The following is a 72,089-nucleotide window of genomic DNA, read 5'->3' as shown; positions in this document are numbered from 1 at the left end:
TTATAATTCAAAATATTAGATTTTTGTGACTATTTCTATTTTCTATTTATCTTAGAAGAATGCTTTACGATTTATTTAATTATTTAGTTTGTAATTTTATTTAAGGCCCTAATTTATTTATTGATAATATTTAATACGTATTTCCATCTTGTTATTAAAGTGTTTGTTTTTTATTTACTTGATTTTAAGTGATGTCTACATTTTATCCATTGTATGCTGGTGTGAAATACCCTTTTTAGGTTTCCTTACCAAAAAGGTACAAAAGGAACCCTTATGGCGCCGCTCTGTCCGTCTGTCTGTATGTCACATTATTAAATATCTCGAGCTACTTATGCTATCGCTGCATATGCTATGCTTCATGCCGATGACATCAATTTAACGTCACGCTAGAATGATTCAAATAATTTTATTGTAAAAATTAATCATTATTCATCAATCAATTTAATCATGTACAAATGACTTCAAAAGTGAGCTACTTATACGTGAAATAATTAATACATACTTGATACGTGAAACGAAAAGGAAACAATTTTGTTTTGTTTTTATAATTTATTGAAATATGGTAACAAAACTATTTAATAAAAGGTATGTATAAAAAAATAAACAAATAATTTAATTTACTATTCACGTATCAAGTAGGTATCTATTAATTATTTTACGTATGAATAGATTAGTATTGAAGTCATGATTAAAATCATTGATGAATATTGATTAATTATTAAATAAAACTCTTGAATCATCCTATATGCATACGTCAAATTTATGTCATCGGCATGAAAGTTACGGGCCCTGCTTATGAACATCGTTAACCTCTACAAATTGAAAGTATTATTCGGGTATCGGGTATCGTTAGAAAGAGCTCAAACTGCTCATATCAAAACTATTTTTTATAAGTTTTTGGTTGTGGAAAAAAAATGTCTTTTGAAGGAAAATGTAAAAAAAATAAAGCATAATGAATATTACAGGAAAAATAAAATCGTACAGGTATATCTTGAAAACCTTTTTTTTTTTATAAAAAACCTTCAATTTCAATTTCAAAACCCTTGCGGGTGTTTATTGTACCTGTATATTTTAACAAAATAGCAATGCTTTCAAATAGAGGCAAAATGGTTAAAATCGGTTCACACAATAAACAATTATCCCATAAAAATCATATTCCATACTAGCTCGTGCGCATTAGTTTACTCAATTTGCCGATAGATGTCGCTGTACGTTGAACGCTCATTTCCTACATCGCGTTTTTCCGAATATAATGAGGTCGGTTCAGGAGCGTCCTTGCGACATGTCGTAAGTCGTAAACTATTGAAGAATAGTCTTGATTTTATTTGAACGTCGTCTAACAATAATGTTGTATATTAAAATATTACCTGTTATGTGGGAAATTGAGTCTTCAGGGATTTAGTCGAGTCTGTTTTGATGATTCAACTATTGAAAGTTTGTACGGAACCCTCGGTGAGCGAGTCCGACTCGCACTTGACCGGTTTTTTTTAATTGAGTCAAATACCCCATTGTAATAAGACTATTTTTATGCGTATTTAAGAGAATAAAGGCAGACTTGTCTTATAAAACGAGCCGAAAGGCGAGTTTCATATTAAGATAAAACGAGTGTTTCAATGCCTAATCATAGTAATTACGAGGGCGACACTGAAAGTTTTTAGAACTGGCCAATTGTAAATAATATAATTATTAATTAATAAAAATTAAGTTTACATTTTAAAGATAGAATTCTTTGCCAATATTAACTATGTGTGCATTTCATTCATTTATCGTTTGTTTTACGATTTGGCAGCAAAATCAATATTTTATGTTTCACTTCAGTATGTATTTCACGAGAGAAAATTTTCGTATCATGATTTTCTATGACTTTCGATGACATGATGATCATTTAAGTCAACAACATAGTTATAATAGACCTCGTTTGGCCTTTCACAATGAAGCCTCATCTCGTGGCACTGTTTACATCTGGTTTAATAAAATTAAACGTGGTCGCACTAATTTCACCGATGATCAGCGTGAGGGACGCCCGTTTACGGCGATGACTGAAGATAACATCAGTGTTGTGTGACGTATGATAGAGACTAACAAAAGAGTGACTTACCAGCATATTCCGACAACCTTAGGCATCGGTATGAGTCAAGTGCACAAAATCCTCCATGGACATTTAGTAGTCAGGCGGCTTTTTGCCCGTTGGATACCTCATAATTTGACAGAGACCCAAAAACTACCCCTAAAGACGAGTGGCCAAAGTGCTTTTCTCAATGGTTATATCGGATGCAGGGATGTATTGATGTAAAGGGGCACTATTTTAAAAAGATATAATAAATCTAATAACTTGTAAGTTTGCTTAGTTTTTGATTTTCTAAGAACTTTCAGTTTGGCCCTCGTATGTGCAGTTGCGTACATTATTTGTCTACATTCATATATTTAATAAGGTTTCTACAATATACGTATGTATAGGTACACAAATTCAGGTAAGGGGTAATATCAACTTAGTGATTGACTGTCACTTCACTTTTTAAAAGGAGGTGGTCGATGAATTCCATAATCGCAAATATGATTCTTAGAGTATTGGTGGCGATATCGTAAAATAAAAATTACGAAGCACTAGGCCATTTGATTTGCTATTGTCATACTATAGAGAACTCATGATATGGCAGCCACCTTCTGGGCGACCTCGCTCCATTGTAGGCCACGTCTTTGCCTCGGCTAGTCTGTGGCCATCAGTAAGCCCATTTATAAAAAATGGATATGAATAAAAAAAAATAAGTCACAATTAGATTTCTCTGCGTTTATAGGTGGACTAACTGACGGGGTTACGGGAAAAATATAAAAAAGTGATCTACAGCGTTTTAAATACAAATAAACATTTATTGTTTAAATACATTTATGTACACACATTTACGATAATTATCACAAATTCAAAAGCCAACTTAAGTAGGTAGTCCAATAAAAGTTCCAGTGAATGACGAATTATTCCTTAATAATTAGTTATTACCTGAGAAAAGTTTATAATTTTTATAAATGTAAGGATGATATGGAAAAAGTGCGTAAATAAATAATTGGAAAAAGTTGAAGTCGTCGGAACGTCGGAAGTAGTCGAGACAGTGCTGTTCTCTTTGGACAGGGTCTGTGAAAGTATTTTACAGTATATTGAAAGCTATTTGGTACATTATGCACATACTTCTTTAACCTAGTAAAGACATCTACAAATAATGTCCTTTTTATTTTATTTCCTGTATACTGGATTAACTTTAAACTGAATCCCCAAGCAAGCTAAGAATTGGTAAACCTTTGACAGTTGACTATTTCGTCATTTAATTATATTATAATAAATATCAAATAAATAAGTTTCAAATTTTGACGAATTATTAAGTATGTTACAAAACATGGCTTTTTTAAAGTAGCATAATCTTTATTTAACTCAACCATAATAGAACAAAATTGACTTTATAAACTTTCTAACAAAAATTGACAAAATATAATTACAGCATTAAGTTGTCAAGTAGATAAGTGTAATATTTGACAGCTTGTGAGCAGTAGCTATGAGAGTAATTACATAGGTATATCATGCTGTATTAGATGTGCGTATTTTGGAAAATTACATACATACAATCACGCCCGTATCCCGTAAAGGGGTAGGCAAATGGAAATTTAATTTGGAAAATCAATTGTGCAATTAACTTAAATAACTATGATTTGCTGATATACACAAACAATTGCTAATGGAACATAAGTATTATTATCAAATTAAATAAATGCCCGCATGGTGGTAACACACTGTATTTTGAAATTTTTATATTAGGACATATTCAGGTAAAGTTCAAAGTACCTAAGGTATGATTATTATCGGTTATTATTTTTTTATTTATTTATTGGTAACGAAGAGAGGACAGCAAAGCACTAACAATTTCAGGCTTTTATGATTGACTTAGATCTAATGAACTACTTAAACTATGTGACTAAATTAATTTTATTTATATATAAATTCATAACTATATGGTTCCTTAAAGTTATCTATTCCATGGGAACTGCCTACTTAGAGTTATGCCACCTTCCACTAACTAATGTGTTGTACTACACAGTTGCAATTAACGTACAATCTGTAGCAATCGTAATCATTTTCTACTAGTAGTATATTATATTACATACAATTAGTTCTACCCTCATGATTTTCTTCATAATACATTACGGTTATGGCACACATATTCTCGCGGTTAAGCTTAGGTTTACCTATCTGGTACTAAGTACATACGTACTCGGAGACAAAATGAACACATTACAAAAGTTTCTATGGATAGCGCCAATGTTTTCTTCCTTTTGGACAAAATAAGAGACGGAAATCTAAATAGTGTAAATATTCACATTAATTTCATTTTAATCCATTCCATCACATATTTATTTCCCGGATGGGAATCCCGTTCATAAATACCCGCTACAAAAATAACACTACGGGTGGTTTTGGTGGTTTTTATCTAGTACCTTTGTAATGAAGTACCTACACATGTCCATACTTCAAAATATGTATAAATAAAAAAATATTTCAAATATTAAAGCCAAAAAAATTACCTAAACTTACACGCTAATGAGTGTGCATGTCAAAATATTTCTCAATAGTTATTTCTAAAAGTGAATAAGTGTATATATATATAAGTCAATAACCAATGTTTTAGACATTACACAGAAAAGACGAATCAACAGACTAGAACAAGTATCAGACGAGCTAGCTAAGATAGGTGTAGAATACATGTGAATCGTGTACTTTTACCTAGGTACGTATTTACACTAATACGCAAATAAAATTACCAATCAAGAAGAGTGGTTGTCACAATACAATTAAATTCATTTGTAGCCTTTTCTACCTTAAATAAGTCACTGGTGAACGAATATACATACCTACATACTAACTCCTTGAATTATGAACGTTCTCTTGAGAAGTAGAGATTTCACAATAATGCTAATTTTATATTTATGTAGTTCGCTGTAACGGAACTATCTGTCTCACTGGTCAGTCACGAGGTCCACTGAAAGATAGCACATTTCAGTCCATCACATTGTTATGGCTTCCACTATTGTATCGTTTCTCCCTGCTGCATGCCTCCCGTCTTCTTATTCCGTCAAACCTGTGACAATAAAAAAATATGATTTGACTAGTTAAAGACTAATAAAAGTTAGTTAAATTACTTAGATAATAGTTTTAATAATGATCAATTAAAAGTATTTATATTCATTGTTATATTTACTTTACTTTCAGGATTCATCACCAATTCTTATTTAGGTACTAATAATTATTAAATAATCGCTATTTATATTTTTTGTGAAAGACATAAAAAGGTATCTACATAATAACGTCCGGCGTAACATAAATTATCATAACAAAGCCGTGAAAGAAAGCTTAATACCAATAAATCCCGACCTGACCCAAACAACTTACGAGTCTTTGGGCAGATTTTTTGCTTTTATCTGATAAAAATTGCATTTAACAATAATAAACGCTACATTTGGTAGCATAAGTGATGTAGGGATATGTTTAATATTTCATGTAGTGTTTAAATTACTATCTACCATAGGACTAGTTAATACATATAGGCACTTTGAAATGTTACGTAGGTCAACAAACGTTTATTTTGAGCCCATCATTAAAATGAATAGTTTATATACATATATCTGACTGCTGGTACCTACTTATCATACTTAATTATCCGTATTACCTAATGTCGCTATTGACATTTAAAAAATTCCAACCCCATTCCCTTCATCACGAGAATTTGCCTTTAAATATTTATCAAATCTATTCCATAATTTGTGGCTCTCAAAATAAATGTAAGTAAGTTTATCTGTAAGCAAACAAAAAACGCATGGCCAGGGCCGCTCTCGTCACTTGGTCACCATATGGTCAGTTCCGCTCCGTTGTTTAGCTAAGCTGACACGAACAACGGGTTCTACCTACTGTCTACACAAAGTTTTTATCACTTCCAAGATTTCACATTTGTAAACAATAAATTCTACCCCGACAATGTATCTGTTGTGTGTTGGTGTTGGGTGTCTAATTAGTGGGACAGATCGTGGAACACGGTGCCGGCAGTTACCGACACCGAGTGATAAGTAGTACATATATTGTAAGGCCGTTTTCACATTATCCGATCCGATATCGGATGTAGGAAGGATGTAAAATGTAAGATTTATGCGCTTCCAGGTCTTTATTTATGTATTTGATAGATCATTATTACTAAAAAACGATATAAAACGCAAAAATTGCGGATTTAATCCAGATGGCACTATCCTACGACAGTTTTTGTCCGAGGCACCATCGAACTGCCGATATCGGCAAGACGCTTCCGACATTTTTGGCATATATGGCTTCAATTCCGGGAGTCGTTGTACGTAATTACGGGATACCTTTAAAGTCGACGTTCTTGAAGCATAATGTAAAAAACCATACAACATACATACATACAATCACGCCTGTATCCCATAAAGGGGTAGGCAGAGCACATGAACTAAAAAAAAAACCGGCCAAGTGCGAGTCGGACTCGCGCACCGAGGGTTCCGTACAAACCTGCATTTGATATGAATTTCAACTTGATAGCTCTACGCGTTCATGAGGAAAAAAGTAATAAGTTTATATTTATTAAAAAATATATATTTTGTAATGTAACTAAAAATTTAAGGTTTTCGGAATTTTTCCTTTATGTGTGCTATAAAACGTTGCTTCATGCCAAATTTCAAGATTCTAGGTCGACTGGAAGTACCCTTTAGGTTTTGATTCCCTTGCGAGTACTTGCGAGTTTCAAAATATGCAGCTTAAATTGCTGTTTCTTTTGATTGCGTTGACATAGAAGTTTGATTTTGTTACAGCTTAAAGGTATTATAGACCTGAGTATTTGGTATGAATTTCAATTTAATACCTCTACGCGTTTATGAGGAAATGAGTAGTAAGGTTAAAATTATTAAAAAAAAATATATTATGTGATGTAACTAAAAATTTATGGTTTTCGTAATTTTTCCTTTATCTATGCTATAAGACGTTGCTTCGTACCAAATTTCAAGATTCTGAGTTCACGGGAAGCACCCTGTAGGTTTTGATTCCCTTGCAAGTGTCGAAAATTTGCGGCATAAACGGCTGTATCTTTTGATTGCGTTGGCTTAGAAGTTTGATTTTTTCACAGCTTCAAGGGACAGTAGACCTGAGTAATTGATATAAATTTCAGCTTCATACCTCCACGCGTTCCTGAGAAAAAGGGTCTTGACAGACGGACGGACGGACAGACGGACAACAAAGTGATCCTATAAGGGTTCCGTTTTTTCCTTTTGAGGTACGGAACCCTAAAAATGAATTAAAAATGTTGTTTACATAAATATGTAAATGCACATATCGTTTTAATAGATGCTTATACATACAGTGTGTATTTTTTATAATTGGCAATATTTTGATGGGTTGGGGTGGGATGGGAAACATGATATAACGATTGTATGATATAATGACAGGATGTTATAAGTTTTACTGTCTGTCTGTCTAAGGCATCGCTTACGAATGGATGAACCGATTTAGATTAGTTTTTTTTCGTTTGAAAGCTGAATTAGTCAAGAATATTCTTAGCCATGTTTGATGAAAAACACTTCACAATGTCGGGGTTTATTTTTTCAAAATTTAATTTCAATCCAGAAGCTATTGCCGGTTATAACAATTGCAAGGTACTCGTGAAAATTTCAGTTTTTTGTTACTGGTGATCACTGAGCTACACCGTATACATATACGGTGGTGATACGTTATTCAAGTATGCATATATAAATAAATAGTACTCAATAAATATTATAGGCCGTTCTTACACAGATTAACTGTCCGACGAATTTGTACTATTTTATATTTATATATGTCTATCCTATTCTGTATTATCCTCATGTAAATATTAGCTTTCTAGTACTAATAATGATTGAGCTAAATCGTAGACGGACAGACTGACTGACGGACAAACCAATGTGCGGTATAAAGATTTTTAGCTAAGGAAGTTTAAAAACATAATAATAGTCGGGTCTCTATACCTTATTTTGTGTTTTTATATTTTAATACACTTTATATGGGCATACCGGAATAAGATACACTCATATAAAGTCGTGTACTTAATTACGGCAGTCAAAACGAAGGCTATATTAAAAGACAAACGAGATTTTTTTCTTAGTACATTGGAAGATTATACCCAAAACATCGAAATAAGTAACCTTTGTGCTTTAATTTTATGAAATAAAACAAATTTAATGTCGATGCCACACTCCAATATTTCGCACGTATTACTCAACGAGTATACATTTCGTACTCAATTATGAGACTAAAATCTAAAAAATATATGTGCCGTAATTATGTCACTATAAATCTGAAATCTTTACTCAATATATTTACATCAAATATATAAATATACTTCACCGCAAATAGTAATAAAACATAAAAACATTGTAGACTGTGTTTCCGTTATTCCGTGATACTCCCGCAATTATGTACACCGCGTCAAAATGGTGTACATTATTCCGGGAGCGGGTATTTTAATTAAAATATGCATTAAATTAATTTGAAAAGATGATATAAATGTTTTTTAATATCTATAAGACAATTATGATACAAATTTAATATAAATAAACTTACCCGCATCACAGTAAACCCTTAAGAAGTTCCGCTGCCGCGTTAGCATCACCGTCAAACACGCCCATAGAAACCACTGCGTGGTTGCGACTGACGCGTTTGGAGGTACCTCACGGCTTCAAAAGATATGATACATATTCGAAAATCGACTTTTTCGGTTCTATTTGATCTATAGTTAATAAAATACTGCGTTAAATTATGATTTTACTGATAGTTTCCTTAGTTTGCGACAAAAACCAAAGTATCCCGGAATAATGTACCACATTTTACTATCCCGGAATAGTGTACAGTTACCTTACCGGACCCCCCGCCAGCTGTCGGCCGATAATATTTGTATGTTTGCGTATATAATGTAGGTATACGTTTGTAGTAGTGTGCGTGACAAAAAATGGCGTCTATTAAACAGTTGTTAATGATGAATTTCTGTTGAAAAAAAAAGATTGGTATTCATCGGTCCGAATTGCGGATACTATTTTTTTCATCTTTTAGTAGATATAGTTAAATGTAAAATTATTTATTTTAGCTGCCACTCTTGAGTATTTTTATGATCGTTATTTAAATTTTACAATAAAATATTTGAAATGTAGTGCGTATAATTATTAAATACAAAAAAAAATTAAAAATATTTTTTGATACAAAATCATACTTCATTGATTTGGAACAATGCGTTTTATCGGACCGACATCCGACACTATCGGAAGCGTTTATCGGGTGTAGGATGTCGGTCCGACACCCGATATCGGATCGGATAATGTGAAAACGGCCTAATAGGCATTAGGCACTGTTTTTATTTTATATTTGTTACTTTTTTAAATTACTAAGTATTGCGTTAGGAAAACAATGTCATTTGTTTCGATTAAAAATATTTAACTACAGAACTGATGGCTTTTTTGATCAATATTTTATGCTTGAAAAGAAAAGCGTAAACTGGCCAACATTTGTTCAGGGAGTACCAAAATTATGAAGTCTTTTTTTTTTATAAGTACAAAATAAATATTAGTTGTCTGTCACGCTTTGGACTTAACGAAATTCGTAATACTTACATTACATTACCTTTTAGGAAAAACTTTCAAGAGTGATAAAAATAAAAATACAAGTTATTTTTTAAAGTCGCTTAATAAATGTTGATCAGTAGGTACAATCAGCCACTTTTTTGGCTGACCGTACAAGGAATATAGCCTACAGTTAAATTTTTTGCTTTTGTTACAGGACCCACCTGATATATCATTTCCAAATGTTTCTATAGACCTTACATTTAACTAGGTAATTAAATAACTTCATTAACAAATATGTAATTTTTCACAAAATTGTTGGATAGTAAACTTTATTAAATAGGGTCCAGGCCCCGTAGCCGAATGGCATTTCTCCGACGCCAAACGAAAGCGATACGCCGCTGGCTCTGTCGCGCCAATACGCAAGCGCGATAGAGATAGATATCTACTAGCGCTTCGTTTCGTGAGCGTTTCGTGAGCGATTGTGCCATTCGGCTAGCCACCCTGAGTGCATAATTTTCAATGTGGCTGACATATAATAATCCAAAGAACTAACTTATAGCGCTGATAATTTTTATAAGTATGTATTATCGTAAAGTATAATGTATGTTGGCATCGACATAATACATGTGCACTAGAAGTATACCTACCTAATGTCGTGGCAAACTATTTGTGACACTATCTATAGGTAGGTAGCTATAAACAATCCGCACCAAAAAGCAACATTCTGAAGTACTTACCTACTTAGAGCGAACGTATTGCTAGGAACTAGGTAAGTACATCTATGAGTGTATACTTTCAAATTAAACTTTTATACGCAGGTATCCTATCTGCGTAGTGTGTTGAGCATTTTTTTTTTTTTGCCAATATTTTTTTTTTTATTGTTTTAAGGAATTTTAGGTCAATTGTACTCAGAATCACGAGTACTTTCAATCTCACTGATGGGAGACAAAAAGTGTCCCAGAATTTCCATACATTTTTGTTACTTTCCTCTTTTGTTACCCCATACAACATGTACGGAAAATGGCAACAAAATAAGAAAAAATCGTATGGGACAATTTTTTTAACTACTAGAATTGAAAAGGCTAGTAATTCTGAGTAGAAATAGCATTTTTTTTTCAAAAATAGCACACTTCATAAAAGTGGCAAAAAAAAAAGAAATGCTCAATTGACGTATTGTTATGAAAACGTAGTGTACAATCATAAACTACCTAGGTTCCATACCTATGCAATATACTTATTAGGTAGGTACTTACTTTATATGTAGTTAAGTACATTTTTAGTGAAATCTCAAAACTATTAGAGAATCTTACAAGTAGGTATCTATACCAGTGGTGGGCAAAGTACTTGAAAAATAAATATTTCATTTCATTTTCATTTTCATATACCAGTGGTGGGCAAAGTACGGCCCGCGGGCCAAGTCCGGCCCGCGAAAGGGTTTTATTTTATCCGGCCCGCAACTGATCCTTCAAAATAGTGTGTGCTATGGCCTGCACTGTAAATAACGCATTGCATTTTTGGTGTAAATCAGGGGGCCGATTTTTGAGTCTCACTGTCACTAAAATACCGGTTGAAAAAGGTGAATTGCCTATTATTTTCAGTGACAATTTTCTGAATTCGAACGCCGTGAGACTCAAAAATCGGCCCCCTGGCCCGCCTCTCAAATTCCTTCAAATTTTGACCCGCGATGATAACGATATTAAATAAATAAATATTATAGAACATTCTTACACAGATTGACTGAGTCCCATGGTAAGCTAATCAACAACAACAACAACAGTTGTAAGACAACGATATATATAATATATAAATCCTTAATCCATACTAATATTATAAATGGGAAAGTGTGTGTCTGTTTGTTTGTCCTTCTTTCACGGCAAAACGGAGCGACGAATTGACGTGATTTTTTAAGTGGAGAGAGTTGAAGGTATGTAGAGTGACATAGGCTACTTTTTGTCTCTTTCTAACGCGAGCGAAGCCGCGGGCAAAAGCTAGTACTTATATACATAGAAAAAATCCATGACTCAGGAACAAATATCTGTGCTCAATGCTCATTACCTACACAAATATAAATGCCTTTACCGGGATTCGGACCCGGGACTCGGATGTTACCTAAATGTTCATGCATTTTCCAAACCTATTAGAATAAAGACTTTTTAAATAAAATCATGTGTCAAATACGTAAACTTAGTAAGTAGGTACATTGGTCTGTAAATTGGTACCTACCCTACATACATAGGTACATATAGATTCTGTAAAAAAATGTCGGGCACTAGGTATTTTCCGTTTAATTATAAGTGTAACCTGAGGAACCAGAAATATTTTAACCACGCATTTCTGATGCAAAAAGATGAAAAAGGTGTTAAGTTCAAGAATTATAAATTTCTGCAAAAATCCTTTTTAACCCCCGACGCAAAAACGAAGGGGTGTTATAAGTTTGACGTGTCTGTCTGTCTGTCTGTCTGTCTGTTTGTCTGTCTGTCTGTCTGTCTGTCTGTGTGTGTGTCTGTCTGTGGCATCGTAGCTCTCGAACGGATGAACCGATTTTGATTTAGTTTTTTTTTGTTAATCATAACTTCATAAGAGAAGTACAGAGACACATGAATACATATTAACGAACGAGAACACTAAACTTTGGTGGATTATAAGGATCATGTCGAACGTTGCAACAAGTAAACATTAGATTAATATAATAGGTAATACCTTAGTTATGATATGTTACACTTAGAAGGACACTAGGTAGTTAAAAAGGGTTGCTGGAAATAGTAAACCCGTATTTTATATTGAAAACGCAATTGGATTTATATTGTTCCGACGGGACATTAGTAAGTAAGTATTTAAGTAGGTATCTACTAAATAAATACCTAGCTGTAAAAGTCAATAATAGGCACCGGTTTAATATTACGTCGGTGGGAAACAAACATTCCAGCTGTTACCGATATCGGATGTAGTACCTATCCTATATTTTAGGGCGCCATCTTTGACATCTGCCTTTAGTATCCTTCTTATCGGGTCGGATAGTGTGAAAACGCTCTAACACTCCAGTGTTTTTAAGACGGAAGCGTGTATGACCTCTTGCTATAACGTAGATTGTACCTATTGTAACAAGGTATCTACACTATCTACCCAAGTTTGTTCCGGTAGTAATAGTTTAATGAAATACCCATAACCCATAACTACCCAACCTAGTCCATAGATGTACTCGTATGTAAACTATGTCTACTTGTCTAGTGCTAATCACAACAACCGTCTTGAACTTCCGTGATACATCAGACTAGTTAGCTAGACGCGAGCACGCAACGCTCACACATAACTCTTGTGTACGCACACCATTAAGGGGCTCTTATTGTTACAGCTTGTAGTTCGTACACAGATGAGATCCTCGGCTACGTACCTATAGGTGTGGACGGAGCGGGAGGCGGCAGGGCCGGCCGCCGACGTGTAAACAGTGGTTATCGACGCGCCGCCACTTGCCTCCGCGGCATCTCCGGCTACTGCGCTATATTTATCCGTGCTGGAACTGACGCGCAGCTAAATTCGTTCGGCGCCGTGTGATGCCGGCCTCCTGCAAACCACAACCACGTCACGGTGCTGCCCCAGTGTGCCACGCCGACCCCGGCCACTGGCCACCAGGAGAGAAACCATGTAACTCGCACAGCCAATTCGCGATCGCCAAAACTGTCTGTTTATCGTAAAGAAAAATCGCAGGGCGGTAAATTAAAGTGAAAACAAGGTATATCCCACCTGGATGCGATGTCTCAGTAAGACTTGTGAGCGGGTGCGGGTGCGGCTGCCACGCACGCTTGGTGATGGTAGTAGGAGGGCGCCGGCGCGCGGTAGTGGTGATGAGGCGGTGGTGATGTGCGGTATGCGTCGGGAGGAGGCGACCCTCGGAAGCCAGCAAGCTGGCAACTCGGAGGCTCAAAGAGGTCTCGGAACGCCGGAGGCAGCTGCTCGGCTGGCGGCTCCGGCGCCGCGTACCAGCCCGACGCGGCCGCTCGGAACTCCTCCGCCGCCAGCGCGTACGGCTGTGGCGAGCAGTACACGGCGGAGGGCGGTAACCGGGGCTCACTGTAGTCGTCCAGGGAGTCCGTCGGCTTATCGTAGCGCGCACAATCCGCGCCGGGTTCCCGCTTGGGCCGGCATTCGAAAAGGCGCGGCTTGACGTCGGGCTTCACGTCGCGCGCCTGCCCCGTCACGTCGGACACGCTAAGTGCCTCTTGCGCGGCCAGCGCCTCCTGTGCCTGTTGCAGCTGTTGCTGCCGCTTTAGGGCTTCCTCTTTCTCTTTCAAGGCATCTTTCTTTTTAAAACGACGCCGTCGTCTCAAATATGATCCGTTGTCGAACATGTTGTAGGAGTCTGGATCTAACGTCCAATAACTACCTTTACCGGGTTTTTTGTCATCTCGAGCCACTTTCACGAAGCACTCGTTTAGACTTAAATTATGTCTTATAGAATTCTGCCATCCTTGTTTGTTTTCACGGTAATATGGAAAACGCTCCATGATAAACTGATAAATTCCATTGAGGGTAATACGACGATCGGGCGCGTTCTGTATAGCCATCGCAATAAGTGCTATGTAGGAATAAGGCGGTTTGACCATGTCTTTGGGTGCACCGACATGCTGCTGGTGCGGATGGAGGTAAGGAGCACCGTATCCATACCGGTATTGCTCGTAGGCATAGGGGGTGACACTGGCCGAGTACCCTCCGGCGGCGCCTCCGCGGTACGCGTACGGGCTCTGTTCGCCGAACAACGCGTGCATCGTGTCGGACCACGTTCACTGGCACAACATGTTAAACCCGCGGACGCGGAACCCTCAACGCACTACTCTCTCGACAACAAAACGACGACTGACTGATTTTGTTTAGATTCACAACAAGGCACGTTTACATAGCAGACGCTAAACGAGAGACGAATGAGCGGGATCAGGGGCGACGCCGGCAGATGCGACGACGGGTCGCTCCGCCCTCGCTCGCGCCCTCTCGCTCTAATGCGACCGCAGAGTAGCGGCATCTCGCTCGCGCCGCACGGGCGCCGCGAGGCGGGGTGCTGCACGCCCAGCCCGCCGAGGGCGGCGCCCACATTCGTCGACAATGCTGCCCCCGAACCACTTCACCATATAATACGCATTGTCCCCGAACAACCGTCAATTATTCCAAGCGGGCTGTGTATTAAGCTGCTCCGATGCACTCAGACTCGGAGACCCCATTATGAAAGTACTGTTTTCCTTATAGATACTTACAAAACCTCTATGTACATGTACGTAGTACTACTTGTTACGTAAGAAAAATTGATGATGGCGTTCTGTTTCCTATATTTGGTACTTTTTGGTACCTACACAATACGTTACAGTTATGCAATAATAAATATTCAGGTAGGTATTGCATTGGTAATGAACGATAGACTGAAACGTAAGTAGAGATTTTAGTAAGTAGAATAGGTAAATCAGTAACATTTTCAGCGAGCAATCTAACTTCGTAGATTCAGGTTCCTGTTTTCCAACCGGTTGTCTAGATGTTTTATTTGTTGCAGGATTTTTTTGCTTATTTGCTGCGGCTATTGCGCTTTTGCACTTATATAAGTATATACTTAGATTCAATTGTGCTTAAAATTGTACATTAACTCTCCCAAATACGTACAGCGAGAAATTTAAACCATATTTTTTTAGGAAAGTAGGTAAATTCCTCATTTTCATAACTATTTGCCCGACATAGATGGTTCCTAATGTTCCTATTCCTGCTCATTTTTTATATGGTAATTCTAAATGTAATAACGAAGGTAACAATATAACAACCTACTCTAGAAGGTAAGTAAGAATTATACCTACCTACCTACTTAAAATACCTACCTATAAATAAAATCCTATCGGAGCGTCAATATTTTTTGTTTTTGTTTATTTTAGTAATAAGATAATAATCAATCTCAATTAAATATGTATGTAGTATATCAATTCTAGCAAATGTAACTTAATTTATCGGCATTGATTTTCTTGCCATGCCGCTAGTGCCTCGCGCCGCTCTAAAGTCTATTTCGGAATTTTTTCATTTCGCTCTACATTATATGTACTTAGAAAACAAAAATGATTTAGTGATGATAAATTATTAAAAATTAAATATACTTACCCTCTTAAACTATATATAAAAAAAAAAAAGTAAAATAAATAAATCACTATTAAAAGTTAGATTAATATGAGGCTAATCAGTAAGTAACCCTACTATATAAGCTATTTTTAAAATTTCTGGCCAAATATCAGTAGGTGAGGAGGAGGAGTATACAGCTTACAACATAAGTTATTGCTCCTGACGCTCCTGTTCAGGAAACATCCTTTTAAACCTATATAGCTACTTACTTGTGTAAATAGTTTTCCAGTGTAGACAGATTAAAAGTCTCGTAGCAAAAAAATATAGGTCGGCAGTTATGTAAAAATATGTCAACAGTTAAGTACCTATTGGCCGTCATTTATCAAGCAAGCAATCACATATCGGAAGTCGTAACCGTCGTCTGTTGACTCAAGCAAATGTGCGGAGCGAAATTTGTTTATCTACTTAAACAAAAAAGAGGATGACCGGGATCACTTTGTCGGCGTTGTAAAAAACGTGCGAGATTATAGGGCTACGAATTAGCTCTTCCGCTGTAGACCGCGCGTCAGCGCAATCCGTGTCACTCCTATTAACATTTATAAAATTATAATACATAAAGGGCGTTTGTAAATGTATATATTTTATAGGTAGCTGTATCTGTAGCAGAGGTTCTCACAGTTGAATGGGCCCCGAACCTGCTACTTCAAAAACGAATGACAAAGATGCATTTTATCCACAAGAGTGCAAAGAAATTCAAGTGTGCTAGGTTGACTGGGGCCCGAACACTTGCCACAAATGTTCAATTCGGAACCCCCCTTTGCCCCTAATGCCCGCGGCTTCCCTCACACACGAAGCGGCATTGTGCGCGCGCATAAAAGAACCGATAAAGTGTAATGGTCAATGCACACATTCCATACGACGATTTTCAACACACTTGTGAGGAAGAAACAAAATTTATGAATAAATATTTTTAGAGTTCCGTACCAAAAAGGTACAAAAGGAACCCTTATGGCGCCGCTCTGTCCGTCTGTCTGTCTGTCCGTCTGTCACATTACTAAATATCTCGAGAACTACTTACGCTATCGCTTTGAAATTTGGAATACTTATGAACATGAAAGAGCTCAAACTGTACATATCAAAACTATTTTTTATATTTTTTTGTTGTGGAGAAACAGTGTTTTGAGGAAAATGTAAAAAAAAACCCCCCTTATCACCGAAGTTTAATTGATGATTTTTTTACCAAATATAGCTATTATAATGAATATCACAGGAAAAATAAAATCGTACACGTATCTTGAAAACTTTTTTTTTATTTATAATAGTATTCAATCGGCCGCCCGTACTCCTAGCGAGGGCCGATTGACCCTCACCAAGCACCACCCAAGCACCAAATAAATAAATAAAGTATTTTATACAATCGTGATATAATACAAAGCTTTTCAGTCGAGTACCATGTTTAGGCCACGAAGCTTGCTGAGTGGCCTAATAGTACGGTACGAGAGTGAAAAGCTTAATTATATCACTATTGTATACAATACTTTTTCTATGAGTCATCATCTTCATCATCAATGGACGGAAATATCATCATTCATGCAAGTTAAAATTAATGTTAATAGAGTCGTTCACCGTTGTATCAACATCGAATTACCTAGCAACCAATTGTTTGTAATAACCGTCTCTGATTGGCTGATAACGCGACAGATAAAAAAAATGTGTTTCAGATGCAGGAAAATTTGCCAGGTATCGCAAATTAGTACAGAAAATGTATGAAGTTCTATTTTTGAAATTATTACAGTTAACTAAAGTCAACTATAATGAGCTTATTATAATTGAGTCGGAACTGCCACAGAGTATGCAACACTGAAAAGTTAGCACTTATAGTTTAGTCTGTGGTGGCCACGTGGTGGCCTAATTGACAGATTACAGTCGACAAGTAGAAAAAAACCCTTTCAGATTTACATTTTCAATTTCAGCACCCTTGCGGGTGTTTATTGTACCTGTATTTTTAACCCCCGACGCAAAAACGACGGGGTGTTATAAGTTTGACGTGTCTGTCTGTGTGTATGTCTGTCTGTCTGTTTGTCTGTCTGTCTGTGTGTGTGTCTGTATGTGGCATCGTAGCTCTCGAACGGATGAACCGATTTTGATTTAGTTTTTTTTGTTTGAAAGCTGAATTAGTCGGGAGTGTTCTTAGCCATGTTTCATGAAAATCCACTATGTCGCGGTCGGGAGTTTTTTCAAAATTTTAATTTTGTGGTTAGGTTAGTTTACAGAATAACACTGAAAGTATCTGCTTTCGAATAGAGGAAAAATGGCTAAAATCGGTTCACGCAATAAATAATTATCCCATGAAAATCATCTGTCATACTAGCTCGCGCACATTAGTTTACTTAATTTTCCGATAGATGTCGCTGTACGTTGGACGCTCATTTCCTACATCGCGTTTTTCCTATATAATGAGGCCGGTTCAGGAGCGTCCTTACGACATGTCGTAAACTATTGAAGTCGAATAATCTTTTCGTTGGAAGTTGTTAGACATAAAATTATATATTAAAGTATTATGTATTATGTAGGAATTTGATGATTCAACTATTGAAAGTTTGTACGGAACCCTCGGTGATTATGTAACGCGAACATTTACCAAAAACGTATAAACTCAGTGCAAACAAGCTTAGTTTAACCGGCCGCTACTAGATGGCGCCACCGGTACTGGTTTTCCGAGTGAACTTAGCAAATATTTAAGTGTTCCCGTAGACTTAAAATTCTAAAACCTAGTGCAACATATGTTAACGGGTGCCTAGAATTTTATAGTAATCAAGTCAATACGTAATTCTTAGATAAAATTCGTCAAATTGTTAGTTTGGCCGTCCGTCAACAGATGGCGCCACGGGTATCAATATTGTGATATTGAACCCCGATGTTTAAATATTTAAATCATGGAACACCGTTCCCGTAACTTGTATATTTTACTGAAGTAACTAGTAAATGTAAAGATCGTAAATAAGTAGTCAAACATGTAAAAAACAAACACCAATGTTGGTACTAAGATCAACTTGTCTGTTACACACAAAGCTCAATAGATGTCGCTGTGCTGTGGCGCATTTCAAAGTTAGTTGTCGCTATTAAGATTTTTCCTGGGATAACGACCTCAACCACTGAACAATGTTTTATTTGAGATATAGTTAGGAGTCGAATTCGAGCACACCCGTGTACCGTACTGGGACCTTGGTGGGCCATTCGGCTATTACTATCGCGCTCCCCTTAGCGCTCGACTGCCGTCCTCAAGGACGCTGTACGGCCTTTAGAACACACTTTTAAAATTAGATTAGTGCCGACTGTAATAAACCTGTAAGCCCTACACGTCGTTTTCCTACGCCTACGCGCACGCCCCACCCCTCTCGGAGTTTCATCCCCTTACATCTGGCGCCCAACGTGGGGCCGTGCCGTGGCATTACAGTGTTTATGACTGTCGAAACACGACGTAAAAAGCTTCTGCGACAAAGTGTAGAGATGGCGGTCAATATGACTGAAGGTCAATTTCAGCAGTTGTTGGGAGTGATCACTAGCGCTGCACGACCTGCTCCGCCTCCAACGAAACACAGCTCCTTCGCCAAGGCCACGTTTTTCTACGATGGGAAAAGGGATCCGGTCTGCGTGGAAACGTTTCTAACGGCGGCTACATGTTTTAAAAACGTCGGCAACATAAGCGACAACGACGCAATACGTAGCTTACCGCTAATCCTGAAGGAAGACGCAGCCATATGGTGGAATGGTATCAAGGATTCTGTGAGAACCTGGGCGGATTTCGAGAGCAGGCTACGAAGAGCATTCGCACCCAAAAAGCCAGCGCACATGCTATTTAAACAGATCGTCCTGACTGATCAAGGACCTCATGAGCTGACGGAAACGTTTGTAGCCAAGAAGCGCGACCTGTTTGCTCAGCTGTCAGAACCACTGTCAGAGACTCATCAACTCGACATGGTATACGGGAACCTACACAGACGTATAAAAGAGAGAGTTCCAAGGGAAACTGTCTTGAGTTTCGATTCTCTTCTCGAAGCAGCACAGGCAGCTGAATTGCTATTGCACGACGAGCCATCCTCACGAGCTAGGAGTAAGGAGCGCATCCGGTGCAACTACTGTCGGATTGTGGGCCACACAGAGGACGTCTGCCGCAGGAAGGAAAGGGATGCAGCAACACGTGAAGCTAACCGAGTTACCACAAAAGCCGAACCTTCAGCGACTACCTCAACTACGTCGGCCACACAAGTCCCATCTCCATCCCAGCCTATTTTTTCCTGCTACGGTTGTGGAACGCCGGGAGTAGTTCGGAGTAAATGCCCAAAGTGTGCTGAAGCTAAGAAGGTGACCAAGACAGAACGTGTGGATTTCTGCGCCACGGGTATAGCTGAAGATGACTCGATGGATATTCGCAAGAGGCCTGTGATTGGAATTGGGATAGATGACATCACGGGGACAGCTTTTCTGGATTGTGGAGCCAAAAGTAATGTGGCCTCTTATCAACTATATACCTGTCTGAAAAGGCGTGGCTACCGCATCAGTGTGGAACCTGCACGAGTGACACTGGCTGATGGCGAGGAAAGACTGCAAGAAGTTTTAAAGCTTAGATGCATGGTCAAGGTATGTGATCGTGCCGTCCCCACGAAGTTCATTGTGTTCCCCGGCAAACGGGATACACGTACACTCCTGGGGGTACCTTTTCTTCAGGATGCGGGCATGGTTATCAATTTGCCACAGATGACTTGGCACTTTGTTGATAATCCTACAAGCGCGTACGAGTTGAAAGAAGAGGATGAGCGGGCTGCATCGGCGTACTGGTCAGACTCGGATAGAGGATACGGCATAGCGGCATCGGCAGTGACGGGAAACGCTCCAGAGACGAGATCGAGGCGTTCGTTTCTTCAACATGCTTTACCATTCGACGCCGACCTGCCGTCCGAGAACGCTACAGTACCCTATCAACTGAACCCGGTGACAGCGTATAGTTTGCCAGGAGTGCCCTCGCCGAAGAGAACGAAACCCTTGTTTGACGGGTATTCTCCGAGGTTCGTGGACAGTATGTATAAGGACGCTCAGCAAACCCTCCTGGAAGCGGAAGTCGAATTGTCACCGAATTCGCTAGCCTTATTCCCAGAACCGAGCAGGACTGGCCTCACCTTCTGAGTGAATGGGTAATGGGTAACCTGTAACCCATCCCAGAGTAGCCAAACACAACGGAACGCACCTACAGTCTTATGGAAGAGGGGGAGACCCAGAGACTACCCCTGTACCAGCAACCGGAAATGAACGCGGACGTGCTCCCACGCCGATCACAACTCAACGTCGACTTTCCTGTCACTGCGCCGGGTCGACTGCAGTTCCAGAGGGGGAGACTGTAACGCGAACATTTACCAAAAACGTATAAACTCAGTGCAAACAAGCTTAGTTTAACCGGCCGCTACTAGATGGCGCCACCGGTACTGGTTTTCCGAGTGAACTTAGCAAATATTTAAGTGTTCCCGTAGACTTAAAATTCTAAAACCTAGTGCAACATATGTTAACGGGTGCCTAGAATTTTATAGTAATCAAGTCAATACGTAATTCTTAGATAAAATTCGTCAAATTGTTAGTTTGGCCGTCCGTCAACAGATGGCGCCACGGGTATCAATATTGTGATATTGAACCCCGATGTTTAAATATTTAAATCATGGAACACCGTTCCCGTAACTTGTATATTTTACTGAAGTAACTAGTAAATGTAAAGATCGTAAATAAGTAGTCAAACATGTAAAAAACAAACACCAATGTTGGTACTAAGATCAACTTGTCTGTTACACACAAAACTCAATAGATGTCGCTGTGCTGTGGCGCATTTCAAAGTTAGTTGTCGCTATTAAGATTTTTCCTGGGATAACGACCTCATCCACTGAACAATGTTTTATTTGAGAAATAGTTAGGAGTCAATTCGTGCACACCTCATGTACCGTATCGGGACTTTGGTGGACCATTTGACTAAATCTATCGTCGCTCCCTTAGCGCTCGACTGCTGTCCTCAAGGACGCTGTACGGCCTTTGATACCTAGTTTAAGTACTTAGCATAGTGCCGACTGGCTGAATAAACGCCTAAGTCTGCTACACGCCGCCTTTCACTACGCTCACGCGCACGCCCCACCCCTCTCGGAGTTTTCATCCCCTTACAACTGTTTATTTCTATAAATAATTACAAATAACATGTTTTTTCTTAACTACTAATCTTAACTATTAAAGATATATGTATATTTAGTGTTCACTCGCCAGTTCATTGAAGTAAGCTAATAGTACATTACGATACAAGTGCAGAAAAGTTTAAGTGTTTTAAATCGACACGAGTATCCCTCTCCTCTCTTCACCCTTCGGTCGTGTTTTAATTTATCGCCATTCGTTTCGAACTTCCTCTTTTCTGCACTTGTATCGTAATGTACAATTTCAGTACAGATATTAGTGCTTTTTGCCTGCACTAGTGCGCAAAACGGTTCATTTCTTGTCAGGTCGAAACTTCGTACCTAACTGGTGTGGATTTAAAACACTTCCCCCGGTCGTGTTATAATTTATCGCCACCCCACCTCTTTCGAACTTCCTCTTTTCCGCACTTGTATCGCCCCAATAGGTTTGGGGAAACCCTAACACAACACACAAGTTACCCAGTGGCGGTTAACCATAGGTGAAAAGTAGCAAGTAGGTACGCTACGCTACGGGCTCGCGCATTTTGGGACCCAATATTCTAAAAAAATTATCGAAGCGTGAAAATTGATATTCTCCCATAACCAAGTTATTGTGCCAGGTCAGGAAAAAATTGTTTTATTGTTGCAAATCTCCATAAGTCTGGTCCTTTTAATGAGGACTAGACATAATAGTATATTACGATACAAGTGCGAAAAAGAGTTCTAAACGATTGGCGATAAATTAAAACACGACCGAAGGGAAGGTACAAAAAGGTATTCTTTGCCAAGGTTTCAAAATTTCGGCACTTTCTGCCGCTGCGCCCGCTTTTATCTTGGTCCGTTGGAGGTGAGACGGTGCCAATGTGTCTACGCAGGTAGCATCCCACACTAACATTCGTCCCATACTCCAAGGGACAAAGGACACTCCATCAGGTATCTTGCCATCATCTCTCATTATGCCAGTCGGCTCAAGGAGAGCAGGCACATTGATGGTTGCAAGGGACCGACGGATAATGTCATTAAGCGACGCATGTCTCGAAAAACGGCCTGCACTTTTTTGACAAGATAATCCATGGTGTCCCAGTCGGTCCACGTCCGTGCCACAAGAGCATATGTGTGGCGTACACACCGAAACCCCAGGTCGCAGGCCAATCGCCAGTCTAAGCATAGATTAAATGTAACAACATCATACCATCCCATACATTAAAATGCGACCGCCTAAGACCGCGCTTACACTCCACCACACATAGATGGCGCCACAAAAAAAATGTCTTGTAGCTTTCGATTATACTTTTAGGCCGGCAACAGACAGTCTTAAAAATTCATAATCTTAGAAAAGATTTCTATGCAAACTGACACTGACAGAGTGTCAGTTTGAACTGTCAGTTTGCATACAAATCTTTTTTAAGATTATGAATTTTTAAGACTGTCTGTTGCCGGCCATAGATGGCGTTAAGTGTCACTTTTGACATAGATTTACCATAGATTTAGAATTATTAAACTAGATTGTCATGCGTCGATACACTGGCACCTTCCCATCTTCCAAGAACCTCAAACAGGGCTGGGGCAGCTGCGGAGGCGGCTGAAATAAAAAAGATGACAAAATATCGGGGTCTCGGACACCAATACCATTTTAGGGCAGTTGGCGTCGAGACCCTAGGGCCATGGGGTCCAAGCGCCCGTGAGGTTTTTAAAGAGCTGAGCGCAAAGCTCAAAGAAACTACCGGTGACCAGAGAGTTGGCAGCTTTCTCTCGCAACGCATTAGCATTGCTATTCAGCGAGGGAATGCTGCCAGCATCTTTGGCACCATGCCGCGGGGGCCATATTTAGACGTATTTTAGTTTATTTTTAGTTTAGTTTAGTTTTTAATTTAATTTTAAGTTGTTTTTTATTGTTATTTTTAGAGTTAGATATGTATTATTTATTTGTTACTTAAGTTTTATGTCTAATAAAAATATACTATAAACTAGATTGTGGAGTCACATTTTTTGCCATACTAAATTGAACCTTATCACTGAGACAGAAAGGTGATCGTATCAGACTAGCGAAAACGGTCCACATGAGAGGGCATTGTTTGGGCTGGTGTCCCTCTCGCACGTGTGGCCAGTGTTAACACGTTCCCTGTGTAACCGCCAGCCAGAAATTGACTCCTCACGTGCATTTTTATTTTTTTGTAAATTAACTCTGAACTGTATATTATATTGTTATGTTTATACATATATAAATACTTCTTTTATGACGACCGTTTTCCCTATTTTCCCATTTTTCCGAGTGACCCACATGTGATGCACACACGTATAGGCTTCTAAACTAGTGCCCACAATGTGATGCATGCACGTATCATCTCATTGCTAAGTGCATCACTTCTATATTTATATACATATTTTTAAGTAATTTGACGTTCTTTTTGTTTTTATATATGTGGCCTACGTTTGCTTATGCCATTTTTTTGAAGGAAGAAAGCTTCACAAAAGTTTGATTGGTATATGAATATGCCTAGTCAATTGTCAGAAGTGTTTGGTTATGACGGATGTTAATCATGAAATACTTTCAAAACTAAATACGATTAGTTAATTTTTGTCATATACCTACTTATGAATAAATATAGATAATTTTAGAGGGAGTGATAGATAAGATCATGGACGAATTGGAGCAAATTGATGGTTCTAACATTTCTGGTGATAGGACCTGTATCGTCCTTGGACTATTGATGACATAAAATACTTTATCAATCGTGATTATCTTGAAGATTCCAGAATCAAACAATTGGAGATTACGTGGCTTTGCAAAAACTTACTAAGACATAGCCCGAACCAGGTTTTGCCGCCTCTAGTTCAAAATGCAGAATGTGTACTGCCAGTACCAAATTTGACGTCTGACAACCTACAACCTGTAGCTTTATCTAGTTGAATCCTTGCATCACAGTTTACAAATTTATTTGATTAGTCTTTTGTTTTCAATATAACGTGACATTAATGCAAATAATTAATATTGTTTAGTTATTTAAAATAAAAAAAGATTTTTTTTTAAACAGCCATCACCTGGCAACATTATGAAAATGTCCTCCGGACGCACGTGTTTTCTGTCAAAGTTTTCGTACCCAATATGTGCACGCAATTAAAAAACATCTAGCTCACACGTGCAATTTTTGGCGATGCCTTATGTTCACGAGGGGTCCTGCATCACCCATGATGCATGCACGTATCATGTATACCCTAAAATGCTACACATTACACATATGATACATGCACAGGGAACGTGTTAATGAGGTTACCATAGCAGTAGTATTTTTATCTGTATATTACCTGACTTTATAACTTCTTATATTATTTTAGTGTTATATTCAAACTAGGGTTTCGATATATTTCAAAGAATTGGAAACAATTATAATGTAATTATTTTGATGCCAATAAATCAAAGATTTGTATAATTAAAAAATATTTTGATTTGGTAGTAACTTTGAAAATTGACTGGTATCCCCAATGTATGGCAGTGATGACGTCACTGAATAAAGCTAGGAACACACTACGCGGACGTCCGTCGTAAATCGACCGCGACGGGAATCTGGACAATGGAAATACACATAAACTATCGGTCGACGGACGCGGACGTGGCCTTGAGCGCACGGACGTCCGATCGAAATCTGGCTCTCTGGATGTTTTGTTCCGTGCACACTGATAGGTCGCGGTGTCGGTCGTTTTACGACGGACGTCCGCGTAGTATGTTCCTAGCTTAATGTTGACATTGTCAGTAAGTGCGAGAGGGACACCAGCCCAAACAATGACCTCTCATGTGGACACACTTTTTGACCTAACTACTCATTCTGGTTTAACTGTAATTCTGTGAGATTTACGGCTCGGAATTGACACTTAATGCCAATCTACAAATAATCGGTGGCAACAAGGCATTTTTTGTGGCGCCATCTATGTGTGGTGGAGTGTAAGCGCGTTCGTAGGCGGTCGCATTTTAATGTATGAGATGGTATGATCTTGTTATATTTAATTTATGGTCTAAGGGAGGTCGGATGTGATATGTACTATTAGTTATGTACATGCTTCCTTGGATATTGAGGGGTTTCTTTACAGAATTTGTTACGTACTGGCCCCACGCTGGTTTACAAATCTCATAATCTGGAACTGATGTTACCAGATTCAAACATTTTGTTTCAATTTACCTTACTGTCATTGTCATCACTTGTTGACTCGACAGATAAATATAAAATATCTGGGCGACCGAGCTTCGCTCGGTTCTATTTTAATATATCATGTCTTTAGATAAAAAAAAACTCTTATAAATACAAAAACAAAAATTAAAATTTTGAAAAAACCCCCGACCGCGACATAGTGGACCGATTTTTATGAAACATGGCTAAGAACACTCCCGACTAACTCAGCTTTCAAACAAAAAAAACTAAATCGAAATCGGTTCACCCGTTCGGGAGCTACGGTGCCACAGACAGACACACACACAGACAGACAGACAGACAGACAGACAGACAGACAGACAGACAGACAGACAGACAGACAGACAGACAGACAGACAGACAGACACGTCAAACTTATAACACCCCGTCGTTTTTGCGTCGGGGGTTAAAAAAAGACAAAAAACAAAAATTTAATTTCTGGCCGGGATTCGAAACCCTGACACCTACGATCTATCTGCGTACATTAGACCGACCTCGTACGACTGAGCTAAGTGGAATCGATGCGCGCGCGGCGAAATTAACGACCATATTTTACGTTTACTACCGCGAAAGAAAAACTCATGAAAACTCGAAAATTCGCGTTTTCCGGGATCTAAGGCTACGCTAGATCGATTTTTCACCCCCGAAAACCCCCACATAACAAATTTCGGCGAAATCGTTAGAGCGGTTTCCGAGATCGTCGGTTTAAATCTTATACTTTTAAACGAGCAATTCTTGTATATTTATTTATTTATTTATTTATTTATTTATTTATTTATTTATATATATATTTATTTACACTGACGATCTCGGAAACCGCTCTAACGATTTCGCAGAAATTTGTTATGTGGGGGTTTTTGGGGGTGAAAAATCGGTCTAACTTATCCTTAGGTCCCGGAAAACGCGAATTTTCGAGTTTTCATGCGTTTTTCTTCGCGCGCCATCTCGTGTGCAGTAGTTGTACTGTTAAGACAGAATTCTTTCGGTCGATGTAAGTACTATTTATTGCAAACACTAGATGGCGACACAGGTCAAGGCTAAAACGTATAGAAAATACACTATTTGAGTTTTTGTGGCGAAATGCGCGCCATCTCGTGTGGAGTAGTTGTGTTGTTAAGGCTGAGAATTCTTTCGCTCGATGTAGGTACTATTCATTTTTGAACTAGATGGCGACACATGTCAAGGATACGAAACAGAACCGAGCGAAGCTCGGTTGTCCAGATATTAAATAAATATACAAGAATTGCTCGTTTAAAAGTATAAGATAAATATTAAGTATAGGATATTCTTACACAAATTGACTGAGTCCCACGGTAAGCTCAAGATGGCTTGTGTTGCAGGTACTCAGACAACGATATATACAGGGTGCCCGGTAATTAATGGACAACCTTTTAACCACCAAGAGGGCACCGGGCACCCTGTATAATATACAAATACTTATATACATAGAAAACATTCATGACTCAGGAACAAATATCTGTGCTCATCACACAAATAAATGCCCTTACCGGGATTCGATCGAACCCGGGACCGCGGCGTAGCAGGCAGGGTCACTACGCGCTAGGCCAGAACGGTCGTCAAATAGAACAGATAAGACACGATCTTTTCACCATTAAAAATCGGACTAAGAACTTGCTTTGTTAGGCTTAGCTTATGCAGTAGGCCTAGCACATGATGGCCGCGGGAGTATGTCGCCGCGAGATAGATCACACGTCTTCTTCTAACTGTATTAATGACATAAGGACGGGTAGTCTATCTCGCGGCGACATACTCTCGCGGCAATCATGTGCTAGGCCTACAGGGCCATCATCAAGAGTACAATCGTTCACGCTGCGTGGCGAACAATACGCAATTGTCGTGTCGCACCAAATGAGGAGGCATACTGACATTTTATCCCGCCAGGCGGCGCCTGTGCAAGTGTCTAGGCATGTCACTGTCATTCATACGTGAAAGAGAGAAAAAACATATCATCTTCTCGCTCTCACGTATGGACTAATAGGGTGGCGCCATCTGTCATAACTTTTGAGTGTGCCTCCTCATACGGATGAAAACGAATACAGTTGTATATCTTGGCTACGAGCCCAGGGGTTCCGATAACGTCAGCGCTATCAATTTTTGATAAATTTTCTGCCGAGATGCCAATCGGTTGCGCTACTTGCGCTGTCCAATCTATGATACTATTGCGACGGGAAGACGTTTATTATGTTTCGTTCGCCACAGAGTGAGGGCCCCACAGACGGGAGACAAAACTGTTTTGTCTCCGTCGCTCGGTCTATGGGCTAGTATGAAGGTGCGCACACGAGGCGACGCAACTTTTCATACAAATACGACGGAGACAAAACAGTTTTGTCTCCCGTCTGTGGAGGCCCTTAACGTTTTACAGCATGCTCATTGGCTTTATTGATTTTCTATACAAAATCCATCATGTATCTACCAAAACGCCTAGATAAAGTGTTATAGCAATGGCAATCATTTAATTTCAGACTGAGGAAAGTACTGCTTAGTGCCGGAACCCAACCCCATTTTTCGTGACATGGCATAGGAGTAAACAGTACCTCAATACTGTAGCACGTCCAACATTTTAGTAGGAAACTAGGAAAGGAAGCAAAATGTCTATGGGAAATCTTCAAACTTGCTAACTTTCCTACTGGAATGGTCGCTATCTCATTCCAGAGTATAAGAAACCACATTCTAAGCAACCTACAATATAGAATGGCTTTCATCACGCACCGCAATCTGAAAGTCACAATTTCGGCCGAGCGAAGCCAAGGTCTCAGTTTCGGCCTAGACAAATTAATTAAATGCGTCTTCGCGGTCTTTGTGTTCTTCAGTAATTTTATTAGATGCCGGCGTTTAATGAGCGGGTTATTTTTATGGCTTACTTGTCCACGTGGCAGTTACATCTGAGTACATATACACAGAGTGGAAAGACTAAAGATTAATGCAGTCAAGGCAATTGATAAGATACATATTGTGCCGAGTACTAATAATGAATGTTTATATTATGACTTGTTCTTTATTCTCTTATCTTTATGATAACTAAATTCCCGGTACCAATGTCTAGACAAAAGAATCTAATCGAAATTTAAGGTGAGCACAGATTACAGTGCGTGAAAAAAAAATCTTTAGCTTTTAAAACATTGTCAACCCACCCAATGTATATAAAGTTAGATTTTTTTTATGATATTTAATTATCTTGAACATAATTTAGGGTATTTCAACGATAATCATAGTGGAATTTTAAATAACAAATCGATTTTGATATTTTCAACAATAGTTTCCTTTTTTTCTATAAAGCTATGTCTAAAATGATTTCCTCATGACAAATCCACACAAAAACGGTACTCGAAGTAAATAAAAGGTAGGTATTATTATTTTTTAACCAAAGCGCGGCAGCGTGTCACTTTAGATAGCTGTTACTACTATAATTTACATGTATTGGCTTTCAAAAGTAGCTAATAGCTACATTTTTCCAAACAAAATTGAATGATAACATCAAAATCAATTACTTTTTTTGTAATGCTAAAAAAATAAGCAGGTACCTTTAAATATCTACATACTATAAATACAACTAAATACATAAAAGACGCAAATACGGAGGTCTCGACGCCAATTACAACATTGTTGCTTTTGGCGTCGAGACCCTCGGTCCGTGGGGCCCAGGCGCCCAGATTTTATACAAGGACTTGGCGAAGCGGCTGACTGATTCTACGGGGGACAAAAGAGCTGGCAGCTTCCTCGCTCAATGTATAAGTATTGCAATTCAGCGAGGAAATGCTGCCAGCATCTTGAGCACTATGCCTCAGGGACTCTTTAGAGTTAGATTTTTAGTTTTCTTTTTAATGCATAGTTTATGATATTTATTGTATGGAATTTTTATTTAAGTGTTATAATTAGGTAATTAGTTACCGACTCCAACATAAATAAAAAATACTGTTACTAAATAGTCTCATTATGCATAAGTTGCATAACTTAACTTGCTCTAATCTACTAAAAAATCACAGTTTCTTAGAAAACTTAATATTTCCTTGATTTTTGCCCTTTGTGTACAATTTGTACAAACCTTTCATACGAAATAAACACATACATATTTACAAGAAATATTTATTATTTATCTAAAAAGTATACAAATGTATAAAAATATAACTTGGAAAGTTCATCTACCAAGTTTTAATTTATCAGGTTTAGAAAATATCTTATCATAGTCTTCTCTAACTTTTTTGCATTCCAATTGCAGGTCCTCAAACTGGGTCTGGAATTTAAAATTTAGATTTTATAGATACAACTTCAAAAATGTAAAAAAGTAATTTACTACTGTCCACACAACACCAATCAAATATAGAGTAGCTAACAAATGACTGCATTTTTTCTAAGTGAGAGTGTGAATAATTTTTTTCTCACTCCCGCTAACAGGATAGCAGTGTGGATTCCTTGGTGTAGTACGGGTGTATCTTAGCACTTTAGCAGTCCTGCAATGCAATGTCCTCTCATAGTAAACAACCAGTGTAGAAGTTGCCTAAATTGACTAATTACCTTGCAAATGCATTGCCTTGAGACACTGCTCACACTGACACCCACCTTATAACTCTTTCTCTAATATTTTCTAATATTTATCTATCATAAAACCATCATTATCAATATTATCATTACCAATAGCTAGTAATTTATATTTATCTACTTTGAAAGTCCGCTGTTTAGGTTATAGGTACCTGACAAATGGTAGCTTGCTGTTTCATAGCAATGCAGCTTTCCATGATGTCCTTAAACTTTTCCTTGTCAGCGTCATGAGCATTTTGGGCCTCAGTCAGCATTTTATCTATTCGATTTTTGTAGTCTGTGACCACTGAAAAAGTAAGAAAATTTTAACTACACGTAAAGTGTTTAAACAGTAACATAACGTTAAGTAGTCTTTGTTGCAAAGCTGTCACTTGTTTTATCAATGCTTTAAGTTTAATCTATTTAATTAATTACGTACCACTTAATTGATATTTAACCGAGGCTAACTCAGATATACATCGCTCTCCCGACCACTGTGCAGTCTTGTATGTTTCTTGAAGATGATTCAAGTATAAATAGACAACACTGACTATTAGTATAAGGATAATGAATTGAAAAAACAGATGATCCTTTGGCCTACTGAATATACGTGATATCATAGCGGTTTGAACGTCTGTAAAGCGGGGTTTAATGCGTAAATCAGGCACATATTTACTATTTCATGATATTAAATTATTTCTATGAATTATAATTTATAATGCTTTAAACATGGAAAAACAAAAACTTATCACATGTCTTAACTAAAGATACACACACTCACACACAGATGTCACAGATACAAATACTGAGATGAGATTGACAGACGATCTAAAGCTATTTCTACACGGCTGCAAACAGGCACTTAATACCACGAATGTAGAATAAACCGGATCAAGTATTGGGTTGGCACAAAAGTAATGACACACTCTACAAAACTCTGTACATTTCCTTTCTTAAGTTAATTGTTTTCGATAATATTCTAGTATGTTGTAGAACATTCTAGGTACTTCTAATGTGAGGGTATATAAAGCCGCCCTCGTGATTGGTTTAGTTAGATTGAAATAAAATGGACGAGCGACAAGTTCGAACACTTTACTTATACGAGTACTTGTTAGGCCACAGTGCGCGGGCTGCGGCTGACAATATCAACACTGCATTGGGCGCTGGAAGTACAAGCCATGCCACGGTGTCCAGATGGTTTGACCGTTTTAAATCAGGAGACAGGAGCCTTGAAAGTCAGTCACGCTCAGGGCGACCACCTGCATTCAATTATGACGATTTACGCCAAGAACTACAGTCGAATCCTGATGCTACTACTCGTGAATTAGCGGAAGCACTTAACTGCAGTCACCACGCTGCGGAATACCATCTGCATGAGCTTGGGTATCGAAAAATGTTGGCTCGATGGGTACCGCACATCCTTACCAACGCCAGTCGTGCAGTCCGTGTCGCCATCTGTCAATCACTTTTGCTGCGACCCCGACGTAAAGAGTTTTTGACTGATCTGGTTACGGGAGATGAATCATGGATTTATTATGAGAACGATACACGTCGTGCTTTTTGGCTGCCTCGAGAAGAAACGCCACCAACTCAACCGAAGCTGAGTCAAAAGAACCGCTTAAAAGTTTTGCTTTGTTGTTTCTGGGACTCGCAAGGCATGCTGTTTCATGAACTATTACACAATGAAACTGTAAACGCTAACAAATATTCAACACAGCTCACCGAACTATCTTCTGCTATCAAGAAAAAACGACGAAGACGAGCCACTGTAATTTTACTACATGATAACGCTCGACCTCATGTCGCATCTACCGTTCGCCAACAGCTGCAGAACTTGGGCTGGGAGACGATACCCCACCCACCTTATTCTCCAGACCTCGCACCATCAGACTTTCATTTGTTTAGAGCCCTGAAACGACATTTGCAGGGTAAACAATTCAATGATTTCCATGATGTACAGGTGGAGTTGAACAACTTTTTCGAGGCACAGCCATCAGAGTTCTGGGCGAAAGGCATCCAAACTTTGCCGGATCGTTGGCAAGAAGTCATAGATGCTAATAGTGATTACATCATCGACTAAGCTTTTTGTATTGTATTAATAATAAAAAATATAAAACGTAAACCAAGTGTCTCATTACTTTTGTGCCAACCCAATACATTGGCCAAAGATGGGCCAAAGAGTGTGATAGTAAAGCTAGGAATATACTACGCGGACGTCCGCCGTCGCGCGACCGCGGACGCGGATCTAGACAATGAATATACAGATACACTCAAGCTAGGAACATACTACGCGGACGTCCGCGGTCGCGCGACCGCGACCGCGACCGATCAGTGGGCTGACCAAAACATCCAGCGAGCCAGATTTCGATCGGACGTCCCTGCGCTCAAGGCCACGTCCACGACCGACGGTCGATAGTTTGCACGGTTTAAGTGTATATTCAAACTAGGAACATACTACGCGGACGTCCGTCGTAAATCGACCGCGGACGGGAATCTGGACAATGAAATTACACATAACCGTGCAAACTATCGGTCGACGGACGTGGCCGTGGCCTTGAGCGCATGGACGTCCTAGCTTGAAGCTAGGAACATACTACGCGGACGTCCGTCGTAAATCGACCGCGACCGCGACCGATCAGTGTGCACGGAACAAAACATCCAGTGAGCCAGATTTCGATCGGACGTCCATGCGCTCAAGGCCACGTCCACGTCCGTCGACCGATAGTTTGCACGGTTGTGTGTATTTCCATTGTCCAGATTCCCGTCCGCGGTCGATTCACGACGGACGTCCGCGTAGTGTGTTCCTAGCTTCATTGTCTAGATCCGCGTCCGCGGTCGCGCGACGGCGGACGTCCGCTTAGTATGTTCCTAGCTTTAACCATTCTATGACGTCACTACACGGACGACAGCGTTTTCGGTGGCCAGAATTAAAAAAAATACTCACTTTTTTGAATTAAAAAAACGTACTTATCGTACACATTTAATACCCAAAATCATATAATATATTGGTTTCTTATGTCAAAGACAATCATTTATCGAATCATTGACGACCGGTCTGGCGCAGTCGGTAGTGACCCTGCCTGCTACGCCGCGGTCCCGGGTTCGAATCCCGGTAAGGGCATTTATTTGTGTGATGAGCACAGATATTTGTTCCTGAGTCATGGATGTTTTCTATGTATATAAGTAAAGATAAGATAAGATAAAAAAGATAAAAAATGTTTATTGCACAAAAAGACACAAATGAGATGCATTCTTACATAACTTACAATTAATTACCTACGTGCATAGCTTAGTTGGTTTACCGATACCTCAGGAGTCTTCGCACTAGGCTAGGCCTGTATCGCGGGAGACGTTTAAGTTGAATGTCATGCAATGACGTTGAAGGAAAGAAAAGATATATTACGGAAGTATTTATATATTATATATATCGTTGTCTGAGTACCCACAACACAAGCCTTCTTGAGCTTACCGTGGGCCTCAGTCAATCTGTGTAAGAATGTCCTATAATATTTATAATTTATTTATTTATTTGTTGTGCCAAATTAGATATGAGTCTAGTAGCCTATTTTAAGACTGTCTGTTGCCGGCCTAATACTAGATATTAATATATAAACTAAAGATAAAAATACTACATACTACTACTATAGAATGGCCGCTGTACACATATGGCCAACGGTTCCACCAACCCTTTGTGAAACCCCTTGGCCAAGATAAGAGCCGCTGTTTACACATTGGCGAACCAATCACTTGGCATTGGCTCTTCATGAAAGATGGACGTGGAATGGAAAAGTCTAGGAAATTCTAGGTCATAGACGTTGTCAGAAAAATTTGATTAAAAAATAATAACCCCGTAGTAAAATTAAATTATTTGAAATATTAACAATTTTTTGAATATTCTGATAAGAACATTTATCTTTTTTAGGAAATACATTAAACATTTGCAAGGTTATTTTATTTCCTAAAATCTACACTATTATTGGCATAGATAAACTTATTATTTTCATAAATATTTCACTACTGTCCTCTCTGACGGCTGACGACCAACTGAATGAAGCGCCAACGTGTAAACGCAGTTGGCCATTGGCGCCAAGATCCTTTGATGTGTGGACAAAAAACCGACACCAATCGGTTGGCCGGCAAGCGCAAGCGCCAACTGCCAACTTACGGCCAAGTAGCCCTCTACACGCTTGGCCAAGGGGGTTGGTGGAACCGTTGGCCATATGTGTACAGCGGCCATATCCTCTTTAACACTGGCCACACGTGCGAGAGGGACACCAGCCCAAACAATGCCCTCTTAGGCTGGGCGCAGACGGGCGACGCAACAGTTTTGTCTCCGTCGCTCGGTCTATGGCTCCCCACAGACAGTCTTAAAAATTCATAATCTTAAAAAAAACTTGTATGCAATCTGACAGTTCAAACTGACACTGACAAGACACTGACAGATCTGAACTGTCAGATTGCATACAAGCAATGGGCTGCGCACACGGTGCGACGCAACTTTTTTGTCGTAGGGGTCGACGACAGGCCTGCGACGCAACTGTCTCCTTCCCTATGGGTTTCAATGCAAGTGCGCACACGGCGACAAAACAGTCGTCGGTCGGTTGTCAATGTTGCCAGTTATTCGAAAAAAAGATAATTTTAAATGCAGATTGTTGAAGACGACATTGATTCTGTCTTTTAATTGAAGAAGTAGAGGAAAGACTGATTTTATATGACAAGAATTTAAAAGAATATTCCGACAATATTAAGAAAAAACGATGCCGGGTTGTAAAATCATCAAAACTTTTAAACACTCATTCTGAAGTACCAAAATATTATTTTTGGCTCCCCACAGACAGTCTTAAAAATTCATAATCTTTTTTTTTTTTTTTTTTTTTTTAATTGATGGCCTTCCCCTCTTTTTACAGGAGGGATTTTGCCAACGACGACGTTAAAGACATACAACGCACGATAAGAATGTTCGGTGAAAATTTTTGGTGGGAAAGGAGCTGGAAACCTAAAACAAAAAAACATTTATTGTTAAGGACATCACAGACAGCACAGGACGAATGTACAGTTTATTAGAGAAAAGAGCGGGAAAGGGCGATAGTTTTGACAGTTAGTAAGCATGCCAACATAAGGAGAAATAAGAGATTGACAATAAAATTGACAGTGTAATATTAATAATTTAGTAGATGAAGGAATATAAAAGAATTTAAAGTTTAATGTTATTTTCCTGTATGTGTTTGAGAAGCAGGTAATGGGAGGGTCCATGAGGACCAGAAGCGTTTGAAGATTGATAGGACGCGGGATGTTTTTTGGTAAGAAGTCGTACATCGAGTGTTTAAGCTTGCTGCACGAAAAGAAAATGTGATCAGGAGTTCCTTCGTCAAGCCCGCATTCGCACAGGGAGCTATCCCGAACCCTAATTTTGGCAAGGAACACCGGAGTACAGACGTGACCTAATCGGAGACGGCAGAGTGTAGACGTGGCCCATTTAGTAGCGGAACGGAAGCGGAAAAACCATGGTTTATATGGAATAATTGGTTGTATGTTTCCATAATGTTTTCCAATATGGCGTCTGGAATTGTCCCATAGTTTCTGCCAGTCATCTCTCAAATCACGGTGAGCTTTAATCATTAAATCGGATGCGAGAACCATGCTGTGTGACTCTGAACCATTGAGGATTGCTTGTTTTGCCCACATATCGGCATCCTCATTACCTTCTATCCCGCAGTGGCCCGGAATCCAGACTAATGTTATCTGAAGGCCTTTTTCATGACATCTGTGTAATAATTGTTTCAGATTGAGGATGAATGGGGATAACATTTTCATTTTGAAATGGTTGCCCACTAAAGCCTGTAGGCAGCTTTTAGCATCAGAGAAGATAATAACTTTTGGAATGTTGTGGGACTCCACATATGCCACAGCCTCCATCAACGCTATTGATTCCCCGGTAAAGACAGAGGACTGTGAGGGGCATTTGTATGATAGGAGGACACGGTATCTGGGGATCCAAATTGCTGCTCCGACACAGCTATCATTGTTCAGTTTTGAAGCATCAGTGAATATTGGTAAGAAATCTTCCCACTTTTCCAGTTCTTTGTTTAATTTTGCATTTGCTCCTGGGTCACTTTTATTAATGTTAAAATTTAAAATTACTTTGGGGGAGTAGATTAAACATTTATATTCTGTTTCGAATATTGCATTTTTGCCTGTGCTATAAAGTGAGGGAGAGAGGTCTTGGATTTTCCTATAACTAGAAATAAATCTGGGTGTTTCTTTATGAGACCAATATGCATTTTCAGGAATCAAGGAGGAGAGAGCTTGGAGTCGAGGGATGAGCAAGTGATTTGATATGGAACAAGCTCTCAATACATATCGGTCTGCAAGGAGTTGTCTACGGAGAGATAGGGGTGGATCTACACACTCCACCTGCATGCAATTCTTTGGCGAAGATTTCATAGCACCCAGGATTATTCGTAGGCATTTTGCTTGAATGGCATCCAACTTTCTGAGTGCTTCTTTATTGCAAGGTTCTAGGACAAAGGAGCCATAGTCCATTTGGCTGCGGATTAAGGCATTATATACAAGTTTTTGGCAGTATGGATGAGCACCCCACCAAACCCCAGAGAGAGATCGAAGTACATTAATACCTCTTTCGCATTTGCCAACAATGTGGTTCAAATGTGGAACACCTGACATTTTGGAATCAAAAAGCACTCCCAGAAATTTTACCATATTGCTGGTGGGGATAATTTGGTCTTCATAGCGAAGAAATACATTTGGGATGGAATGACGGCGTGTGAAAGTAACAGTGCAGCTTTTTGAGGGAGAAAGGGATAAGCCATGCTCATCCAGCCATTCCTTAAGGTATACAAGAGCCTCATTGAGTCTAGCCGTTGCACTGTCCAAATTATGGTCCGCAGTATAAACTACCAAGTCATCCGCGTATTGGAGAATATTACAGAATGGGAGAACAGATTGGTCAATATCAAATGTGTAAAGATTATATAGAAGAGGGCTGAGGACAGAGCCTTGCGGGAGGCCTTGCCATACTATACGAGGAGGGAGGAAAGCTTTACCGGATCTAATTTTGATGGTTCTTCCCATGAAGAGTTTGGAGACAATATTAACAATTCTCACAGGAATGCTCAGCTGAAGCAGTTTTGCTCTGAGCAGAGGGAGCTGCACATTGTCATAAGCTGCAGATATATCTAAGAAGCATGCGGTAAGTTGTTGTTTCTCAGAGAGGGCTAATCTTATGTCTGCAGTCAAGATGGTTAAGCTGTCCGAGGTACTTTTCCCCTTGCGAAATCCAAACTGGGTATCTGCTAAGAGTCCTTTGTTTTCAACAAACCATTCCAATCTACATTTCACTAGATGTTCAAATATTTTTCCCATGGTTGCAGATAGAGCTATGGGCCGGTAAGAAGAAGCTTGTTGAGGATCCTTGCCTGGCTTCAAGATTGGGATTACTACTTGGGTCTTCCAATCATCAGGGACCTCACCGGATGTAAAGAACAGATTGAAGAGGTTTAGAAGGTGTTGTTTGCAAAGCGGGCTAAGTTTTTGGATGAAGCAGTACGGAATACCATCCTCACCAGGTGAGCTGTTGCGGAGACCAGTCAAAACCATATCGAATTCCGAGATACAAAAGGGGTTGTCAAATGCAGATAACTGAAGATTAGAGGATGGATTAATGCAGCTTTCTTCCGGGACAGAAGGTGGGGCCAGTTTATTTGCAAAGTCTTCCAACCAGATAGAAGAATCGCAAGATGATGGAGGGTCGGGCTTGAATGACCCTCGAAACTTTTTTATGTTTCTCCAAACCAGTGATGATGGGGTTCTGGGATTAAGGCTTTCGCAGAATCCCTTCCAACCAATCTTTTTGTTCTGCTTAAAAGTCGCTTGGTTTGGGCAGATACTTTTTTGTGAGTACTGAAATCTTCAGAGAGACCTGACTCATTATATCTCTGCTCTGCTGCATCTCGTTCCTTAACTGCTGCCGAACAGTCTGAATTCCACCACGGGGGAGATGGAATCTTAGAGCTGGCCGGATTTTTCTTGGGAATGTGGCAGTCAGCTGCTTCTAGGATTATAGATTTAAACAAGAAGTAATTTTCAAGAGGACTTAGAGTATTATTTACTCTAAGAAGTTGATTTAACTTCTCCTCTACTTGAGATGAGAAATTGGGCCAATCAGCCTTTTCCAGCTTATACTTTAAAAGAGGTTCTGGTGATGAAAGACTCGATACTGCAGATGCTTTGGAAATTATTATAGGGAAATGATCACTACCGAAAGACTGGTTCAAAACCTGGTAGGAGAGCAGACAAGAAAGATTAGGAGAGCAAGCAGAAAGATCTAAGACTGACTTGGGGTTCTGGCCGGGATATACTCTGTGGGTTGGTGTGCCATCATTAATTATAGATACGTTGATATCATCAAAAAGATCAATGAGAAATGAGGAGAAAGTGTCACTATATGCTGAACCCCAGGAGGAGTTATGACAGTTGAAGTCACCTAAGATCAGAAGAGGATGAGGAACAGAAAAAAGAGAGTAGATAGGTCAGGAATTAAATTTAGATTTGGATGGGGGATATAAATAGATACAATGTTTATTCCCATGACATTAGCGGCGACTGCGTTAATGTTATGGGAATGGGGGGAAGCTGGATCTGAGTAAAGGGAATTTTCTATTAATCAATAATGCACTACCTGCACGACCATCATTGCGGTCATCACGGAGGCATGAAAATCCTGGGATCCTAAAGCGGGATCCAGGCCTCAGCCATGTCTCCGAGACGGCCGCGGCCGTAACAGAGTGATCGTTGATTAATTTGATTAAATCAGTTTTGTTTTTAATAATACTACGGCTATTCCATTGAAGGATATTGGTGGCCGTAGGGGCCATAATAGGGGGAGCTAACTGAGGCTAGTTCGGTTCTGATGGCTGCAAGGTGATGGGCAACGTTGTTCGGTACGCATTCGCTAATCATGGAGGTAAACTTTTCCATCAGAGTTATCATGAGTGATAGACTGTTGTCATTTGTGGACTCTGTGTAAGATTGGGGGAATGAGAGGGCATGTCCGTTTGGCAATTGAGAAGGAGGTGTAGAAATTATATTTTGGTGAGCATGGCGGTCATAACTGGGGGAAAGTGGCGTCCTAGGTCGGACGGGGCGGTATATAGTCTGTCGGCGGGATTGAGATACACTTGGTCCATTATGTGGGTGTTGTGAATTAGAGGGAGTTGTGTCTATCGGGGGAGAGAGTCGAGGGGCATCTGTAACTATGGGGCTAAACATAGTGTTTGTTACGTCAGAGTAGGTTTTACGAACGGTTGGAGTACGGGCCGCAGCTTCCTGATAAGAGATGTTTTGCTCTGACATTACCAATTTAATAGATTTTTGCCTATTGAATTCTGGGCATTTTTTATCTGTGGCAAAATGACGAGCTGTGCAGAAAAGGCAAGTAATATGCTCTGGAGCAACGTTGCAGGAATCGCCTGGGTGTTTTTTGGCACATTTATAACACCGTGCATCTGATCTGCATTGAGTTTGGATATGTCCGAAGCGCAAACATTTCCTACATTGAATAGTGGGCAACACATATATTTCTACGTTTAGTGATGTGTAGCATGCAAAAATCTTGGAAGGAAGTTTCTGTCCCTCAAATGTAACAACCACAGATTGGGTCGGGACCCATGATGGTGCACTGTCTTCTTTAAGAACCTTTCGTTGGAGACGGCGGGCTTTCAGAATTTTGCCAGTTCCCTCTTTTAAATCCGTAGCCGAGACGAACTCCTCCATTGACCAGTCTACAGGAACACCACGGACAAGGCCCATGCGGGATACATGGTAGGATGGGATCAATGCTGTTAGTTTATTGCGAGCTAAACAGGGGTTCTCCATTAATTTGTTGGCAGCATCTGCGGATTTGCACTCTACTGTAACGCGGTTGCGGCCCATGGATTTAATACCATCCTTTTTGATGTCGGGGACATTCTCCCTTGCAAAAATTTGTCCAACTCTAAGAGGCTGGAGAGACGAACTCATATTAGGAGATTCTGATTCACGTGAGATGTGGACTATGAATGGGCCACAGTCTTTGGTGTCGTATTTGCGCGATTCTTTTTCAAGGTCCGGGTGTTTATATAGTGTAGAGACAGACGCATTGCTAATGTCTCCCTGTGTAGGACGTTTTTCTTGGGGTTCGCGGGCTTGGTCGGCTTGTGTCAATTCCAAGGATCTAGCGAAAAAAGAAAAAGTTGCATCCGAAATATCCAAAGATAATAGAATTAGTCTATGGTAATAGCTTTTTAGTAGTCTGTGGTTACGTCGCTGTCGTTCCCGTGTGCGACTCGACCTCGGAGACTGTCGCAAGGGGTGACGACAGAGACAAAAAAGTCGCCGAGCAACTTTGTCGCCCGTGTGCGCGGAGCCTTATATGGACCGTTTTTGCTAGTCTGATACGAACGCCTTTCGTACTCAGTGATTAGGTTCAATATAGTATGGCAAAAAATGTGATTGCGCTGTCCTCTTCAAAAGTCCCTGCGCTCGACAAGTTTGACAGCTGTATACGTCTGGATGACATTAGCATCTAGTGTATTAACCACTTTACCATTCAGTGATGTAAAGTTACCATATTTTATCTGCAACTTTTTTAACGTATGACTTGATATTGCTGGTGGAATACATAATGTAGTGTGTGTGTGGTCGCGCTTGTAAAACTACATAGTGATCGTCTTGTGTTATTTTTACTTTTATTTATTTATGATTTATTAAAAGTTTGTTTTACAGTAAAGATATTTGTTAAGTTATAACTCCAGCTTTAAGTCGTTAGGTGAAAGACTCAGAATGCTAAAAACTAGTGTGTAAATATTAATCCAACAGGTACTGTTAGAGTACCTCACCTGCGTAGTCCCTTCCTACTACAAAATAATAAATTCGTGCGCCTTACGTTACTCCAACAGTGTTAACGGTAAGTTATCTTTCTTTTTAATTATTTTTATTCATTTGCTGGTCATGCTTTAAAATTTAATTGTAAAATAAGGGCAAACTGCGGAGTTAAGATTTTTTTGACTGAAGTTTAAAGTGCTAACGTGTTAAAACAAAAGTGTAATTAAAATATGTACTCAGTTTACGGTAATGTTTTTTCCGATTGTAATGGAATTAAACGATTGTTTCGAATCGTATGCGGTGGGCTCGGATAACCGCTGGCAATCCGCGGTGGACACTGACTCAGATCTGAACTGTCAGATTGCATACTTTTTTTTAAGACACCAGCATGGTTAGTGTGCGTGCGTGGGCCATTTGCGAACGCGTATTTATATCCTGTTCCTTGCGAATGTGTTAGGTTTCTTCACGATTTACCTTGCTGAAAGTTTTTTAATCACATCCAACTGATCAGAAATTATGATTTTCAAGTATTTAAAATTTTAGATTCTTGCATGAAGGTGTATAGTTTTCATATAGACATTTTAATCGGGACCTACCCTCACATTGAAAAAATAGTTTTTGATAATAACTGAAATAGTATCAAACATTGTTGTTTAATAGCTAAGGAAGAACTGTTGGTAGCCTTGCATTAAAGCGCATTTCTGCAACTCCATATCTCTTGGCTTCGTATAACATTGGACATGGAGGGACATGATAACTTTAAACTCTTCTCCAGGTAGGCAATTATGGTCGCGCGATAAGTGATAAAATAGCAGGCCGTCCCTATCGCACTATTTGTAAGTGCGATAGGGACGGCCTGATATTTTATCTTCTATCGCGCGACCATGCTTCCCGTGCAGTGCTCTTCAACTGTTTTAATGTAACAAATTATATGCTAATGTTTTACCAAATGCAAAGCTGTTATGGAAGATATGATATTGAACTTTATTAAGTTCAGCTTAACCCTCTGCCACCAATGTGACGTCCCACAGTCCCATTTTCAGCATAATAAGATAATAATTATGTTACATGACATGTCGTTGGCAACTTGGCAGTGGGTAGAAGTAAAATTTTCAACAACATTTTTCGTAACATGGTAAAATGGTAATAATTTATGTAGGTTTCTAAGAACATGTTAAATGATGTAAAACTGTTACTCCATCCAATATCCATCATTGTAGTATTTTTTGATATAAGTATCAATGTGTAATGGGGTAGTTAAATGTTCCAGTATATGTCACTCTTTGAAGTTTAGTGTCCCCCTGAATGAAACTAGTTATCTCAGTCAAGTCCATATATTTATAGCAACCCTATGCTATTGTCACCAACAGTGTCAGTTTAATTAAATATTAATTTACAAGTTTTGTTGCAGAGGCACCATGGCGGAAGCTCATTCAGCTGTGGCCTTCTCGTTTGCCATCACCCACGATGGCTGGGACGTCAACTTTGACCGAGAAGTGCTATACCTGGTCTGGGAGTCAGGTCTGCGCTCATGGAAGAAGCGTATGGCGCGCTTTAAAGTAAGTTCTATGTTATTTACAGCACATAAACTCATTTATTATATTATTATTGGTTGTACAAAGAAAAAAGTGGAAACCAAATCGGGAGGGTTATTTAATATGGATGTCAAATGACAATTTTATTGATTATAACTATGCATATATTTGGATTTCCAATTTTTATATTTGTGGCTCACAAAATATGTATTCTTTCATTATGTTATATTATATTAAAATATATATCATTGTATAAAAAAATCCATGTTCTCTATTTACTGTTCACTTCAGGATGTGTGCTTATCTGTTGATGTTATCAAAATTATTATCTACTAAATAAAGGTGACAATACCAGATGATGTAAATAGGGAAGTACCTATTTATCTTCCACAAATTTATCTGAAAACAGTAGGCACATCTGACAACAAATTCTAATTGGTAAACAAGAGGAATTATTGTTCTTAACAAAACAGTTTTAATTTTGTTTTGTTGAACAAATACCTAACCTCGTACCATATATATCTAGAAAAGAAAAGGGCATTTCTTTCTGGATTTCGTTTGACGTTCTATGACTCTTTAAATAAATAAATAAATATTGGGGACACCTTACACAGATCAACATAGCCCCAAACTAAGCAAAGCTTGTACTATGGGTGCTAAGCGACGATATACATACTTAAATAGATAAATACATACTTATATACATAGGAAACATTCATGACTCAGGAACAAGTATCTGTGCTCACCACACAAATAAATGCCCTTACCAGGACTCGAACCCAGGACCGCGGCTTAGCAGGCAGGGTCACTACCGACTGTGCCAGACCAGCCATTAAATTTAAAGACTAGAGTTTTGGATGTTCTTATGCCCTGAGTTATGAACTTATGGCTTTGATCACATTTACAATAAAAATAATGTGTAAAAAGATAAAGAAAGTAATTATAAATATTAGATGAACCTTAGTAATCTTAGTATTACGTACACCATACACATAGATTGTTACAATAGGTGTCTCTTACAACCAAGGTGGTTGGTAAATAAAATATGAAGAATTCTGTTATCTGGTTATCTATCACTATGCACATAAGCTTTTCATGTAGAGTAAAACAAGTGTTATACATGTCAAGTATAGGATTGTATCTAGATCCACAACCAGGTACTATCAGTTCCATCCACAACTATAATACTTACATTATCAGCCATGTGAATGTTAGATTTTACTTCATTTTACTATGTAAATATTCCACCTGTTATACATACAAGGGCATCAAACAGTTAATGAAATGTGCATTACATTATAGTCTAACAAAAGTGCACCGACATTCTGGTCATTATCTATAACTAGGCCCCGATAGAACAATGTATGTAACAGATATTTGCCAATATCGTCATTATACTGGAATTGGTACCTACTGTGTTTTATTTCAAGTTAGATGTCTTAAATAAACTCTTCTATCTACTTTTACCTGAACACAGCATAATGAAATATGATTTATGTAATGTAATGCCGAACCCCACCGCCAGACTGACGAATAAAAATAAATTGATTGATTTTATGCCATATGTGGCAAAGGAGACATTAAATTTTAATGAATTTTAATAAAGGATGGTTCTTTTCGTAAATGTGTGTGATGGTTATTAAACGAAGTTTGTCGAGGGAAATGACTTTTCAACGCGAAGCAAACATTATAATTTTCATGTAAGAATAACTAGTTAACTACTTACTTAGGCTTAAAATACACACAAGCGACGTACGACATAAACGCGACGCGTCTTATGTCTTGCGTTTTACGTCTTTCCTGTACAAAATGTACTCAGGAGACGTTTTTTTATTTAAATTACACTGAATCGACGCGGCGCAGGCACGCAAGCACGTCCGTTCCACGTCTTACGCCGCTTGTGTGTATTTCACGCCTGGGCATTTTCGCGAGAAGAATCACCAAAAATATTTTTTCTAAGATAGGTAAATTTTATGTTTTTCCTACTCTGAATCACGAGCTCTTTCGATCTAGGACAAAAAAATGGTCCCGAAATTTACTATTATTTTGCATATTTTCCACTTTATAATTACGATGTGGAAAATTGGTTACGAAGTGGAAAAATTAAATTAGGGACGCTTTTTCCGCTTTTCGGAAATTAAATTAAATTTACTAATTTTAGAAAAAAAAGTTTGAAATCTTTTTTCGCGAAAATGCCTGCCTAAGATTTAAATTATTTTGCTGAACATTTCGTTCCTAACCTGGCTATCGTTTTAACAGAACAGCGTCCTGAATGGCGTATACCCTGGGCATTTGCAGTCATTGTATGTGCTATGGACCCTGCTTGCAGCAGCGCATTTTGGAGGCTTTAATATACCCTTTGGTTTAGTACAAAAAGCCCTGACGGTATTACCTGCGTAAGTTATTTCATTATAAATCTTAATCGTTAAATGTAATGACCCATAAAAAGCGCTAGTGGCATTATATTCGATGAACTATAGTAATTACTTTGAAAAAAAAACTACCTTCATTTTTTCTGTCGAGAGTGAAGTCAATTGGACTGCATGGCTTGGCTAATAATTACCTACTATACCTAGCTAACAACTATGATTGGTTAATAATTGTTATTGTGATTACAAAATATGTATTTATTTATGGTCCTTTTGCACAAAGGCAAGAATTAATTCAGGTACTAAGGCGTTTGTAATTCAATGGCAACAGAAAAATGGACTGACATACCGATGTTCTTTAAATTGAGATTATCTTGTGTTGTTTTATCCAATTTTGGATTTCTTGGTGGAATGATTGCACCAAACCGTCTGTACAGATGTAGTGCGAAATGTTTTTCCTTCTTCCTTCGTATTTTGACTGAAATGACAAAAGTTCGTACGTTTCCGTAAAAATACAAAGGATAAACATTACGCACTACAACTGTAACTGTATTTATTAAAAACGTAAGTTCAGTATTACATACTTATAATATAATATACTTTAACATCCACTTATACTTTGACGCAAGGGCCCCATAGTTTCGGACAATGTATTTAAGGGCGTAAGCAAGTTCTTTATGGCCATTGTTATTATTTAATTTGTTTTTGTAGCTCCTCGACAATGTGGCAACTAATCGCTTGTTTACTAGCTGCCCTCACGATGTGGCTTTCCGTTATATTTCTCATGCGATACATGCTGAAGGTGCTGCTTATGTACAAGGTATATTAGTTTCTAATTCATTTTTATACAAATGTATACGTGTATAAATGTACGTACATAATGACATATGTGATTTCAATTGCCGTTTTTTGTAGGGTTGGATGTACGAATCACGCGTACCAGGTTCGAAGATATCACTAAAAACAAAGTTATGGGCTAGCGTCGTCAAAGTGTTGTCAGGATGGAACAAGCCCCGGCTGTACAGCTTCCAGGGCTCGCTGCCGAGACTGCCGCTGCCCAGCGTGAAGGACACCATGAAGAGGGTACGAACTGTCCGTGTTTCTAGGTCAATTGACACCGCTTGTGTGAAGGTCAATGTTAGCCGATGTTCCGAGTTGTAACGGCCGTAGTTCTGTTTCCGGGTAGTCAATAGACGGCCATAACGAGAGCTCGCGGCCGCGGCTCCCCTCGCTTCCACAACCTCGTGGCCCCTTAATAATGTGACTGTCGGATTACTTATTTTATTTATCGTTCCTTTACAGTACTTGATCAGCGTGCGGCCCTTGTTGGATGATGACAATTATCGCCGAGTGGAAAGATTAGCGAAAGAGTTCGAAGAGACGATCGCTGTCAAACTACAGAGATATCTCGTGCTCAAGTCATGGTAAGGACTAAGGACCCTTTTCTCAGATGTCGAAATTAAAATCGATAATGTAGGTAAATTTAAATGTGTATTCTTTGTATGTAAGTGTATTAAACAAGATTTTGGATGGTAGTTCATAATAACAAGATACTTCGTACGAACACGTTACAACTTAATATATTATATCATATATATATTAACCAATATGTTTCCTTTGTAAATGGTGTATGTTAGAAAGTAAAGTAGCCTTACAAGACCAATTAAGATAACTTTGCACTATGAAAGTATGAAGTGGATTCCCTCACTTTGATGTTTCCACACAGCTTCAATGTTAGCTTAGACGGATTCTAAATATATACTTACATGTGTCGAAAGAGTTGTAGTGAAGGACGTGGATACGTCTACTCAAACTATGGAATTAGAGCAACACGAGTAACAAATTTACATTAAAAACAGTAACTACGCACTACCCGCCTTGAACTGGCGCTTCGGAAGATCATGATCAATAGAATTACATCCGTGACCATTATAGGTGGTCTTCCAACTACGTGTCGGATTGGTGGGAGGAGTACGTGTACCTGAGGGGGAGGTCGCCTCTCATGGTCAACTCCAACTTCTACGGGACCGACGCCATTCTGCTCAAGCCTACGAACATCCAGGCGGCGCGTGCCGGGGTCGTCATATACCAGTGTCTGCAATTCAGAAGGCTTATTGATAGACAGGAACTGGAACCGGTAAGATTATATGTCAGAAAAGTGTCTAATAAACAAGCTACCAGCTGTTCATCTTCTAGTGGTTCGACTTGTTGAAAGCCATTATTCTGCTATTACATATAATGACAAGTTATATTCGATGTGCGTTAAGTAGGGTACACACTAGGTGTAAAGTTTAGACCAATAGCTAACCAAACATCATGTTTGTCCACAGATAATGCTACAAGGCATGGTGCCGCTGTGCTCGGCGCAGTACGAGCGGCTGTTCAATACGGTGCGCGTGCCCGGCGTGGAGACCGACAAGATCGTGCACTACCAGGACTCCAGCCACATCACCGTCTACCACCGCGGCCGCTACTTCAAGGTCATCGTCTACACCCGCGGCCGCCTGCTCAAGCCTGCCGAGATACAAGTGTGAGTACATCATAGACAGTGCACTATCAGGGCTCCAGCCACATCACCGTCTACCACCGCGGCCGCTACTTCAAGCCTGCCGAGATACAAGTGTGAGTACATCATAGACAGTGCACTATCAGGGCTCCAGCCACATCACCGTCTACCACCGCGGCCGCTACTTCAAGGTCGTCGTCTACACCCGCGGCCGCCTGCTCAAGCCTGCCGAGATACAAGTGTGAGTACATCATAGACAGTGCACTATCAGGGCTCCAGCCACATCACCGTCTACCACCGCGGCCGCTACAGTGCACTATCAGGGCTCCAGTGTGCGGCCGCTAGTACACCCGCGGCCGCCTGCTCAAGCCTAGACAGTGCACTATCAGGGCTCCAGCCACATCACCGTCTACCACCGCGGCCGCTACTTCAAGGTCGTCGTCTACACCCGCGGCCGCCTGCTCAAGCCTGCCGAGATACAAGTGTGAGTACATCATAGACAGTGCACTATCAGGGCTCCAGCCACATCACCGTCTACCACCGCGGCCGCTACTTCAAGGTCGTCGTCTACACCCGCGGCCGCCTGCTCAAGCCTGCCGAGATACAAGTGTGAGTACATCATAGACAGTGCACTATCAGGGCTCCAGCCACATCACCGTCTACCACCGCGGCCGCTACTTCAAGGTCGTCGTCTACACCCGCGGCCGCCTGCTCAAGCCTGCCGAGATACAAGTGTGAGTACATCATAGACAGTGCACTATCAGGGCTCCAGCCACATCACCGTCTACCACCGCGGCCGCTATTGCAAGGTCGTCGTCTACAGCCGCGGCCGCCTGCTCAAGCAATCCCGCTCAAGAAATCCCGGTGAAATGGAGTAATTGCGCCTTTGGTTATCTTTTTTTTACCAAACTCGCAAACGATGCTGTTTTTTTTCTCTATCATTTGCCATTTTGGCGCCCCTCGTATGGTTTGGCGCCTAGAGCGGCCTCATCACTCGCTCTACCCTAGGTCAGACCCTATTCTATTCTATTGCTGAAAACACCTAGCCAAGTCATTGCAACAATTGACCAAATGGCTGAACAACATTTAGCCAAGTTAAACTGGACATTGATGAATGATGAATTATAATGGGTTTATTGTGTTGAGTGATTTATATCAGCATATGTAGATTAAAATTGGTTGCAGCGTTTAATAAGCGGGCTAGCCGATTACTTTGCTAATCAATGAGTCTGTAGTTCTCTCTCTTTGAGTACAATCATTGACGTTCCGATCGTATCGTAGTTATCTCAATCTCTCTTCCGTAATATTGCGACGCTTGCGACAGAGCCAGTTGCGTATTGTTCGCCACGGAGTCTCGACTAATGTGATGACTATAGGTCCAGATGTCTACGAAGATTTAACACTGAGACCGTTATTCGTTAACGTCTGCCATGCCTCGATTAGCTATTCGATTGGCTTTATCTGTCACTTTTGACCTGCGCATTCTGAAGGGATAAATTATAAAACATCATCAGTTAAAAATTATTAACAAATGCTAATACAGTTAATGTAAAAAAGCGTTATCATGTTCATTCACTTCCAAAAAAAACGCAAGGCGTCTTCATATATAGAATTTTTTTTTTGCACTGAAATTGTTAATGTGTAATAAGTAATAAGTACATATTATATATAACTAACAATGCCTAAAACTACATATCTATCTTCTCCCAATAATATTTTCATAACATGAATTAGGACTGCGCCTAAAACAGAAGATATTTGTCATCAGAAGAGTCAAGATGTCTACCGGACCCTGTAAGCAAATATATCAAGTACCATAAAGAATAGCCGTTAGGTACCTATGTTGATTTTTTCCGTTTCAAAGTACAAAAAACGATCAGCCTCTGACGACAAGTAATTAACCGATAATTAAATACTTCAGTATTAAATAATACAAAATGACAATACAATAGATAGATACACCCACAGATTTAATCATGCGATTACCTCGTGTGTTCTAAGTTTTCGAAAGATTTTTTCAATGATTAGACTATGTTAAGTACATAGTCTAATCATTTTCGGTTCGGTTCTCTGTCTATCAAAAACAGTACCCGATGTCGGATCTTTCGGTGTTGTCTTTAGTAAGAGTAGTGAGGTATCATTAACGAGTTTCCGATCTAAGTAGGGGCAAAAGCCCGATAGTGGGGTTGTCTGAACTGAATTAGTAAAGATTGAAATTGCAATGTGGCAAATATTGTTTTATTTCAGTGAATAAAATGTCTGACAAATGAACTTGTTATAGAATAGTCCCGGACTAATCAAATTATTGTTTAAATGTGACGTAAACGATAAGCTTCTGAGGAAATTGGGCCAATGCGACCGTGACCTCTGACCACCGAACATAGGGGTTAGCGCGTCAGCTGCGTATGCCAGTGGCCGTACTACGAGTTTCACACTGACGTATTCGATAATGTCTGCGTAACTTTGTATTATATCTGTCGGCGGCCGAACGAAGAATCCGCCATATCACGAGATTCCTAGGCATATCGTGAAACGGCGCCAAATCATGATTTGGCGTAGTAACATTCGCCATATCGTTCAAAACTCACCGTTTAACGATTTGCCCAGTGACGTTTAAGCAGATCATGAAATTCCTAGGCATATCATGAAACGCCGCCATTTCGTGATTTCACCAAGTAAAACCCGCCAGTGGCATTTAGGCAGATCATGTGATTCCTAGGCATATTATGATACGCCGCCATATGGTTCAATACATCAGGGTTCCAAAATTGAAGTAAAAAATGCAAAAAAGCATAATAAGTACAATATTAAATTAAAAACTTTGTAGTTAACAAATGAAATGAAAAGAGACTTGTATTATTACCTAATTAGAATAAATATTAAATTAACTTTTTCAATAATTTGACCAGGTCCATAATTATACATTTATAAAAATATACAAAAAAAATTACAAAATTTACAAAACATGACATGTGTTAGTAATTATAATAATTATAGCTAATAATTAATATTTATAATAATTATAGCTAATAATTAATATTATAGTAATTGGCAAATTAAAGTTGACGAGTAGAAAAAAGCTTCTTTTGCACTTCTATTTTGAATAACCACACTATTTTTGGTGATAAAATCATTTAGAGTGGCGCGACATTTTTCACACGGTAAACAAACACGGCCGCCATCCGCGCCATCGCATAGGTACGCTGCATACGCAGCGCCACCAATGGCTAGTTAGTTTAACCTAGTCATACTTGTTATGGAGAATTTTTGGCCAAAAGCTGCACTTTTGGATGGAAGCAAGCCGCTTTGCATGGTGATAGTAGACATCATAGTAAACGATTTTTTCCGAGGATATCGAAATTTCATCCCTTAGGAAGCCGAGCGTAGCGAGGTGTTTTATGAAAATGAAAAAAATTTTATCTTTTTATTGTATCGTCCGATTTTGACAAAACGTATCTCAAATGAAAGGTATTGATTTGTGTAATTTAAAAAAAAATACAAAGAAAAAAAATTTGAAAGAAAAGTAAGAAAAAATAAAAAAAGTAAATTTACGTCTCGCACTGAATAACTTCAAAGAATGACAGACAAAATGTACAATGTCGATATACGAGTTTTTTTAATCGAAGACAGATAAATTTTTAGTTGAAAACTGAAGACCGCATCGAAATCAGATTAGCATTTTTTAAGATACAAGTTGCCAAAGTTGGGAAAGATCGCTTTATATGGCCACTTTGAAATTCCTTTGCCAGAAAGTCAGAAATAATATGTTTTTCTGACACAGAAAAATACATAGTAACAGTACACATCAAAATAAAATTAAAAATTCCGAGGATATTATAATTTCATCCCTTAGAACGACGAGCGTAGCGAGGTCGGTTACGAAAACCGAAAAAAAAATCTCATTTTTTTGTACGTCGTCCGATTTTGACAAAACATGTTTCATTTGAAAGGTATTGCTTTATGTAACTTAAAAAAAATATTGAAAAAAATTGGAAAAAAAATGTAAGATTTTTTAAAAAAAAACCTTAATTTTCGTATCACACTGAATAACCGCAAAAAACGGTAGACACGGTGTATAATTTCGATATATGATTTTTTAAAATTAAAGACAAATAAATGCATGATTATAAACTAAAAACCGAATCGAAATCGAATCAGTAGTTTTTAAGATGCAAGTTGTCAAAGTTGGCTTAGTTTGTTTATATGGTCGCTTATAAATTCCTTAGCCAGAAAGTCAGAAACATTATATTTTTCTTACAGTTAAAAGTATGCATAGGTAATAGACATCATTATAAACATTTTTTTACAAGGATATAAAAATTTCATTCCTTAGAAACCCTTAGAAAACTGCCTTTTTTTGTTTTTCGTAACAGACATCGCTACGCTCGGCTTTCCAAGGGATGAATTTTTTATATCCTCGTAAAAAATTGTTTATTATGATGTCTATTACCTATGCATACTTTTAACTGTAAGAAAAATATAATGTTTCTGACTTTCTGCTAAGGAATTTATAAGCGACCATATAAACAAACTAAGAGTTACATAAAGCAATACCTTTTAAATGAAACATGTTTTGTCAAAATCGGACGACGTACAAAAAAAACCGGCCAAGTGCGAGTCGGACTCGCGCACCGAGGGTTCCGTACAAACCTAAGGTTTTCGGAATTTTTCCTTTATGTGTGCTATAAAACGTTGCTTCATGCCAAATTTCAAGATTCTAGGTCGACTGGAAGTACCCTTTAGGTTTTGATTCCCTTGCGAGTACTTGCGAGTTTCAAAATATGCAGCTTAAATTGCTGTTTCTTTTGATTGCGTTGACATAGAAGTTTGATTTTGTTACAGCTTAAAGGTATTATAGACCTGAGTATTTGGTATGAATTTCAATTTAATACCTCTACGCGTTTATGAGGAAATGGGTAGTAAGGTTAAAATTATTAAAAAAAAATATATTATGTGATGTAACTAAAAATTTATGGTTTTCGTAATTTTTCCTTTATCTATGCTATAAGACGTTGCTTCGTACCAAATTTCAAGATTCTGAGTTCACGGGAAGCACCCTGTAGGTTTTGATTCCCTTGCAAGTGTCGAAAATTTGCGGCATAAACGGCTTTATCTTTTGATTGCGTTGGCTTAGAAGTTTGATTTTTTCACAGCTTCAAGGGACAGTAGACCTGAGTAATTGATATAAATTTCAGCTTCATACCTCCACGCGTTCCTGAGTAAAAGGGTCTTGACAGACGGACGGACGGACGGACAGACGGACAACAAAGTGATCCTATAAGGGTTCCGTTTTTTCCTTTTGAGGTACGGAACCCTAAAAATGAGATTTTTTTTTCGGTTTTCGTAACCGACCTCGCTACGCTCGTCGTTCTAAGGGATGAAATTATAATATCCTCGGAATTTTTAATTTTATTTTGATGTGTACTGTTACTATGTATTTTTCTGTGTCAGAAAAACATATTATTTCTGACTTTCTGGCAAAGGAATTTCAAAGTGGCCATATAAAACGATCTTTCCCAAAATTGGCAACTTGTATCTTAAAAAACGCTAATCTGATTTCGATGCGGTCTTCAGTTTTCAACTAAAAATTTATCCGTCTTCGATTAAAAAAAACTCGTATATCGACATTGTACATTTTGTCTGTCATTCTTTGAAGTTATTCAGTGCGAGACGTAAATTTACTTTTTTTATTTTTTTCTTACTTTTCTTTAAATTTTTTTTCTTTGTATTTTTTTTAAATTACACAAATCAATACCTTTCATTTGAGATACGTTTTGTCAAAATCGGATGATACAATAAAAAGATAGAATTTTTTTCATTTTCATAAAACACCTCGCTACGCTCGGCTTCCTAAGGGATGAAATTTCGATATCCTCGGAAAAAATCGTTTACTATGATGTCTACTATCACCATGCAAAGCGGCTTGCTTCCATCCAAAAGTGCAGCTTTTTTTTCATAACTAGTATGACTAAAATTACAATACAGTATTGGAAAAATTCAATAAGCATTACAAATATAAACATTGTTCTATGCTATTCAGTAATCATAACACAACTGAATTATTACGATGCAAACCTCTATTTTTTATTTATTCTGCGTCTCACTAGGTAAATTAATAAATTACACAGGAAATATTTAACCTTACGTAAGAAGATTGTCATGTCACTAAGGTCTGTGAGAAACCAGCCAGTCAGTCATAGCAGGCCGTGTAGCAGGTCGGAATAGGGTCGACATGGTCATTATTTGTGACGTTCGCACGAGCCGAGGCACGTACATACTACATACCTATTCTAAAAGAGGCACGGTAATTGCACGCCATATACGTGTCGCGTCGGGCTAAATAATCTAAACCAAGGATCATACAATAATACGGGACAGACAAAGCCCATACAAAAAAAGCGTACCTCTGAAATGTAATATAGGAGTATGGGCCTTTTAGGCTTAAAACTAGATGGCGCTGTTCGCAGCCTGGAAGTGGCCAAAATCATATTTTCCCCAAATATTTTTGCGTGTTTTTGTTTTTTTATAAGAACAAATGACATATTTTTTTATTTTAAAATCATGATATCACGTCACATTGTGAAAAAAAAAATTTTGTAGGCATCATCACTATCATCAGTGTAGTTATCTACTCAGTTGCTTTTGGTAGCTCTAGTTATCAGCTGTCATCTTTATGTTACTTGAGAATAGAGCCCATTGAAAATTTTAGAGCAATTGAGTTTAATAGGTAGCGCTAAAAAATCGAGGTACGATTCTTAGTATGAAGTATGTAAATCCTATATACTTATAAATAATCCTTGATCCAAACATACCAACGGTGTACGGTCGACATCAGATATATTAGAGCGGCCGAGGTGGCTAAACATATCTGAAAATGCAATTGATAACAGAGTTTGGTTAGATATTTATCGGATTGAAAGGAGGATGAGCCAGGAGAATGATTGGCGATAAGAAGCTATCGGCTAAGCTACAGTTTTTGGCTCATCGGCGGAAAGTCGCCAGTCTGTCGGTGTTCTATACAGGTTGCACTTCGGGGAGTGTGCTCAAGAGCTACACGAGCTTATTCAACCGTCCCTATTCTACCATCGAACTGACGCACGGCCGGTTTCCATTCTTTCTTGGTAGATATTCCGCGAATTCGCACGAAGCGCTTTGCTTCTTCTTCAAATCAAGGGTGAACAGGCATCTTCTGGGCGAGCTCACTCCATAGTAGGCCACGTCTTTGCCTTTGGCTAGTCTGTGGTCAAGAGTAAGCCCATTCATAATAATAAAAAAAAAGATTAGGTGTAGGTATCTCATTTGAAATATGTTTTATGTGTAAATATGAAGTAATCATTTATCCATCACTTTTACCTAATAGCCCTGTTCATTTTAGATTCCAGCAACTCTAAAATAGTCCTAACATCCTACTGGGGCATGGGCAGTATCCACTCAACGTGTTCGCTTTGGCTACACCTCCCGAAGGTTCTGATGTCCTGAACATTACCGATATTATAAGTATAAGTACTTAATAATAACCGCAGAGTCCGCTACGTTATTATGAACGATTGTCATTCATTTTAACGTAGTTTTTTTATAAGTGAGAACCTGTAATTGGCTTTGTAATTTTATTTTGGATTGTATTGATAACTTCAGCTGTTGGTTTTCCATGTATGTAATAAATAAATAATAACATTCTGTGTAACGCAATTAAGAAATCAATTAATTATATTAGGATTAGAACGATATCTGAATTATCTACAATGAACTTGAATTTGTATTTAAGGAACATGATATTATACCGGATACAGCGCACTAGCCCCCGCCCGTGACATCATCTGTGATATGAAATATGACTGATATGATAATGATATTGATACACGATCCTCTGTTCTTTCTCATGTCTGATACTATCTCCATACCAACATCTCCATTGCATAAGAAAAATGATCAAAAATCTTTTCGTGTTTTTTTATTGAAAACCGCTTTTTATAAATTAAGTGGTTACTTACTATTATTTATAAAGACAAATCGTAATTTATAGGTTTTACACGGTCACGTATTGTAAAATTATTGTTAAAATCGCTATCCTTGTTTTTTTATGACCTTGTATTTTTTAAATATTGTAGCATTAAGAGGCCGTCAATATCAAAAAGTAGAAAATCGTAAAATTGGTAGTTTTCTACGTCCGGTTTTAGCTTCAGTATATACTTATTGATAAGAAAAGCACTTGTTTTTAACAGCGCGTATTCTTATCTACAAAATCAGTAGTTAACATCAAGGAAAAGTTACTCCCTGAATTAATTATGATTTTTTTCCTGACGCTAGTTTAAGAAAACCCGCAAATAGTGCTCACGTCTGAGTGAGCTGAGCTCAATTTTGTATACTTTAGGCTGCTAAAATTGATGTTGTCGCATTACTTATATCCTAAACTAAAAATTCAGTAGTTTACATGTGTGTTATCATGCTACTAAAATACAGTAAATGGAAGTTAAACGACATCAATATTTGTCTAAAAATACTTCGAATCAAATGTCAATTACTTCGAAAACCTTTTAGGCAAACAAAAGGCTTTCTTGATAATTATAAACTTTAAGTATGTGTATGCAAAATAGTGTGTAATACAAATCAGGAAACACTTCTAATTTTAGATACATACTTACTTAAAGTTGTAACTAAAATGCGGTCGGCCCCTGTCGGCATCTTCATAAATTTGAATATGTACGACCGTGTTTTATTTTTAAAATAATGTTATTTTATAAGCTAGATAACTGGACTACAGAATTATTACCTTTTCATATTTTTCCTTACAAAGAGAACGAATAAAATCAATGTTGAATATAAACTTTCGTAAATTTTCCATACAAACGTCAAAACTGTGAACAGATTCTATGGAGTCAGACGCCCGATCGGGCTCGTTCGGAGCGGACGTGTCGCCAAATTTGCTCCAATGACATTTGTTTTTGACACTGGAAATCATATACGGATACAAAAAGATTGCCAGTGCTATGAATGTATTCAAAAGTAATAAGGTAAATAAATATCGTCACGTCTAAAAGAGTCTCAGTTTAAAATCGTTTTTTTTTGTGTTGTTTACTACTTATTATTGTTGAGAAATAAAAAAATATATGTAACTTTAATACAATGATAAGAAATATAGGTATTTTTTGTCTTCTAAACTTTATTAAAATGAAAGAGTTTTAAAATTAATTTTAACTCGTTGGACTTTATTTTCATTATACTGGTCACATTCTTTAGTGTGTCAGTGTGTGTAACATTCTCTATCGCGAAGAGACATTCAGTGTGGCGTATGAAAAAACTAACAGAACTAATCATTATAATTATATTCTATAAACGATTATTTACATAAATGGCGAAATTATTAATTGTAATAATATATTATGTTATCACAAAATTGTTCTGTATGACTTACCTTCTTACGTTCAATATAATTTTTAAATGGTGTTTGCACACGGGGCACGTAACCTTATAGATTCAGACAACTTTAACTAAATTTTGAAAATTATTATTTTAATGAAGAATTCTATATATGGCAACAATTTTACATGTAAACTGACTGTCAACCTCTGTTCATACATAACCTCAACCTTTGTCTCAGTGCATTTATAACGGATGTTATAATGGCTAAACCGATCAGGAACAGTGAATTATTTTAATTCATTCGGAAAAGGGTTTAACCATTTATAATTAGAATAAACGAAGCACTGTTTTTTACACCAGAGTTGTTTTGATTTTATATGGTGTTTGCACAAATTTATTTTGAAAAATAATCGGAGTCAATTCGTGTGAGATGGTAACACTAAATTGACACTGTCCGCAATCTAAACACGCGGCAGCGTGTCAAGCCAAGTTCAAGTAACCGAACTGGCAGACAATATCGCGTGTGTTACACGAACTATTTGGAGCCTCTATGGGCGTCCTCACAACAAAAACTATTTCATATAAACGTCTTAAATTTGGCTCTTATATTGATATTTGTGACATACATATTATGTGCCTATCGTGATTGTTTCACCGGATGGTCTGATCGGAAGATTAGACCATTTCGTTGGATCTCCTTCTTGTTTATGTCTTATTATTTGTAACGTTTATTTTGTGTGTGTGTTAACGAATAAATTAATTATATTCTATTCTATTCTATTATAAAAGTTATAAGAAATGATATTTTATGTCATCAATTGTCATAAAACATTTTGAGGACTGCCATTGAACTTGGCACCCGTTTAGATCTCACTGCTTTTGTCGTTGACGCCAACAACCAAGGCATATATAATATTGAACTTGGCTCATATTTCCCTTTTTTGGTTTTGATGGGATTTTAACGTTACAACTGATCTTCAGTGAAACTAATAGACCTGTCTTAAGTTCCTCTCACTTAGGTCACTGACCTCTTCCAGTAAATTGCGGTAGTGTGCGAAAAGTATGTTGGTGAGTGTGACGTGCGTTAGTGTGTGTAAATGGGGTAATTTGACAGATACTGAATTTTTACCCATCGTGACGGGCTCTTAATATAAAAAAGAGATAAGTACAATGTATGTATAAAAAAATAAATCTGATAGTTCAGTAATTTTTGACACAGATCGACTAAGCCTAGCCCTAAGACAGCAGTCGGAGTCATTATCCACTAGACCAGACAAGACGTCAAACACTATAGGGTAGTATATAAAAGTAATAGGTTTTAGTACTACGAGTACCTAAACAATTTAATCCAACGTTTTAAGTTAGACGAAGTGACATGCTATCATACAGAGTTGTTTCCATATAATGTTAGTATTTACATAACGTTACACGTGGTAGGAAGTACGCACACTAGGGCATGCGATTATCAACGAAATATAACGGAATTGGATAGACTAGTCTCGTGCAAAGGTCGCGTTACGTAAGCTGTCCATCGTAGCGGTCAGTCGCCGCGCATATTAATACAATAATTTCGTAAAACCAACCGTACCTTTGTACCTAACTAAGCACGGCTCGAGTTAGATAAATAAATGACTAAGCAATATAATATATGTACGACTAAAATATGCTACTAATGCTGATTTTGTATTTTTAAATAGTCTTGTAGATGTATGATATCTATGCCTACATCCCAAAACTTATTCGATTAAATTAATTATACAATTACAGATAGATGCAATACATTCGTATTTCGTACTTTAAAACCGCACAGAGTATCACTGAAACTGGCGACAAATTAAAATTTGTAGGTGCATGAAATTGATAAGTCACAGAAACTTAAATTCGCTGCACATTTTACACTGACGACAAGAATTATAGATAAATATATATCATTATAGTTGCTATTTCGGCATAAAAATAAATAATGGCATATAAATCTGCCTGCGGTTCTATCGTAGTTGCTCGGAGCGCGTCATCGATTTTTCTTTGTGGTCAACCCACTCTGTGGTTTAACTCAACTGTTTTAGTACACCTAAACTAACTTTTGAAAAAAAAAACTCTTTTGCATTATTTAGTGCTCTTTGAATTTGTTACTACCGAGTTGCCGATTGGCAACGACAATTGTAGGTACGTCTATGTCTCTCAAAGGATTTTTCGTAGCAATGAAATGACAGTCTATGAGAAGGACAAACATCACTTTCCCTGCTCCTACTGAAAGATTGATATGTGATTGTTGCAGGCAAATCCAGCAGATCTTGGACGACAAGTCGCCGCCGCTGCCGCACGAGCCAGAGCTGGCGGCGCTGACGGCGGGCGAGCGCTCGCACTGGGCGCACATCCGCCAGACCATGTTCAACCGCGGCCACAACCGCACCTCGCTGCACTGCATAGAGCGCGCCGCCTTCAACGTCTGCCTAGGTCACTATACTATTCAATTGTTACTCGAGGGTTGTAGTAGCTAGCGCTGAGAGCTCGTTCCCACTTTGTCGACCTCTCTCTTCCCTCTTCTCGGGTGTCGGCGGAAGAGCGCTCGCCTTGCGCGTTTACACGCCAGACAATGTTCAACCACATCGAGCGCGCCACTATACTACTAGATTGTTACCCGAGGGTTGTAGTAGCTAGCGCTGAGAGCTCATTCCCACTATGTTGACGCCTCTGTTCCCACTTGTCGGGTGTACCCGCCAGACCGTGCTCAACCACACCTTTTTTTTATATTGTGGACTGATCAGCGATTGACCCTACACCTCTGCATCGAGCGCGCCGTCTTCACCGAGAGGCCCAAACGTACTAGTCGCACATCCGCCAAACCAAAGAGGAACAAGTATTATAGGGAGTTACTGTCAAAGTAAAATATGTAATCACAGTGCATAGACTGCCATCTCTCGACACAACCTTAAAACTTTTAAACCTTAGTTTTGACAGTTTGACCCATATTCTTAGCTTGATATGTGTTAGAATGTCAAATATTAATATTAGCGCCATCTAGCCGAGCGTCCCCCAAAGGTGTAACGCCATCTAGGCCACCGTACCTATTTCTATATGGTTCTGAGGTACGTTTTTTTCTTAGACTGTCTGTCTATACGGAGTTACATATGTCTTTGGCCAAACCATGATTGGCCATATTATGCAACGTAAAAGTGAAACAGTCCAGAGCAAGATTTACGAAACCTTTGTTATGCACTATCGATCCCTTTATGCGAACGTACTATATAGACATAGGTGTTTACAGATGACGTGGCGTACGGGTACGACGAGAACGACCCGAGCAAGCTGGACGAGTACGGGCGCGTGCTGCTGCACGGCAAGGGCTGCGACCGCTGGTTCGACAAGTCCTTCAACCTCTGCTTCAGCACCAACGGATACGTGAGTGTCTATGCCTGACAGATAAGGGTCCCCCCACATCTAGCGTCTCGCGAGCGTAGCGTCGGGCCAACTGTATGGCAAAGCCTGACGCCGCGGCGGCGCGACGTCGACGCGGCCTGTTTTTCCATACAGTTGCCCCAGTGGGGGGACCCTAAGATGCGCGAAAAAAACGCAACTGTAACATGTTGCTTCAGTACGAAAGAAAACATGCTTCTTAATAAAAATGAGTAGTTACAACAGTTCTTCCATTAAAAAATTAACTATCATTGGGATCATCATTCGATGCGCAGTAACTTTACCCTCTGTCAAAATCGATAGCTTATTTAAATAGAAATTCAATTTATAGAAGTTGATAAAATATGAACTGTGACACAATATTGTACATAGGTACCTAGTAAAAAACATATATGTACAATAGGCTACTTGCCTTCTAGTCAAATCAGCGTATTTTTAAGAACTGTCAAAACGAATGTGAACGCCTTGCTAATATGGAATTTATATGAAAAAGAATTGAGTGACGTCACGGTCAACTGAGTTACTTTATATATTTCTACCTGACTTATTGAATAGAATTTGGATTTAAAAATAACTTCTGTCCATGTTTTTGTTATAATTATCAGATGCATTATTTCGTGCATGGTATAAAATATTTTATTTTAACTACAGTCAAGCTCCCTATAAGGTCAATAGTAATTTTGCTCAAATACTTCGTGCCTTTAATATATTGAGGTTGTTATTGTAGCTAGTTATCAAAACAATACTTTTATAACTTTGCAGGTCGGATTTAACGCGGAACATACATGGTAAGTAAAAAAGATGTTAGATGAATATTATTTAATAACGTAAGATTAAATAGTTCTATCCCTTGGAACAATGATATTCAGGTCATTTGCATTCCGAAACACATTAATATGAGCCGTGATTTGAACCCTTAATCTCTGGATTGAATAAAAAGCATTCAATAAGTTTATATTATTATTTCAGGGCTGACGCACCTGTCATGGGACATTTTTGGGAATATGTTATTTGGACTGAAATAGAAACTGGGTGAGTGAACTGTTTCATTATTAACTAAGTATTTATTATGTTTGCCAAAAATATATAGTTCGAATATATTTTCGAAATACCACGTGACCTTTCATAGAAACAAAATCGGCTATAAAAGCTATTTTTTTTAACCTTTATCTGGTTGGTTTGCAAGAGTATATGTTGATGATGTGTGGTGAACAGATACGCTCCTGACGGCAACACCCTGGGCTCGGTGGAGACGCCGCCGCCGGCGCCCATCCGGCTGCAGTGGGAGCTGGAGCACGAGGACCTCGCCAAGGCCATCGACCTCTCCTACGGCGTGGCGCAGAAGCTGCTCAACGACGTCGACCTCAAGATACTCATGTACAACAAGTATGGGAAAGGTATGCTCTGCTGTGTGTGCTCACACCATAATATTCACGCAAATATTCCCTTTTTAATGCACAAATGCCCCCTGAATTTACATTAGGACCAAGGCGGTATTCCCCGAAGACTGCTGACGTGACCCCACGTTTCAAAAGGCGCCAAGAAGCGCTCAAAAATTTAAATACGCCCTTCCTAAATGGAACGAAATAGTTGTATTTTTTTTATTTACTGAAGCGCATTTTATAGCAGCCATAGTACAAGTATAGAAGGCTCACTCCTTTGATATTCGCAAAATGCCGCCATTCTAAATTCTTACCTACATTATCAAACGGACCGCACGCGAGCATTTTTCTGTTGCGCCGCGCGAAGGCTGAATGGGTCTCGAACTCGCGGCCACCAGCATGTACTTGTAGCGCGGCGTTAGAATGGCGGAGTGAGCCGCCCCTGATAGCAGTAAATAGTTACTACAACAACCAACACTGAAATTTCTAAACCCATTCATACAACAGACACGAAACACAACAGGAGCGAGGAGCCGAATAAGTGGTAAAGACAGACAAAGCGATCAGAGTGTCCCGACATCGACCAAACTAGAGCCCACCGAGTATAAGCATATTAAGCACATCCATACGCTCGCTTTGTCTTGATGTAATAATAATGTATTAAATGTACCTAAAAGACCGAACTAGTAGGTACATCAGTGATTGTACTAAGTTGGGAGCGGTCTTAGAACGCGATCAGTGAACGAGCAGGCACAACAATAGTTATAGTTCGTAACCTAGAAAGAATAACCTTTAATTACATGACATTACTGTTCAAGGCGCGCGTCTTCTTCAATGACACGATCTGTAATTACCTAGTCGAAACCCTAAATATCCATGTGTTTCCAGGCTTCATGAAGAAGTGCCGCGTGTCTCCCGACGCGTTCATCCAGCTGATCCTGCAGCTGTCGTACTACCGCACAGCCGGCCGCTTCTGCCTCACGTACGAGGCATCCATGACGCGGCTGTTCCGCGAGGGCCGCACCGAGACCGTGCGCCCCTGCACCATCGAGAGCTCCGCCTGGGTCACCGCCATGGAGGATCCGAACGCCACCGTCAGTACCTTATCCGCTCTAGTTGTACTGTTAGTCCCCGTTGCATAGATACATCCAGTTGATAAAGCAGCTGTTGTACTACTGCACGCCGGGACGTCTCCCTAGTTGTACTTTAAAGGAGCACTCAGATTACCAGATTGGGCTGTTCATTTTTCGGCGCTGTTACCTTTTGCGATTAAATCACAGGCTGATATCGTCCGACAAACTGATAATCCGTGGGCCCCTTCCCTTTAGGTTTAGATGCCGTAATCACACCGGTCAACATCACATCACTCAGTTGGAAACTGACAGGTCTCATACAGTAGGATTCAACGAATACTAAATGCAACCGGCCCAGATATTCTTCTCCGACATGCATCTCACTTGTTCCGCCGGCCGCCGCCATCTTTGTGCCCCTGTATAATTAAAAAAAATCCATGTCCACATTATTCAAATCAGCAAAGAATATAAACTACGTCAAACTAATTCCATTATATATTATATTTACCTCTCTCCCAAGTTAAAGAGACAATATATCTACCTACCGAGTGTCACATTTTCTTTACCATCTAAACGTGAGATGTAAAACGAAGCTCTCGAATCTAACACTGGATCAAACACAGGTTGAAGAGAAACTGGAGTTGTTCAGCAAAGCCGGTCAGCGGCACCAGCTGGGCTACCAGGACGCGATGGCCGGGCGCGGCATCGACCGCCACCTGTTCTGCCTGTACGTGGTGTCCAAGTACCTGGAGCTGGAGTCGCCCTTCCTGCAGGAGGTGTTCAACGAGCCCTGGCGGCTGTCCACCAGCCAGACCCCGCACGGTAACACGTCAACTACGGGAATTTTATTAAGAGGGATTTCATGTCAAAAATAGTGAAATCGCAACCGAGCGCTTAATCATACCGTGTGTGGTATCATATTAAAGGGCTTTACGAGTAGTTTACAAATATATAACATATTATAGGATTTTTACCACTTGCTCAAACAAAATATGAGAAAATGTCCAAAAGTGGTAATAATTGTGACGGTGAAGGCTCGTTTTCAAAAAAAATGCCAAAAATATATAATAAAAATTTACAATCACTAAGGGATAAGAGCAATTTTACCAAACTTTGCAGATTAATTTTGTATGAAAATAATTTCGATGTGATGTAGATTTTCAAAGTAATTGTCACTTAATTTTAGGTTATTTCTGTAATTGAATTCGTCTTAGCCTCGTTTTCTCTTTTTCAAAACTTTATAATAAAAATGTAGTCTGAAAAGAGTGTTGTACAGGATATACGTATTATAAATTTAACAGTTCCAGTATTCAAAATTGTCCAAATTTTGCAAATAAGATCGACTAATTCAGCGCTATACGCGGGTTTTCCTAAACGTGCACCAGAGAAAAATTCATAAATAATTTAGTGAGTTAGTTTTCAAAAATCCCGTCTGATAAAATTCAAGATAATAAAATGCTCTAATTGAAACTTGAATTAAATATATCTATTAGATAACGGAAAGTGTAGTATTTCACCGACTAAAACTATCAATTTTACATTATTTTGACGTTTTTCTTGAAAGCACCCTTAACTGTTCCTAGTGAAACACACTGTCTTTATATCAAATATTTTTCCCCTTGGCTTTTGAAATGTGGAACAGTTTGTCGTATCATGGGACTCATGGGTGGTAAAAAAGATAGAAGTTAAACCTCGTTCTTATGGTAAGCGACAAAGTGCGACCTTTGACTAGACTTCGATGCAAATGATACTTTGTTAAAGTCGGTCCCTTAGAAACGGAAAATGATGCCGTAAATTATACTGAGATTCGTAAAAAAATACACACAATTACAATTTGAAATATGAAATATGAAATATTTATTTATTTTCCAAGTAGGCATATTACAATGCGCTTATGAACGTCAAATAAAACTACGCCGGCTCTAACCCTACGCCTCAGCCTCGAGAAGATTTCAGTCCCCCTCAGTTTGAGGAGGGTATCCACTATGGGACCGGCAAGAAACTCGGCGGGCCACTTCTTTTCAAAACATTACATCTTATAATTAACATGCATTAAAAAAAAAAAAAAAAAAAACAAGATACAATTTAATAAGCAAAAGTATTCATAAAAAAAAAAAAATATTAACACAAGAAATTATACAAAGTACAAAGCTATTATGATTATTAATAAGAGATGTTAGAGATGTATAGAGTCTCTAAGTGTCAAAGTACATCTAAAAAAATTATACATGAAGAAAAAAAACGAATAACTAAAATAACTTTAGAGTTGTAAAAGACTCTTGTTGTCTTAAGCAAAGGAAAAAAAATATATATATATACTTAATCTACTTTTTTCCTTGGAGATGTATATGGTCTCCAAGAGTCAGAAAGAAAAATAAACAAACAAGGACCGAACAGAGTGCCTCAACGTAATCTCATTCAAAATTAATGTTACATAGAATAGCATAGCCCCTATTAGCTGAAACAGACCGGTCTTCACAAACAGCACCCGTTCACGAATATGGCGCGCATCTCAGCCATCGCCTCCCTCAACCTTCATTCGGGAAGGTGGCGACCCGATCAACGACGTCACCGTAAGCAAAGACTTTTTAGCGAGCATGACATGTTCAAGCTGTCCGGGCTGTATTAAATATTCCAATAATAAGTGAATACGGTATACCTAGATGTAAGACACAACATTCCGTGCTTGTATGTTACATAGTTTAAATTGACTTAATTGAAAACAAGATCTTGGGAGATGTAAAAGGTCCCCACAGTCAATTATAATTAATGGGATATAATAAAAAATGAAAATTTGGAGGTGTAAAGGTTCTCCAAGTGTCAAAAGAACTAGAAATAGAAAAAAAAAATGCGTATGAAATACAAATTTTGGGTAAGACTTATGTGAGTGACGTGATTATAAAAGCTTTATATACTATACAGTGTTCATTGTATTTTGCCATGTGTGTAATTGCTGGAAAGCCGTGTTTGGCCTATTGCTTCGCTATTATTTATTTATTTATTTAAACTTTATTGCACAGTAAAAAATGTACAAAAGGCGAACTTAATGCCGGAAGGCATTCTCTACCAGCTAACCTTTGGGCCAAACAGAGATCTTTAAGGGCTTAATAGGTGCAGGAAATACATATACTAAATAACCATAAATGATTATGTATATTATACAGCATATATAATAGTATGCTGTATAATATGCCGTATTTTATGATGCAGATTGAAAGGGTTACTGATAAGGTTCATTTTTCTCTAAATAACAAATACAATCAGAATAACGGAAGGCCATGAAAATTTGGCACATTATTTGGCGCGTTATTTTTTGTCACATTTGACCGGTTCGAGTCCCGACTGAGGCAAGCGATTTTTCATAAATCCTTAAATGCAGAATTTATTGTTTTTAAAAACAAAGGAAAGTCTCCTTTACACAAAATGTGCTATTTACAATATTTAAGGTAGTTGCCATCCATGTGGCATTCGATTTTTCCACCCTGTATATATAAAAAAAACATATTACATAACATAATATACATGGTGGGTGTCGTAGAAGTCGACTGTGGGATTTGGGTGAAATTGTGGCGTAGGCGAGAGGCTGGCAACCTGTCAAATGTCACAATTTTTCGTTTTCTTTCAACCCCTTAATTGCCAAGAGTGGCACTGAGACTTTAGTAGTTTCATGTGCTCTGCCTACCCCTTTATGGGATACAGGCGTGATTGTATGTATGTATGTATGTATAATATACATACCTACTTACAAATACACATAAATTTCCATACATATACATATTTATATCATTACTATTCTATTACTACTATTTTTAATATCATTTGTTGATTATATTGATTTCATTTTATAAATTATAACATACCTTAAATTCCACTTAATATTGTAAAGTTACAAGTGTACATGTATTAAATGTTTCACCAGGTCAAACTAGCCAACTGGACCTGAAGAAGCACCCGAAGTGCATCAGCTCGGGCGGCGGGTTCGGGCCCGTGTGCGACGACGGCTACGGGGTCTCCTACATCGTCGCCGGCGAGGACCTGCTCTTCTTCCACGTCTCCAGCAAGAAGAGCTGCCCCAAGACGGTGAGACACAGAGAACCTCCTATAGAGTAGCATTCTTGTATATTTTGTTCGCGATACGAGTCACCAGTGCCAGGGGTGCGAGGAGCGGGCGGGGAATGTGTTAAGCGCGCTGTGATTGGCCGTTTCAAGGACGGCGGGCAGTCGCGCCAGATGAAAGGGACTGTCCCTCTACTGACGCGTAAGTGGCCAATGTAAGTTGACCTATGCCGGCTCTGAATAAATTATAAATATGACTTTTATGTGGAATGTAATGACGTCTGTTTTTAAATTTTAGCTTCTTGTTACCTTTCCACACCATTTCACACTACATATACAGGTGGACATCTTTAAGACATCAAAATACCCTTTTTCAATTTTTTTACTGCGAAAAACACGCGCTGCTTTTGGGTCTGTTACTTGGTCGCTACTGATCGGGCACGGCGAGCGCCCGCGCTTATATCAGTGCAAATACTAGGAAGGCTGACGACCGCGAGTCGTCTAGTAATGGATGTCTATAGGGGTTGGTCTGTGCGGTGAGATTACTATGACACTTTAACCTTTCAATGCTTACGGTAGCCATCGTCACAGTATATACCAGTAATAACTCTTCTAACAAACGTACGCCGCGCAGGGTGCACACAAGCGCGTCGTGTACGTACGCAACACATGCAAGCGGATAAACGTGGATAAGAATAATATGCATAATGATATTTTTCGTGTTTTCTGACTGATATAATGTGGTATTATTATACTAATACGTATAGTTAGTTAATAGTATTAAATAACAACATCGTACTTTGAACGACGTCGAGTAACATTTATAGTAATTTTGTTCAACCACGTGCTTTGGAACGCAGTAGGTACCTTTCGCGTCGCCGCTGCCGGAGAGTAGCTACTGAGTCGTCCTTATACTGTGCCATCGTTCTGAAATGTCTAATGTGCAAAGAAATAAACATCGCATTTGAGTTGATACGTCATAGTTTATATACAGATGTAGTTAGAAAAGGGTTCCCTTCGTATTTTTCCGGAAACATTCGTATTTGTCATGCTAGTTCAGTCAATGTTAGTACATCTTGTACTGAGGCTGACTGAAATAGCATGACGCGTTCGTACGTTTCCGTAACTATACGAAGGCAAATCTTTTCGCGCTACATCTGTAGTTTATTTATAATGTCATAAATGGGAAAGGGTGTGTGTCTGTTTGTTTGTCCATCTTTCATGGCAAAATGGAGCGACTAATTAAATATTTGAAATGTCTCTGGAGTTATAAAAAAACCGTACTTCTAATGTACAGCGTTTCAGTTTTTCGCTTTTCCGTTCTAAACACTACAATTTTATACAGAGAGCATTGTTTTATATGCGAACCCAGGTCAGGCGGGCAAGCACAGTAGCGTGATATGACCTTATCGCGTTGGTCCGTCCTTCTCGCACTGACAGAGAGTGCGAATAGTATGGGGAAATTAGCTAAAATTACGGCATAATTAATGGAAGGTTTTTTTAATTGAAATATGTACGTTATAGACCGAAGTTATTTTTCATCAACCCTCCCCACTCCTCCCCCCTCTGTGTCACCCCTCTACCCTCCCTTAAAGTGCCGAAAATGCGGTTTTTCTCGATTTCTGACAAAACTGTTGAAGATACAGAAAAAACGCGTAGGAACGAAGTAATCCTTAATAAATTTACTACAAATCATTCATTGACACTTTGGTTCTAGCACTTACAGTTTTCGCGTGATCCGTCACGAAAGTTGGTCCTTTGCTGCAATTTTCTTTAATGAATGTTAAGTTTTCGCCCAAAATGCTTACGAAATCGTCGAAATTTGTTTGATATGACTAAAATATTGTAACTCATGACTAAAATAAAATTAAGGGGGGAAAATCACTACCATGGGTGGAATTTCCAATATGTCTTGGAATTCCAGTAACTATTTAAGACGTAATATTTTCACGGTAGTAGTCACTAGGAGTACCATTGATCCATATAGTATATCGATGACTGGGGATGAGCTTTTGGTAGCTGTTGGTAGAGCCCTGGAGTATCAATCCAGAAGCCGTGAGTTCAAGTCCCACCCATGGTAGTGATTTTTCCCCCTGAAATTCATTTTCAGTTTATACTATTTTAGTAATATCAAACAGATTTCGTAAGCAATTTGGGAGAAAACTTAATATTCACTAAAGAAAATTGCAGCAAAGGACCAACTTTCGTGATGGATCACGCGAAAACTATAAGTGCTAGAACCAAAGTGTCAATGAATGATTTGTAGTAAATTTATTAGGGATTACTTTGTTCCTACACGTTTTTTCTGTATCTTCAACAGTTGTCAGAAATCGCGAAAAACCGCATTTTCAGCTATTTAAGGGGGGGAAGAGGGGTGACGCAGAGGGGGGAGGGATGGGGAGGGTTGATAGAAAGTAACTTCGGCCTATAATGTACACATCCCAATAAAAAAAAATCTTCCATTAATTATGCCAACATTTTCATACATAACTTTCCAGAAGCAACGTAGTAGAATGGGACGTCACGACGCCGCGCGATACTTTATGTATCGGTAGGTTTTTTAAAGCTTACTTATCTAATCGTTCTTTTTCTTTTCAGAGCTCAACTAACTTCGTGAATCAAATAGAAAGATCCCTGAAAGACGTCCAAGATCTCTTCAATGCATATAATAAAAAAAAGAATGGGGGTAAAAACAGTAGATCTGCCCTCGTAAGGCAATTGGCGGTATCTACTACTACTATTTAATAGTAGTAGTAGACTCGTACTCAGTTTCATAAAATATCGCAGTCTCTTGTTGTTGTTGTATTGATTATGTAGTTTAGTAAAATTTTTAAATATTAGGTTTATACGAGAACTACGAGTATTTGCTAAGTTTTTTTTTTGTAGCGAGATATAGGCACAAATGTACGTACATTCAAGGACCAAAACCATCGAAACATCGGCAGTTACAACAGTCGGTTAATAATTCCAATCGCAAGATATATTAGGTTAGATCTTAATGACCAGCCAGACATTTGTCAAATTCAGTGAATATATGCATGTTGAAGTTTGTTATTTATATCTAAAATTTATTTTTATTATGTCTATTTATCTGATTAGCCTTCGGTTAGCGTCCTGTGGGAAAAGTGAATGGTGGTAACGTCCCGAAGTGAGACAGTTAGTAGACTGGGTGCGCCCGAGATGGAATGGAACAACTGGTCGAGCAAGCCGTATACGTGGTGGAGCCTGAAATGGCAGTCAGTTGCCACTCGAATCAATCCAAACTAGGTTAGTTTATTTTAGATACATTCTTAGAATCATCTACAGTGGTTAAATATTATAATCTTGAATATTTATAATTCGCTTTTATTTGCATATTATGCTAAGAGGTAAGTCGCTATAACTGATATATCACAAGTTATATAATAGTACTGTGTCAATAACAAAGAAAGTATCGATCCCCCTCAGAACCCGAGTCTTTCACAAACATACCCTGATATTTTCTGTAATTTGTAAGAAAGTATTCCAAATAAAATTTGTACCAGAACCTACATTATTATTTTAATTCATTAGGCAATGTCAATCATTTATTCATTACGTGCGTAAATATTCAAAATATAATTCAATCATACATGACTTCAAAACCTTTATGATATAGAAACGTAAGCATGAACTAAATTATGTACCTATATTACCGAAATCGTTTAAAACTGTATTGCGTTGAAATAATGTGGCATAAGTGATATTTTTAATTTTCTAGTGTTTCCCTACTTATTGGTTCATCTTTTAGAACCATACAGCATAAGAGGCCCTTCTTTGTTAGTTGGTCGATATTTTATCACATTTTTTTGATGTTACATAATATTCGCTGTAACGAGCGATCTGTGTGCCCTGACCAATCGACAGTGATAACGATAAGCGTCACGATACACTGGCAGTATACTCTCGTAAGTAGACAGTGATACGAGACGCGGTGTTTTGTGCTAGCCCAGTGCGAGGGCTCTGTATATGTTACACAGTTAGTTTATTTACCCATGTTTTCAGCTTCTACGAGTTTTCCTGTTATTTATTTGCAAAATGTAATGTGTAAATAATATGCATATGCTTAAATGTGTACTTATGATGTTAGGAATGTTGGACAAAACTTTTATTAATTATTAACAGTTTGTGCACTTAATTTGTAAACAGGACATGTCGCCTGTCTTAATATAGTAAACGGGTGTATTTAATAATAGCGAACGGCAGCCAATACGATAAGAACTTCAACCTTTATATAGTCCGTCCAACATTAAACACTGTATCGTTTTAATACTCTTCTTACTCAAGTTATACTTAATTTCTAAATGTAACCTCTCCAAGAGTACAATTAGAAGCTTAATAAAATTGTCGATGAGCGCTGTATTTGTGTAAGTGGCTCGTTTATCTATTTACGATACTTTCAATAATATAAGGCGTTGCATGAATTAAAGTATTTATTCTAACTAATACTCCAAGACCCAAGTGCAAGTAATTAGACCGATAGTAGTTTTATTACGTGTTGAAATCATGCAATTAAAAATATTTTTTATTATAAGTATACTTTAGTTTTGAAATGCAATATTTTCTTTAATTGTTCGACTTTTATCAAATTTCTGTAAATAAATGCATAAAACAATGTATGTTGTATTTGTTCGTTGTTACCGACTGATAACTCATCTCGGAACTCATCCCGTGAACATAAGATCCGTAGTAGCCGTAGAACCAAGGACTCTACTTATATGTATGGTTATTTACGAACTAGGTCCCATCTCCGTCGTCCGATTTCTTTCCGTCATTCTTCGGATCTATTTAGTGCGTAAATTACCATACAAGTAGTTTACAGATTATTATTTTCGTAGTGAGAATTTGCAATGATTGGCAATGA

At 38.6% G+C, this 72,089-nt stretch overlaps 3 protein-coding genes across 4 annotated transcripts; 1 reads left to right on the top strand and 2 right to left on the bottom strand.

The window, feature by feature from the left end:
- Window positions 1–2,860: 2,860 nt before the first annotated feature.
- On the bottom strand, window positions 2,861–14,455 carry LOC125241139 (fork head domain-containing protein crocodile-like). 2 transcript variants are annotated; one of them, XR_007178715.1, is made up of 3 exons: window positions 13,369–14,455; window positions 13,019–13,189; window positions 2,861–5,120 (listed from the first exon to the last, which is right to left on the bottom strand). XR_007178715.1 is itself a non-coding variant. In XM_048149472.1 (2 exons), exon 1 carries the CDS (start codon window positions 14,388–14,390, stop codon window positions 13,383–13,385), a length of 1,008 nt encoding a protein of 335 aa, XP_048005429.1. In that variant the 5' UTR covers window positions 14,391–14,455; the 3' UTR covers window positions 2,861–5,120; window positions 13,369–13,382. The 2 variants fall into 2 exon arrangements, 1 of the variants encoding a protein (XP_048005429.1); XM_048149472.1 differs by lacking the exon at window positions 13,019–13,189.
- A 15,725-nt stretch (window positions 14,456–30,180) lies between these two features.
- Window positions 30,181–31,446, bottom strand: LOC125241636. Its single transcript, XM_048150202.1, has 3 exons — window positions 31,068–31,446; window positions 30,802–30,935; window positions 30,181–30,344 (listed from the first exon to the last, which is right to left on the bottom strand). The coding sequence occupies exons 1-3, from the start codon at window positions 31,246–31,248 to the stop codon at window positions 30,249–30,251; spliced, it is 411 nt and encodes a 136-aa protein (XP_048006159.1). The 5' UTR covers window positions 31,249–31,446; the 3' UTR covers window positions 30,181–30,248.
- Window positions 31,447–41,313: 9,867 nt separating this feature from the next.
- On the top strand, window positions 41,314–71,844 carry LOC125241133 (carnitine O-palmitoyltransferase 1, liver isoform). Its single transcript, XM_048149465.1, has 17 exons — window positions 41,314–41,591; window positions 42,921–43,068; window positions 45,304–45,440; window positions 46,125–46,233; window positions 46,329–46,496; window positions 46,716–46,837; window positions 47,349–47,550; window positions 47,744–47,943; window positions 59,558–59,736; window positions 60,548–60,681; window positions 61,459–61,484; window positions 61,666–61,728; window positions 61,912–62,093; window positions 62,967–63,172; window positions 63,775–63,973; window positions 67,071–67,231; window positions 69,806–71,844. Exons 2-17 carry the CDS (start codon window positions 42,928–42,930, stop codon window positions 69,950–69,952), a joined length of 2,376 nt encoding a protein of 791 aa, XP_048005422.1. The 5' UTR covers window positions 41,314–41,591; window positions 42,921–42,927; the 3' UTR covers window positions 69,953–71,844.
- The last annotated feature ends 245 nt before the right edge of the window (window positions 71,845–72,089 follow it).

This window comes from Leguminivora glycinivorella, chromosome Z (assembly GCF_023078275.1).
Source record: "Leguminivora glycinivorella isolate SPB_JAAS2020 chromosome Z, LegGlyc_1.1, whole genome shotgun sequence".
NCBI lineage: Eukaryota > Metazoa > Arthropoda > Insecta > Lepidoptera > Tortricidae > Leguminivora > Leguminivora glycinivorella.
Note: the sequence above shows the minus strand (reverse complement) of the source record. Positions and strands in the feature narration are given on the sequence as shown.

Bases quoted from the DNA above. Each gene is read 5' to 3' on its own strand.
- LOC125241139 (XM_048149472.1), bottom strand. From the start codon at position 14,390: ATGCACGCGTTGTTCGGCGAACAGAGCCCGTACGCGTACCGCGGAGGC.
- LOC125241636 (XM_048150202.1), bottom strand. From the start codon at position 31,248: ATGATATCACGTATATTCAGTAGGCCAAAGGATCATCTGTTTTTTCAA. The intron at 30,936-31,067 runs GTACGTAATTAA...TTACTTTTTCAG, and splicing joins GGTTAAATATCAATTAAGTG to TGGTCACAGACTACAAAAAT. The intron at 30,345-30,801 runs GTACCTATAACC...TTTAAATTCCAG, and splicing joins AGCAAGCTACCATTTGTCAG to ACCCAGTTTGAGGACCTGCA.
- LOC125241133 (XM_048149465.1), top strand. From the start codon at position 42,928: ATGGCGGAAGCTCATTCAGCTGTGGCCTTCTCGTTTGCCATCACCCAC. The intron at 43,069-45,303 runs GTAAGTTCTATG...TCGTTTTAACAG, and splicing joins AGCGTATGGCGCGCTTTAAA to AACAGCGTCCTGAATGGCGT. The intron at 60,682-61,458 runs GTGAGTGTCTAT...ATAACTTTGCAG, and splicing joins GCTTCAGCACCAACGGATAC to GTCGGATTTAACGCGGAACA.